General features: G+C 37.4%; 1 protein-coding gene across 1 annotated transcript; it reads right to left on the bottom strand.

The window, feature by feature from the left end:
• Nucleotides 1-76: 76 nt before the first annotated feature.
• On the bottom strand, nucleotides 77-1,027 carry LOC101425444 (olfactory receptor 8S1-like). Its single transcript, XM_004484436.1, has one exon. It carries the CDS (start codon nucleotides 1,025-1,027, stop codon nucleotides 77-79), a length of 951 nt encoding a protein of 316 aa, XP_004484493.1.
• Nucleotides 1,028-72,089: the final 71,062 nt, after the last annotated feature.

Below are 72,089 nucleotides of genomic sequence, written 5' to 3'. Positions count from 1 at the left end.
GCCAGGAAGGTTAAGTTAATATGAACTTATACAATGTCTGGCTACATACAATACTGCCTTGATTCTCCATTAGCCTCTAGCATTTTTTTTTCCAACTACAACCTGGCAGATGCTTCCTCAGTGTTCTTTCAACAGCTGCCTTCACCTCCTTGTTCTTCAGGCTGTAGATGACGGGATTCAGCATGGGTGTGACCACACTGTACTGCAAGGAGAAGATCAGTTCCAGGGGTGATCCTGAGGTTGGCATGAGATAGCGGAAAAAACCTGAGCCATAGAAGAAACTCACTGCTGTAAGGTGGGATGAGCAGGTGGAGAAGGCCTTGCTTCTGCCTGATCTGGAGCTGATGCTCAGGATGGTGGCAATAACACGGGCATAGGATAAGAAGACCAAGAGGAAAGTTCCCAGCCCATGCAGCAGAGAGGAGCAGAGCAAGGCAATGATATTCCTGGAGATATCAGAGCAAGACAGAGGTAAGAGAGAGGGCAACTCACAGCTGTAGTGGTGGATGATTTGGGCCTCACAGAACACCAAGTTCATAGCTACGAGGATGTTCTGGAGGGCATCCAGAAAGGCCAGTACCCATGATCCCCAAGCAAGCTGCAAGCACAGCTCTTTCCTCATCACCTGGCCGTAGAGCAGGGGGTGACAGATGGCAGCATAGCGGTCATAGGCCATCACTGCGAGCAGACAGCCCTCAGTCCCTGCCGTGATGAACACAAAGAAGCCTTGAGTCAGGCAGCTCCTTACTGAGATGGTTTTTGTCTCAGACAGAAGATTCTCCAGCATCCTGGGCACAATAACTGAAGAGAAACAAAGATCCAAGAAAGAGAGGTGACTTAGGAAGAAGTACATGGGGGTGTGGAGGTGAGAATCAACCCTGATCACCAGTAGCATCATCAGGTTCCCTGACATGGTCAGGAGGTAGATCACCAGGAAGAGCACAAAGAGCGGAGCCTGGAAGCGGGGGTCAGCAGACAGCCCGAGGAGGATGAACTCCGTGATGGTGCTGTGGTTCCCCAAGGCCATTTGCAAAAGTGATGACCTGAAAACAAATCCAGAAAATCGTGGCACTGAAGTTTGTTATATCCTACAACCAGTTCATACATTGCATTGTTCCTTTTTTAATAAAACTATTAAATGACAAATAATTTTTGCATCCTATTCTGGGCCAGGTTTTATATTAGACAATTTAAATGTATTGGGGAACAAGGCAGGTTCTCTTTCATTTTATCGGTCTGACTTCATTAAATAAATATAGAGAGAGACAAGGAATTACAAAGCATGCTCTCTTCCATTTTTATCGGTCTGACTTCATTAAATAAACATATAGAGAGACGAGGAATTACAAAGATTGCAACTGGTGCAGTGAGGGTTCTAAAAGTAATTTGGGAAGGGGTTCGTAATGTCTTAACATTGAGGTATTTGTGCAAATATATTTAGAAGTCATTTTTAGATTTTTACCGAGTCAAGTATATTTAGAGAGCAGTGCATTCAAAGGTAGAAATGATTGATAAATGGAATATTTCTGAATATGTAGGCCCTCGAGTGTGAATGAGCTGCACAGTGTGATCACTTACAACTAAGCATCAGACTTGGTTCAAATCCCATCTCCATTGCTAATTAGCTGTGAGACCGTATCACCTCAGACCCTGCTCTGTCTCAGTTTTCTTGTCTGATAAATGAACTAATAAAGTTTTTGTGAGGATAAAATATAATACATATATTGTATTTGGAAAAATACCTGCTCAATGTGCTCCATTATTATCAGCAACAGCATAATCATCTCTCTTATTACTTCAGGTTATAAGTGTAGGCAGATGTCAGATGATAAATGTTCATGCAGCTGATTCACTGGTGGTAATTTAAAGTTGCTGCTATTGTTGTTTCCAAAAGGAAGTATAAAGAAATCACCTAATGATTACTAAGGTAGCTGAAGACTGACATTTTGAAATCACTCTGGAGCATTTCCCTTCTAGTGTTTTACCATTTTGCAATCACTGAGGGTAATTTCACTCAGAAAGTCAGGACATGTAACTGTCCTTGAAGTGAGGAGCATCCACACTTGAGAAAGGAGAAAGTTGGGATTCAGAGTCTGCCTTTAGCACTTGTCCTGATATTGTTTTCTGTGATGGATGTATAACTATCTCAGGTGCACAAAGGTCAGCATACATGAGTGGGCATCATGCCAGAACCCAGGGCAGCTGGGATGGACACCCCTGTCAAGAACAGCACCTTCTGGACAGCTCCCCAGACAGAAGGAGAGGCGGAGAAGTTGGGCAACTTGTCCTCTCAGTCCTGTGACAGTTCAGTTTGCCAGGGCCATTTGCTGCTCATCTCTGCCCCACAGGATGTAGTCTCACCAATCTTTCCCAGTCTAGAAAGGCTGCTTGAAACATTCAGTCTTGTAAATATCTCCATTGCGCACCTGTCTGATCTGGATCCTTAAATTCTGTTCTGAGTATCCAAGCCCCAAGTCCCTTTCTTAGGTACAGATTGTTTCCTGTACTTACATTCTACGTTTATTGCAGGCTTCACATCTCCTTTCTAATATTAAGGTGCCTAGTAAAACAGTGTTATCCATAATATTCAACTCTGGCCTACCTAGAGCCTGTTCTTTAGGGATCTCTTAGAACCCATTATGGTAGCCCAGCTAGTTCCTGCTTCTGGATGGATAATCAGCCCACAAGACCTGGTTATCGAAGGTCTGCCCCAATCATAGCTACCTAGCCAAGGGACTCCTGAGTCCTTAGTTATCAATTCAGCATTGGGTATACCTGCATCAGAGCCCTTCCCATAACCCAAATCCTGATTACCTGGGTAGTGGGTCCAGCAAAGGTACTGGCTGCCAACGGAGGCTGCAAGACTGATTTAAATCTGTTTTCTCAGAAGATAAATGAACTGGAGAATGAAGTTTTCTGCATTCTGCCACATGGACAACTTCATAATGTCCTGTTGATAATTAAATGTATTCCTGTATTCTACACTAAAAATGTGAAATAGTCAAAGGACAATTCCTTCTTTCAAATGGTCTCAAATCCCATCACCCGGGCCATCTTTTCACTTCCATTTCCACATGTTCCTTTATACATGTCTCTGCCGCTCATAGTACTATCTGGTCTAACTTTCCTCAGGGGAGTTATATTTAGGCAGCCTATGTACTAACTACCTGACATAGAAGCTCAGAGGAACATCAAACTGCTATTCCCAGGAGTCAATATTTGAAGTCAAACTTGTCCTTAAGAACCTCAGCATCTGAACTCAAGAACTTTGGCAAATTTAAATTTGTAGGCTTTCTTACATGTTGCCTTTGGACTACTGGGTTAAAGGAATGGCCACGATTCATTACATGAGAACCTTTGTTAGGCTAGAGGGAGTTAATAGAACACAGATTAGGCTAAGAGTGATGTTGAGTTAGTTGCTAAATTGAAGATTGCATAAGCAAAAAAAATCAGAGAACTCAATGATTTGTCTACACTGCCTATTGGGTTCCCTGTGACGTGATGGATCCGTATATATTCAGACAACATAATGTCTACGTTAAAGTTTTATTGCTCACAGATTGAGATAAAAATTAGGTGAGGTTTTGCTTAAAAAGAGATCATGCTCTTGATATAAAGCCAAATTTCATAGTATTTATTAAGATGAAAGATAAGATTATCAATAATGTCATCTCAGGATAAAAGTCATCTTCCATTACAACTATATAGGAAAGCAAAGAAATAAATTTCTAAGAGGATTGGAAAGCTCCAATTCACTTGTCTAGACCAACACTTACAATAGGAATATCTGTGACAATGGAAATATTCTATATCTACTCTGTTCGATACAGTAGCCACTAGGCACATGTGATTAATGAGCCCTTGAAATGTGACTGGTGGGCTGAGGAACTGCATTTTAAATTGTATTTAAATATAATAAAAATTAAATTTAAGTAGCCATATAATGTTAGTGGCCACTACATTGGACAGCCCAGCTCTAGCCCATTGATTCGCTATTGGACATCTGTGTAAAACTAAAATTCTTATTTTTATTACATTTATTTCTTTGATTATAAAAGTAATACTTATAAGTATATATAATTCAACTTAAGAGTGTTTTATATGAATCATTTATGCTGTGTTTTATATGAATCATTTATGCTGCACATTGTGTCGTTTTATGTGTGTGTCTAAATGTACCTGCATATGAAGAATATGAATAAAGTATTTATAACTCATCTTTGAAAGGACAGTGTTATATATAGTTTTTACTACAATCTTCTAAAAGAGATTCTCTGTTTCTCTAATGAACATCTATTAAAATAAGAAAAAAGGTGTTAGAATAACAGGAACACAAGCTCAAGTTAAAAAATAGAAAAGCATAGATAAAATTTTAAATCCTCTATTTGTAACACTTAGATAAGAATATTCTGGTATTGCGGTAGTTTTTCTTTAAATCTGTCTGTCTATCTCTCTAGCTATCTAGCTATCATCTATACCTACATATCTATCTAATTTCCCCTTCAAAATTGGTTACTTCATCAAATCTCAAAGTATGAATAATAGACCAGAATTTATTAGCATCATCTGGGAACTTATTAGAAATGCAGACGCTTAGGTCCCATGCTAAACTTACTGAATTTGGATCTGCATTCATTTATATGCATATGCAGGTATTTCATATGTGCATTAAAATTTCAGAAAAAGTGGATTGCAGCTTACATATAGTTTTTTATTTTTTACTTAGACTTTAATGTATAGATTTCCTTATATTAAATACTTTTATAATTGTGACTTTGAAATAAATATTATATTCAACATCATTATTTTAACTAAAACTAGTAAAGACTACATTTTTCATTGCTATCATGAATAATATTATGATAAACAGTTTAGTGCTAAAATTTAATGTAATCTCTGATCACTTCTTTAGACGGAGAAATACTGGGGGAAAGAATGTGAAAGGTCTTGATATATAGTACAACATAATTTCCAGAAATATTAAAATAGTTTATATTTTTGCCTAATACATATGCATATACTAATCTTGTTTATTCACATCAATGCTGTATGTCAATGGTATACTTAAATTTTAAAACTTATTCACCTAAAAATATATTTTATGTTATCTTACATTTTACATTCACTGGAGAGAATACCTCTTGCATATTTACAGGATAATTCTATTTCTGCTACTGTAAAGTCAGTATTTTTGTCTTTTGTAAACATTTCATTGATAATTTCTTCATTTTGAATAATTTATAAAATCTTACACATTGTGGTGCTTTGTTATGCTTGTTGCAGTTGTCTTTTTTCAGACTATTTGATATTTATTACATTCATGATAATAGATTTTTTCTTTTTAAATAAACTCTACTGAGTTATTTTGGTACAATTAAATGTAACCTTTTTAAGTTTATTGTGAGTGAGGTTTGACAAATGTACACACTAGTGTTACCATCACCCCAAGCAAATTAGAGAACTTCCTTCACACACACACCCCTCCACAGAACACTGATTATCTGTTCTTTGTCACTGTGCTACTCAAAATTTGAAGAATTCTAAGATGACCTCAATGACCCTTACCCTTGAATGAGGGTGGGACCTGGGACTATCATGGATGTTACTCTCTTGATGCAAAAGTGCAGGGATTTCGTGCATGATATTGGAATCTAATCACTATGACTTTGGGCTCATCAAAAGAAAGAGTATCCTGGGTAGTTCTGATAATGGGGTGAGCTATGTTATTTAGAGGAGGACCTCAGTCCTTCCTAATGAGAGAGATTCTCCTGCTGGTCTTGAAGAGACACACGCTGCCATGAGTTCTACACTAACAAGGAAAGGACTTCTGCCTGCAACCATGGGAGCTGAGGAGGGAGCACCAAGCTTCAGGTGAGACAGCCCAACCGACACCTTGACTGCAGCCTTTTGGAACCCTGAGCAGAGGGCCCAGCATGGTTGTGCCCAGACTTCTGACCTATGAACACTAGGAAATAACAAATAGGTGTTATTTGAAACTGCAAAACTTGTGGTAATTTGTTACATGGCAATAAAAACTAATACGGTGAGTGTAAATCAGTTTTGCCAGCAGGTCATAAAAAAGGAATCAGATGTATGTTACTGAGGTGGATTGAATTATGTGTCCCAGTTTAGACATTTTCTTGGTCTTGATATGCATTCCTGTGTGTGTGAATTCATTATAAGCAGGACCTCCTAAAGAAGTTATTTTATTTAGGGCATGTCCCAACTGAATGAGGGTGGGCCTTCATGTGGATTCCTGGAACCCTTTATAAACAAAAGAAATTCAGGCATATTCGGAGAGAACCAGCCACAGGTAGGGCCAGAAGCCAGAAGTCAACAGACCTGGAAGAGAAAGGAGAAGACATTGCCATGTGAGGTGAGGCAGCTGGCAGCCAGCTCCAGAACGTTAGAGACTTTGGGGAGAAATGACCACCTACTGACACCCAGATTTTGGACCTTTCCTACCATCAAAACAATTGTACTAGTCAGCCAATGAGGTGCTGATGCAAAATACCAGAAATCTGTTGGCATTATAAAGGGTATTTATTTGGGGTAGAAGTTTACAATTACCAGGCCATAAAACATAAGTTACTTCCCTCACCAAAGTCTGTTGCCAAGTGTTGGAGCAAGATGGCCACTGAAGTCTTCAAGGGATCAGGCTTCCTCTTCTCCTTAAAGCTCCATGGTCCCAGCTTCTTCCAATATCAGCTGTACACTGGGATAAGTCTTGTCTGTATCCTGGGGCCCCTCTCTCTGGGTTCAGCTGCTCAGCTCTCTCCAAAAGGTCAGCTGTGGACTATCAGGCTAATGGCATGTCTCTCTTCCCAGGACCTCTGTTGTGTCTATGGAGCTATCTCTAGTCCTCTGTGTTTTTCTCCAGTGTGTTTACTTCCTGGGGCTCCAGCCCTAAACACCAATTTTCTCTTCTGCCTTGTACCAAGGGGACATGGTCTCAATGTCCTACTGACATGGCCCAATTAAAGCCCTAGTCATAATTTAATCAAGTAAAAGTGAAATGTCTGAATTCAATACAATCTAAGGGTATCGCTACCTTAGAGGAACAGACCAGTTTACAAACATAAAATAAGTATTTATTTTTGGAATTCACTAATAATATCAAACTGCCACAACCATGAACAAGTAAATTACATTTTTTAAGCCAACCCATTATGTAGCATTTGTCCTAAAAGTCTGGAAAACTAAGACAGTACTTGCTTGTGGCTGAGTTTCTTTCTCTTAGGTAAACAAGTTTGAGATATATCCATGGTTTTGAATATGTCAGTAGTTTATGCCTCTTATTACTTAGTAATATGTCATTATATGGCTATATCACAGTTTATTGATTTGCCTCTTCTTGAACATTTGGATTGTTTCCCAGTTTTGCTGTTATGGTTAAAGCTCCTATGATCTTTTGTGAACAAGTTTTCTCTGGGTATATGCACAGTAACTGCACAGTAGTAGAATTGCTGGGTCATATGCTCACTGTGCAGCTAACTTTATAAGAACTCATCCAGCAGTTTTTCAAAATGACTATATCATGTTACACTAGACCACAATGTATTATCAGTTCTCAACCTCACCCAATATCGGTATTATGAGTCTTTTTTATTTTAGTCATTCTGGGAGAGTGTGAAGTGGCATTTTCCCATGGTTTTAATTTGCAATTTCCTGATGAATAATGATAATGAGAACTTACTGATCTGTATGCCTATTCTTATGAAGCATATTTGCCATAGTTTTCTTTTTTTTTTTGCCATGTCTTTGTCTAGTTTTGGTACTAGGTTTACTATGGCTTCCTAAATCAGCTTGTGCCTATGCTCTTCCTTGTACATTCTGAAGGAATTTTCCTAGAGTTGATATTATTTCTTCCTAGTATATTAGATAGAACTCAACAGTGAACACATTTGAGTCCAGAATTTTCTTTGTGGAAATGGTTTGAATTATGAATTTGATTTCTTAACTACATACAAGTCTATTCCAATTTTCTGTTCTTTATGATTAATGTTGGTATTTTGTCTTTAAAGGAATTTGTCCATTTTTTAAAATTAGTTGTCTATTTTATTAAATTGTGTTTAATAACCCAATTTTTAAAGTTCAGTGTTTGAAATATCTTGGTGATATTCTCCCATTCCTGTTTTTTGGGGGGAAAGGGAATTTATTTATTTGTTTTTCTTCTTTTCCTTGATTCATATGCCTCAAGATTATAAATTTTATTGGACACTGTAAAGAATCAAATCTTGACCTTGTTATCTTTACTATATTTTAAATATCCATTCTTAACTTTATTATTTCCTTATTTTACTTTGAGTAGAATTTGCTCTTCTTTTTTAAGCTTCTTCAGGTATAAGTTTCATCATTGACATTAACTTGTTCTTTTCTAGTGTAAGTTGTTCTTTTCTACTATAAATATTTAAAGCTATTAATTATCTTAAGCCCTGTTTAGGTAAAAGCACAAAATGACATACATTGTGTTTTCATATCACTCATTTAACAATATTTTCTAATTTTCAATATGATTTCTTTTGTAACTTCCTAGTTATTTAGAAATGTATTGGTCTGCTCTCAAATATTTGGGAGTTTTTCAGACATCCATAGGAGTATGGTTTCAAATCAATCCTTTTTAATCAGCAAACATTCTCTGCATGATTTCAAGTTTTGACCTCTATTGCCACTTGTTTTGTGGCACAGCAATATATGTTCTTATTTGGTGAACCTGAAAAATAATAGGTATTCTGTTGTTCGGGGAGTATTCTATTAATATAAGTGTCACTGGCCAGATTGACTAGTAGTGTTTTCAAGTTATCTGTACTTTTACTGTTATTTTGTCTACTTCTTCTGTCAGTTACTGAGAGAACATGGCTGACATCAGTTATAGTTGTAGATTTTTCTATTTATGCTTTCAGATTTGTGGTTCTTCATTTCTTTCAAAACTCTGTTATTTGGTGCACACAAATTTAGAATGGTTGTGTCTTCTTGATTTACTGGCCTTTTAACATGGTAAAATGTCCTTCTTTTTTTTCTAGTAATGTTCCTAGTCCTAAAATCTATGTAGCCACTTCAGCTTTATGATATGTGATCACATGGTATATCTTTTACAAATGGTACCATCCTTCACTTTTAACCTAAGTGTGGTTTAATATTTTAAGTCAGCTGCTTAGAGACATTATATAATTGATTTTTATCCAGAGAAATATTCTGTACTTTCTTTGATACCTTTTATTATTTTTCTCTCTTCATTGCACTGACTATGAAATCCAGTATGCTGTTGGGACACAGTTGCAATGTGTACATCTTTATCTCATTTCCAATCCAAGGGTAGTTTTCGATATCTCATCATGAAATGTGAAGTTCTCTATGTCTTTCCTTTTTTGTGGTAGATATCCTTATCAGAGATGGGAAAACTCTATTAATTACTACTAGGCAAATAAAATATTTTGGAAGAAGTATTGAGTATAATCTAAACTTTTTTGAAATAAGATTATTTTTTGCTGTGAATTCTGCCAGTTTTGAAAGTTTAAATGCCCTGGGTTATGATATATTTTTCTAGCACTGAATTTCATTTGAAAATTTGACTCCATGTTCATGTTAGATGTTGGCCTTTAATATTTTTTATCTATGTCTTGTCGAGTTTTGGACTAAGTTTATGTTAGTTTCATAAAATGTATTGAGAAGTGTCCACTCTTTTTTCTATTAGAAAACAAATGTTGTTTCTTCTTACACATTAGGACTAAATCATTAGTAAAGGCCTCAGGGTCTGGATTTCTCTTTGTGCAAAAGTTAAAAATTATATGAAATATATTTATTTGGTACCTATAGCATAATTCAGATGTTATGTTTCTTGTGTGCATTACAAGGTGGTTATTCCTCATATTCATTCATATATTTTTAAGGTTGGATTATATCTACCATCTTGCTAGCTGTTTTTCATTTGTTCTGTTGTTTTATTTCTTTTTGTATCTTTTTTCTGTCCTCTCTTGGTTTAATTGAGTGTTTTAAGAGTCCTTTATCACTTTTATTAATTTGGTAAATATATCTTATATTACTTTGCTAAGCTGCCAAATGCAGATAACATAAAATGGGTTCGCAGTTTTAACAGTGGGAATTTATTAGTTTATAAGTTTACAGTTTGGAGACTGAGAAAAAAGTTCAAATCAAGGCATCGTCAGGCTATGCTTTCTCCGCATAGACTGGCTGCTGGTGATTCTAGACTCACATTTCAGAGCACATGGAGACATCTGCTGGTCTCTCCCTTCTCTTCCAGGTTTCTTGCTTTCAGCTTCTTGCTTCTGTGTTTTTCTCTCTCTCTCTGTTTGAATTTTGTCTTTTATACTAGACTTAGTAAAAGGATTAAGGCCCACCTGACTCACACGCTAACTGAATGACTTAATCAAAGGTCATACTTACGATAGGTTTATACCGACAGAAATGCATGAGCTTTAAGAAAATGCTTTTCTGGGATACATACAGTTTCAAATCACCACAACCCACACTCTGGACCCCAAAATGAAATGTTCTTTCCATATGCAAAATACCTTAATTCCATCACAATACCCCCCAAAACCTTAAGTCATTTCAGAAACAATGTTTAGTACAAAGTCTCATCAAAATCAGTTACAGGAGTGATCTGTCCTGGGGCACAATTCCCCTCTTTCTGTGGATCCCTGAAACATATAGAGCAAGTTATCTGTTTCCAAAGTACAACAGAGGATAGTCATAGGAAAAACTTTACCAGTTACAAAGAGAGAAATTGGAAGAGAAACAGGGCTCATTGGTCCCAAACAATTCTAAAAACTGCAGGGCGAACTCTAGAATTCAAGGTGTGAGGGTCATCTATAGAAAGTTTTCTCCTTGAGGTTTGATAGAGCAGCATCTCCAACACTTCCAAGTGCCTGCCATGCTCTCCCCAAACACTGGGGTGAAGGCTCCAATTTCTTCATGCATTGGGGTGACAGCTAGTCTCTTGGCTCCATCCTCATCAAGTATTGGGGTGGTGGTTGGACTATTGGCACACCCTCAGACATCTGAGAAAACTAGAGTGGTAACACTCTTCCTGAGCAATGGGCAGAAGGCCTATTCATTCCAAACTCTAGGACATACTCACACTTCCCACACACATGGGTGGTTTTGCTTTCCTAGGCTGAGAAGATGTCTTCAGTCCAGACCTCAGCTTCCATGATCTTACCCTCAAAGGGGTTTTACCTTCAATCATCCCTTTTCTGTCTCTTTTAGTCCTTGATGGCTGTGGTTCTGTTCATCTGGATCTCACAAAAAGCTTGTCAGTTTTGCATGTAGAACCCAGGGGTCCAAACCATCAGTAAGAAGAACTTTCCACAAGTCCTTTCTGGATATCTGCATTTCCAATTCTGACTTGCATTTAAATGACTGGAGGGTCTCCATTCAGTTAAACCCTCAAATGGAGCACTATTTTCTGAGGACTTGCTTACTGGAAGCTTGGAATGTTACAAAGCATCAATATCTTTGGGCCTAGGAGTTCAGTTCTCAACTTATCCCTTTCCTCTAGCATTTTACTATTGTCTGCAAGGAGAAAACAGGCAGCACTTTTCATATTTAGTTTGGAAATCTTCTCAGGTAAACATCCAAGCTCATGACTTTCAAATTCTCCCTTCCATCTGACATTAGGACTCAATTTTGCCAACTTCTCTGCCACTTTAAGACAAGGACCACCTTATTTCCAGATTGTAGTTACACATTCATCATTTCTGTCTAAGCCCTCATCATGAAGTAATTTTAGTATCCATATTTCTATTAACAGTCTCTTTAAAGCATTCTAGGCCTTTTCTATCAAACACATTACATTTCTTCCCACTTCTACTCATCAGCCAATTACAAGTATTTTTTAACATCATTGATATTTGCAAAAGCATCACCCCACTCTCCCAGTACCAAAATCTGTTATTGTTTGCTAGGCTGCCAAAAACAGATTCCATAAAATGGCTTGGTTTATAAAGCAGGAATTTATTGGCTTAAAACCTTACCACTTCAAGTCTGAGAAAAATGGCAGTAGTCTGTAATAAACGTCTAGTATCCCACACTGCAATTCAATATCTGCCTCTGGAGAACCCAAATTGTGATACATTATGTCTTAACATATATTTTAAATTTCTAAATAATTTTCTCTTTAAAGATATGGCATATCTTTCATTAAATTTTGGGCATGTCTTTAAAATTTCACTTTCTAACTGTTGATCTGAGATGTTATCACAACCAGAGACACACTTATCTCTTGTAAGTTTTTTATCTATATCATTTGTTTTGTCTGATATTAATGTAATAGTTTGGTCCATATTGACCTCTTCTGTCTTTCTCCATCCCTTAATTGTCAATCTTTTTTGTCCTTATATTTTAGAAGTGTTTTATAAATAACATGTATATTTTTTCCTACTGCCTAATAATTTTTGTGTTTTAATTAGAGAATCAAACCAGGTACACCAATTACGCTTACTATAGTATTTGTATCAGTTTCTAACACCTTATTTTGTACTTTCTGTTACCATATTTTCTTTCATTCTTTTTGACCTTTAGTGAATCATTCCCTTACCATATCTCTTTCTCTTCCTGCATTCTATCTTTTTTTCTTCTCACATTTTTAAAATTTTTTCCTAAATAGGTAATTTACATGGAAAATTGTATATATTATTGCTTATGTGCTACTTTGGATTTTACTCTCTGAGAAATTTACTTAATGCATTATCAAGTAGCAGTTAGCAACAAGCTACTAATTCATCCCTCTCTGGCCCTGCATCTCACGTCAGGATGCTTGCATCTCACTAGGCCGGCCCTTTTCTTCCCTGCAACACACTTATTCCGCATTCATTATCCTTCCTACATTGGAGATCGACCAGGTATAGCCTTTGTTTACTGAACTAGTGCTTTGGCAGCAAATGGTTTTATTCCTCATTGCTCTGTGAGCTTCAGGGATCTGGGTTATAAGAACCACTGTTGCCACCAAAAAATACCCATACTGGTATCATACATCTCTCCTCTTCCTTCTTCCTAACCTTATACAATGATGCCACATTATTTCAGTAATTAATGATTTCAAAAGGTATTTATTGAGTTCCAATGTGCAATTCAACATGCAAAATACACATAGGTCACAGAGTCCTGATATACCTTTGTTGAGCTGATAGGTAATTTTAAAAATCTAAAACAAATCTCTATCTATTATTTACTGTGTGCCAGTCATTGTTCTAAGTATTTTCCAAGTATTAACCCATTTAATTCCCGTGGAAATCCCATGCTGTCTTTGTGAAGCACAGAAGGTTTAAAAACCTGCTCAAGCTTACCTGACTCTAAGTGGCAGAGCCATAACCAATGCTTCACAGTTTCTCTCTTAGCAGCACAGCATAATGAATCAGCACCCACGTCTCTTCACCTAGGTCTTCTCTGCAACTTTTAACCCTGCCCAGTGTCTACAACTCAGACCGGCCCTTCTGGGACCCTCACTTTATCAGGGAGCTTCTCTACAATACCTGACCACCTATGTGAACTCTGAGGCTGCCTTAATCCCAGCTTTGACTGACAGCTCAGATTCTGAGCTAGTGTCACATTTGGACTTAAAAAATAACAAGTTTCAATTCTGCTGGGCCAGGCAATCTCTCAGTCCTTGACCTTTACTCACTTTCCCACATAACACTTAATAATACTCCAAGTCCCATTCTCTAAGCCCATCATCAGTCTAGTAACATTTGTATTATTGATATAGCCTGTGCATTAAATCAAAATTATTTCCAAGAGTACCTAGTCTCCAAGATGGCCAAATAAGTAATATAGGCCCTACAGTCTTTGAATGTTCAGAAGGGATGTGAGACTGAATGTGTATTCAGGGCTGCCTCCAGACGATGTGGAAGATATGCTAATCCAAAGTGGCTTGGATGTGGAGAATATGTAACTCACCTGGAGGAAATAACCTATCTGATACTAAGATCTGAAGAACCTAACCAAAGGTCTGTTTACCATCACTGTTAGTCTTCCTAATCCTATATCCTCTGTATAAAAGGGTCTGGAAAAGGCTGTTCGGGGCTCGGTTTTTATTAGGACAAGAGTCCGCCGAGCCCGGCCGGTCGAAATAAACCAACTTCCTTCTCGGTATTCTCGTGTCCTGGCCTTCGATACCGCGCATACCCGAATTTCTCCACAACATTTCGACCAGGATAGTAATCCATGGTCTTGGGTTGTTGAGCCCAGTTAAATCATAGTGAGGAACAGGGAACAACCACCAGCTGGTCAATATTAAGGAACTATCTTCATTTCTGGTTTGTAAAATTCTTTTGAGTTTGGATTCTTTCATGAAAATATAATAGTGAATTGGTAAATTCTCAAAAATCTCAAATTTCATAAGCTGTTGGAATTTACTACCTGAATTAGCCAAAATATCATTTCGGTTCTACTACCTTCTAGTGTAGACTTTGGCAGAGGTACATTTGGGTTCTGAACTCCTAGACTAAGAGGTGTCAAAACTATTGATCAGAAATCCCAACCTGAAAACTTCCACTTAGACCAAAAGGTATATATTCCCTCAGCAGGGAAAATAGTGGGCTGTTACTAATTTAGACACATCAGAGCTTAGTGCCAAAACCAGAGCTTCTGACAGGTGACAATGTCCTGTGGTTCAGTGAAAAACAGCAAGTCACAAAAATACATACAAAATAATTCTATTTATATGAAGTTAAGAAACAGACAAAACTAATTGATATAAAGAAAAGAGGTGGGGAAATGGACTTTGGCCCAGTGGTTAAGGCGTCCGTCTACCATATGGGAGGTCCGCGGTTCAAACCCCGGGCCTCCTTGACCCATGTGGAGCTGGCCCATGCACAGTGCTGATGCGCGCAAGGAGTGCCGTGCCACGCAAGGGTGTCCCCGCGTGGGGGAGCCCCACGCACAAGGAGTGCGCCCGTGAGGAAAGCCGCCCAGCGTGAAAAGAAAGAGCAGCCTGCCCAGGAATGGTGTCGCCCACACTTCCCGAGCCGCTGACGACAACAGAAGCAGACAAAGAAACAAGACGCAGCAAATAGACACCAAGAACAGACAACCAGGGGAGGGGGGGAATTAAATAAATAAATAAATCTTTTAAAAAAAAAAAAGAAAAGAGGTGGATATAAAAGAAATTCAGGATAAGGGTTAGTTATGGCTTGTCAAAGATTGATGGTGAGATCAATGATTTCTTAAAGTAGGTAGTGCTTGTTTGCAGTCATATCATAATCATTCTTTAACTGCCACATACATATTTTCTACATTTGTTTGTAAGTTTTATGTGTTTTATAAGGATAGAAGTGCTACAAGAAATAGAATCGATTGCAAAGGTTTTAGTTGTACAACAGTAATGAACATAATGAAACATAGATAAAATTGATATCATTTTGTAAGGCTCCCTTTCTGATACTTTTGCTGCCTTTTTCATCACTCTTCTGACAGGAAGAGCCTTCAGACATGTCAGGGAGATAGCATGCCCATGAAGTTGATTTTCAAAGATTCCCCATAAATTTTACCTCTCAACCGTACGTAACCAGGTTACCATTGGAAAGGAAATATGTTACCAAGGTGTCCTTAAATTTCTGGAGACAAGAAGGGCATAAAATTCTTTGAGGGAATGTCCAGAACAGCTTCTCAGAGATCAAGCTGTGATCATTTCATTGACCACGAGATTTGAAAAACAATGGGATAGCATTGTGTGCATCAAAGTGCACAGACATTGCCTCTCCAATGGAGACAGAACTGTTAGCCCCAGATTTGTAGGATGGCTTCGTGCAATTAAATCTCATGTCCTTTTTTATACTACAAGGAATTTGACTGAGTCCATTGGTATCTTCCTGTCAACCACTGCAATCATTGTGACAACTGTGTGCTGATTATGACCCTCCTCAAGTTCTCTGCACTCCCTTTTTACATAGGAGGTTTAGACTTGGAGGTAGAGCTGGTGCCTCACCTGTGGTAAAGAAACAAAGTAGGCTCTTATCTGTGGAGGGTGATAATGTATTGAGAGTTTTCTGGGGGACAAGCAGAGAGGGGGCCCCATTTGTGAGAGAGCAATGTCCAGATGAGGTTGACGAGCCTTGATAGTTGACAACTGAAACAAAGTGGGTGTGCAAAATAGTTAATAGCAAATAAATTCAGTAATCTTTACTCCTTTAATGCCTCAATTTAATTAGTCACATGTATTTGACAATTGTAAAATATGTAGATTAAACAAATCAGGACTATGAAAATGAATTTATGTTTTTGTAGAGGAAAATGAATTAGTGGCCTTAGAAGGAACAAACCACTGGCCCCAAACAGTGATTAGTTGTTTGCAGAGAGCTGACAAGTGCGAGCCATACATGGTCTCAGGTTCCACTTATTTTTTTTTAATAATATCCTTTTAATTTTTTATTTTTCAAGATATTTTACATAAATGTTACATAAAAAAATATGGGGGCTTCCCATATGTCCTGCTCCCAACCCCCTGCATATTTTCCCACATTAACAGCATCCTTCTTTAGTGTTGTATATTTGTTACAACTGATAAATTTTAGAGCATTGCCACTAAGCATGGTTTATAGTTTACTTTGTAGTTTACACTCTCTCCTGAACAATTTTGTAAGTTATGACAAGATATATAATGACCTGTATTTGTCATTGCAATGCCATTCAGGACAATTCTCAAATCCCAAAAATGCCCCCATATTACATCTATTTCTCTCTCTCCCACCTCTCAGAACCACCAACGGCCACTGCCTGCCCATCAAAGGCAGCATTTCTTCCATTGCTAGAGGGAAGATCCATTAAGTGATTAGAGATCAATTGTTCTAACTAACAGGACTTGGGGCCATAAGGCAATCACTTCCTGGCTAGCAAATGCATTTTCAGTTTTAGAGTTTTTAAAACATTCCAAAGCATTTTATTAACACAAACCTGTAAAGAGAAATTCAGCAGTAGAAAGTAAGAAGATAAAACATGGGTAAAGATTAATTACGTAATGGTATCCTGGCCTGTGACACCATTGTGGGAAAGGGAACTCCCACAGAACCCATTTTGGCCCTGCCCACCACCTTCCCACTTCATCCCAGGCCACGTGTGGAAGGCAGGCTTGCAAAGGCATGGACCTGCTGGGAGGGGCAAGCCCCTGGCTCTCAATCATTGCCTTGCTGCTGCTGAGGGAAGAGGGTGGGAGAAGGCAGTGGCAGCCAGGCCTGAGGGCAAAGGCACTGGTTGCTAAAAGGATTTGAAAAAGAAGCTTGGCAGAGCCATGATTTGAGCCACTGCCCTATGCCCTATGGCCTAGCCTAGCTGGGGTCAGATCTCACAAGCCTGGGCATGCGGCATGGATGCAGACAGTTCCCACACTCTGGCCTTTCTCTCCCAGTATTATCCTGTGGGGGCTCATAGGTGAACCCATTAAAAATGAGGCATTAAACAGGCTATAGGCCAATGTTTCACTCACCAATAAGTTCCTGATATGGCACACCAAATATGTAACCCGATTTTGTCTAGGTTCTTATCTATGCTGCAGAAATGAATTTCAAGAGTATGTCAGATGAGTTAGTCCAGTAATTTATTAAGGTAGGGAGAGAAGAGAAATGGGAGAAAAGAACAGATCATGGGTCTCACGTAGAGAGAAAAGGGCTGAAAAGTGATAAAGCAGGCTGACTTACAGACTACAATTCTCTATTATAGGTTATAAATGCCCAGGTTTTGCTTGTATGTTGATACATGTATGGGAGAAGGTGGCCAGAATCAGAGCCCAATGGCAAGAGAGAGACTCAGGCTTTGCACCTGCTTTTTGAACTGTTCATTATTTCACCCCTCTGGCAGGGGAGGAGTCCCAGCTGTTTGCTGTTTTGATTGATTATCCCACCCATCAGTCCCTAAGGAGGACCCAATTATAAAGTCCTTGGGGAATATCCCGGGCTTCTCCTGGACTCTGGAGGAAATCTTGTTCTGAATGGCAGAATCTTGGGGAGGGTCTTCCGGCAGCCATCTTAGAGGTATTGACGTCCATGTGGACGTCTTGCCAGGTTCCACATCTACCTATTGATTCCCTATCTTTCTAGCTGCTTTAGTAGGTCTAGTGTCTTGGCTTTCCTATTTAAACTATATTAGTTTCTTTTTTCTCTTTGTAAATGGAACATACCTCATTGTTCCTTTGCATGACACTTTAGCTATTATAATGTGATAACTTTTGAAATCATATTACCCCTTTTATCCAAGTTTTTTTGTTGCTGTTGGTTGTGGTTCTTGTTTGTTTCCTTAGTGACTTTCTGAACTAATTTTGTAAAATCTATAGTCTTTGTCATATATGGCCACATTAGTATCTGATGGACTAATCTTAGTCCTCAGCTTGTGATTTGACTGATATCACTTAAATATCTGAAACAAAACAAGATGAGGAGGAGGAGGAGAAGGAGGGCAGGAGAAAAAGGAGGAAGGCAGAAGGAAGAAGGAAAGGAAGAGGAAGGAGATAATAAAAAAGAGAAAAGAAAGGAAAAGAAAAAATCTCTCCTAGTTTTTGCACATTTGCTATATATTGGAGCAATCTTCTAATTTACCTGGCATCTTATACCTATCCTTAGTTAGTAAGTCACCTAGGATTAGTTGAGGTGTCTTCTTAGGTTGATTGTGAGCAATAATCTGTCCTGGGTCTGTGTGTTGCCTTTGAGATTCTCCACGATGTGGGAGCTTTACAAAGCCCTTGTTCCTCTGAGGATGTCTTCCCCTGCCATTTCTTTCCCCAGCTTTTGGTTGGTCTTTTGTTTGTCCCAACTGTTACATATTACAGCAGGTGACAGTGGTTAACACATTATCTTTTCTATTTTTTAGACAAATGCCACCTTGGAAAGTTGTCTTAGCCCTGCAAATGCCTAGGGGCAGGCTAAACAAAGACAAGTTATTGTGCAAAAATATCTAAAAAGAAGAGCGAAGTTGATGGACTCTTGCCACCTGACTTTGAAGCATATTACTTAGCTATAGAAGTAAAAACAGCATAGTACTGGAATAAAAACAAACAGCTTGACCAATGGAACTGAATCAAGAACTAAGAAATAGACACTCATATTTACGGTCAAGTGATTTTTGACAAGACTGTCAAATCCTTCTAGCTAGGCCAGAACAGTCTAATAAATAGTACTGGGAGAATTGGATAGTCAAACCCAAAAGAAAGATATGAACCTTCTTTATACAAAAAAACAATACCTTATACAAAAATCAACTCAAATGGATCAAGGACCCAAATATAAAAGTAAAAACCATAAAAATCCTAGAATAAAATGTAGGAAAATAATTTCAAGATCTTATGGTAGGTGATAGTTTCTTAAACCCTACACCCAAAGCAGAAGCCATAAAGGAAAAAAATAGATAAATACGACATTCTCAAAATTAAACATTTTTGCACCTTAAAGAACTTTTTCAAATGGTGAAAATGTAGCCCACGCAATGGGAGAAAATATTTGGCAATCACATATCTAATAAGGGTATAATATCCATGTTATATAAAGAGATTATAACATCTCAACAAAAAAACAAACAAACTATCCTACCAAAACAATGGACAAAAGTCCTGAAAAGATATTTGTCCAAAGAAGAAACAAATGGTATAAAAACCCATGAAAAAATGTTCAACATCACTAGTGAATGGGAAAAGAAAATCAAAGCTCCAATCATTCACATTTATAAGAATGCCCACCAAGTCAGAAAACTCTAAGTGTTGGAGAGTATATGGAGAGATAAGAATGCTTATTCACTGTTGATGGGAATGTAGACTGTTGTAGTCATTGTAGAGGACTGTTTGGCAGGTAATAAGGAAGTTAAACATAGACTTGCCATGTGACCTGGCAATACCACTATTAGGTATATACCCAGAAGAACTGAGAGCAGTGAAATGAACACTCATCTGTGCACTGATGTCCATAGCAGCATTATTCATAATTGCCAAAAGGTGGAAACAACCCAGGACAAATTGTGATATAACACACGATGGAATATTATCCTGCTGTAAGAAGAAATAAAGTTGTGAAGCATATGGCAACATGGATGGACCTGGAGAACATTATGCTGAGTGAAGCAAGCCAGACACAAAAATATAAATACTGTGTGATTGTGCTGTTATGAATGGAATACACTGTGTAAACTCATGGAGTTAATAATTAGAATGTAGGTCACCAGAAAATAGAATGAGGTTAGAGAACGGAAAGCTAAGGGTTACTATGTGGAGAATTGGTAAAAAGTTGTTTGTAAATCTTCGGAAATGAATAGAAATGGTGAAAGCACAACACAGTATTTGTAGCTAGCAGAGATATTATATGGGTATGAAGTGGTTGAAAGAAAAAGTCTAAGGTCCTGTGCAATGTTAGAGGGAAAGCTAATGAATATAACATGGGACTGTATAATACAGTGAAACCTTACGTGAAATAAAAGTATGGGCAATATTGCATATATAAGACTGTTTTCACAAAATATAATTATGAATAAACTAGTGAGACAGAACCAGAATAGCAGCTCTGTACAGCAGGGGAAGCATAGAGAGATTGAGAAGTGATGACATTTTTTGTTTGTCTGGGTTTTTTTATTATTATTATTATTATTGGAATAATGAAAATACTCTAATAATGATTGAAAAAATGAATGTACAACTATATGATTATACCAAATACCATTGATTGTGTACTTTGGATAGATTTGTGCTTTATTAATATGTATCAGTAAAACTGATTTTTTTTCAATTGAAGGGAGCCACCAGACAGGTCTAAACTTAGTATCACAGTTCTTTGAGAATAATTTCTGCATTGCCCTCTGTTATACCAGAACCTGCATCAGAACTGTGAGATACCATCTTCGAGGCCACCATCAAACTGGGGAATGGGGATGATAATGAGGTAAATTAAAATATGACAAACTCTCTTACTAATAATCAGCCTCCCCCCCCCCCATTTAGCATATCCTGGGTTGTACACTTATAATTAGAATCCAGAGCTCAGAAAAAGTTGATTCTGTCAGTTTTTTTCAGCTTATTGATTGCACATGTCCAAGGATGGACTTTGCATTATGCTGATGTCATGAATTTTGTCCATTAAATGCATTAGTATTATTATTGAATTTCATAGTTTTAAATATATATTCTGGATTTATTTCCTTTATCAGGTATGAGTTTCAAATATTTTCTTCTAGTGTGAGGCTTATCTTTTTGTTACTTTAAACAAAAAGTAAATTCTGCCTTTGAAGAGCGGAAGTTCTTAGTTCTGATAAAGTCCAATTCATCACCTTTTTCTTTTGTAGATTATGCTATTTGTGTCATATTTAAGACATCTTTGCCTAATCAAGATCACAAACAGTTTCTCTTATATTTTCTACCAGAAGCTCTATAGTTTCAAATTTTGTATAAATGATCCATTTTGAGGTACTTTGGTATTACAATGTATGAATCAAAGGTAATTATTTTTTTTTGCTTATGGATATCCATTTTCTAGCACCATTTGTTGAAATGACTATTCTTTTCTGACACAACTGGGAAAGTGAAAACTCCAGTGTAAACCATTATCCATGTGGTGCAGCAGTGTTCCAAAATGTATTTGCCAAAAGCAATGAATGTGCCATGATGATGAAAGAAGTTGTTGATGTGGAAGGAGTGGGTTGAGGGGGGTGGGGGGTATATGGGGGCGTCTTATATTTTTTGAATGTAACATTTAAAAAAATAGAGAGAAAAAACAAAAAACAAAACAAAACAAAACAAAAAACTAGTGGGCCATATTCATGTGAGTCTATTTTGGAGCTCTCTATTTTAATCCTTTGATCTGTTTGCCTAACTTTATGGCAATACTGTACAATTTTCTTCACCGTACCTTTATATATGGACTTGAAGTCAGGTAGTGCATAGTACTACAATTCTGTTCTTTTTAAAAGTTTTTCTTTCTTTCAAATGATCGTCTCCATTTCTGTATTTTAGGATAAGCCCGCCAATTTCTGCAAAAAAACTACTGACTTTGGTTTTGGATTGTGTTGGGTCTATTGATTATTTTGGATAAAATTGACGTCTAGCAATATAACAACTTTTCATTCATGCACACAGTATATTTCTCTAATTATCTAGGTACTGTTTAACTTTTCTCAATAACTTCCTCTGGTTTCCATTTCAGATATCTTGTATATGTTTTCAGATATATTTCCAAGTATTTCATATTTTTTATGTTATTGTGAGGTAAGCAGCTTCTCTTTTATAATTTTAAATTTTAATTTGTAAAGAAGTTTTAGATTACAGAAATGTTACATGAAAAATATAGGGGATTCCCTTATGCGTCCTCCTCCCCCTCCCATACTTTCCCACATTAGCAACATCCTTCATTAGCGGGGTGCATTTGTTACAACTGAAGAACACATATTGAAGCATTTCTACTAAGTGTGGACTATAGTTTACAATATAGTTTGCACTCTATCCCACCAATTTTGTAGGTTATGACAAAATATATAATGACCTGTATCCATCATTGCAATGTCATGGAAAATGTCCCCATCCTATTCTATTCTTTCTCTCCTTTCCCTCAGAACTTCTGATGGTCACTGCCTTTATATCTAGATAAAAGTCTTCCCATTGCTAGAAAATAATAAATCTATAAGAGAATAATAATGTGTATGACCCAACCCACAGATCAGTCGAACCAAGACCTGAGGGAGGGAGTGGGTATGAAAAGGGACAAGGGACACAAAGAATGGAGACAAGACAGGATTCTGATCAAGTCTCGTTTATTGAGGGTCAATCAGGGGTATTTATAGACAGTGATGAATGAGGTTTCACCCCACAGATCTGATTGGTCCACCTCACGAAGTCTTTTCTCGGACGTTTCAAAACAACCGTCAGAGTGGCATGAGGATAGAAACTTGATTACTACAGCAGCGAGGGTGGGGAAACAGAAACTTAACCGGGTTAGTTTCTAAAAATAGAGCTTAGCAACAGGATTACCAATACAACACTAGTGCCAGAGGCAGCTTCCCCCATGTGTACTTTAGTCTATTGTTCATTTCCTAATCTTGAGGATTTGGGGATGGTGAAGACCACTATGTTTCTAATTGAGAGGGTTTTAGGTCCCATAGGGCTGATGGATGGAATTATCTTGTTTGCTTTTGCAAACACTGCTGTTCCTTGGGATAGGTGTTGTCCATTAATATCTCCTCATTAATTGTCCTGCATGAGTCCAATAAACTAGAGAGTAATTGTTGCAACCCTGTTGAAATTCAGGGCTCACCTGGCACATGGATAAATAAAAGATTTAAGTCTCTGGGGCATATATTTAACAAGTATAGTGCTAATTATGGGTTCAAATAAAAGGGGCTAAGAGCCATATGTAGGGATACTATAAATGAATCTCAGGCTGTTACAATGGGTGGTATAAATTCCAGGGTAAGGCCCACTGAGGGTGCTGAATTCCTGAGCTTATCCAAAATGCTTATAGTGTTTGGATGTCTCTAGAGCCCTCAGGAGTCTGCTGTTTTAGGTCGTGTTGACTGTGTAGTCAATGAGATCCAGGTGAAATGCTCATAAGCCTAATCTCTGGAATGACCTGACTCACTTTGAAATCTCTTAGCCATAAAAACTCATTTGTATTTAATATTTCTCCCTTTTGCTCAAGATCTTTTTCTGGATGCATTGCTAGTTGGTGTTTGATAATAAACTCTCAGTGCCAGGGAGACTCTTCCCCAGTGGTCATGTCCCATATTGGAGGAAAGGTTATGTATTTATATGATGAGTTTGGCTTAGAAAGAGGCCACATTTGAGCAACAAGGAGACTTTCAGGAAGTAATGCTTAGGCAATATACAATACTAGGCTAAGTTTCAATTTCACATGAAAATCTTCCTAAGTACAATCATCAATACCAAAGGCCTGGTTTAATGGTCTGTCTTCCTTCACTAGGCACTGCCCTTTTACTCAAGGAATTCTTGCCATTCTATTAGAATATATACCAGGACTCCCTCAGATGGGAATTCAATATTCTTTCAGTTATATTATAGGTCTTCAACCACAAAGACAATGCTTCATGAACACTTGAACATATCCATATGAGCTTCTGACCTGGTTCCCAATGATATCCAACTCCCAGTATTTATACTCTTGCATTAAACCTTCCCCTAGAATATGCATGTACTGGTTCCATGCTTCTAATAAATAGATTAATTTAAAAATTTACAGATGTAAATCTGTTAGGTTAGAAATATTGTGACTTTTGTCTTGTTAGTCCCCCTCTATTAACTTTGTCCTTTTGTATGCACAGTATGATGATGCAAACTTCCATGTTATGAGATGTTCTATAGAGAGACTCACATGGTTTGGAACCAAAGGAGTTCTCCAGTCAACACATAGGGAGGAATGAGAACTCAGTCCAGCATTAAAGAAAACCTGAATCTTGTCACTAACCACATGAGTGAACTAGGTATTAGTTCTTTCCCAGTTGAGCCTTGAGATTGCTGCAGCTTTGGGAGAGAACCAGAAGCAAGAAGCCCACTGGGTCATCCTCGTTTTCCTGAGCCAAAGAAGCTGTGAGATAATAAACAATGTTTTATTAAGCCTCCAAATTTTGGAGTTATATGTTATGAAGAAAAAAATAATTAATACAGATTTTTGCACATTGACTTAGCTCTGCCATAGCAAATACCTATGTATGTAGCTATTGCTGTGGAATGGGCAGCTGGTAGAGGCTGAGGGACTTTGGTGTAATGGTAGAGAAAGTCTAAATTACCTGAATTAACAGTTAGTAGAAATTGGTATTTGAGGATGCTGCTTGGGATTATTTGAAAGAAATTGAGGAACATATTATTGGAAACTGGGAGAATGTGGATATTTGTTATGTAATGGCAGAAATTTTATTGACAATATTGTCTACAGTTACTTGGAAAGCAATATGGACAGAATAAACTTGGTTATTAACAGACCTAAATAAGTAAACAGATATGCCATGTTCATGTGTTTGAATCCTCAATTTTGTTAGGTATAATTATACCCAAAATTGATCTATAGATTTGTTGTAATTTCCACCAAAATTCCAGAAGGCAAATTGTACAAATTATCATAGTTTCTGACCACAGTCAAGGAGTGGGCATTGTGTAGAGGCTAACAGTAGGTGGTGTTGATCACTGGAGACATATTAGAGTCATGCCTACTGCATTATATATCTGACATAAATATTGTTTCCAAGAAATAAAGGATTCTTACCACTCAATAATCAGAACACAAATATTAAATAATGGGCAAAATATTCAAACATTGTATAAAAAGACAGAGAAATTAGCAATAAATACATAAAAATTCTCAGTATCACTCAAAGTTAGGAACTGCAAGGTGAAAACATAATGAGATGTTCTTAAAGACCCAACAAAATTGAAAAAAAAACTTAAAAGGTACTTTGAAATTTAAAAAAAATTTTTTAAGATACATAGATCATAAAAAATGTTACATTAAAAAATATAAGAAGTTCTCATATACCACACACATCACACCCCCACTCCTCCTACATCAACAACTTCTTTCATCATTGTGGCACATTCATTGCATTTGGTGAATACATTTTAGAGCACTGTGCTGCATGGATTATAATTTACATTGCAGTTTACACTCTCCCCTAGTACTTTCAGTGGGTCATGGCAGGGTATATAATGTCCAGCATCACTCTCTAAAATACCATTTAGGACAACTCCAAGTCCCAAAAATGCCCCCACATCACATCTCTTCTTCCCTCGCCCTGCCTTCAGCAACTATCATGACCACTTTTTCCACATCAATGCCACAGTTTTTTCCATTACTAGTCACAATAGTTCTAGAGTAGAATACCAGTAAGTCCACTCTAATCCATATTTTATTCCTCCATCCTGTGGACTCTGGGATGGTGATGTCCACTCCACCTCTATATTGAGAGGGGGCTTAGATCCCTCATGGTTGATGGATGTGATTTTCCTGCTTGCAGTTGTACACACTCTTGGTTCCCTGCTGTGGTGGTTGACCATCTTTACCTCCATGTTAGCTGACCTGGGTACATCCAACAAACCAGAGAGTAGGAGTTGCAACTCTGCTAAGGCTCAGGGCCCCGCTGGCAAATGACCAGCCCAGAGATTCAAGTCTCCTGAGCATGCACCAACCCCAGCACCAACCACAGGTTCAGTAAAAGTGACAGATGAGGCATGTGTAGAAAGGTCACATCTGAGTCCAACTCCATCACACTCAGGAACATAAATTACCAAATAGGGCCCACTGACAAGGCACTGAACTTCAGAGCCATCTGCTATGGGCATAGAACCTGTGTGTCTCCATAGCCCTCAAGAGCACCACTACCTAGGGTTGCATCTACTTTGGCTGTCCCTGGGATCCTGCTGAGGTGTGCATAAATGTGACCCCTCTGGTGACCTCCTGAGTCTTTTTTGAAGACTCTTCGCCATATAAACTCATTTGTCTACCATTTCCCCCTTTTATTCAAGGTCTTTTTCTAGGTGAATTATCAGTTAGTGATTGGTAGTAATCCCTCTGCACCAGGAAGGCTCATCCCCAGGTGTCATGTCCCATGTTGGGTGGGGGGTGGGGAAGGTAATGCATTTACATGTTGATTTTGGCATAGAGAATGGCCACATTTGAGCAACATGGAGGGTCTCAGGAGGTAACTCTTAGGCACCCTGCATCTCTAGGCCTAGTTCATATTTCAGGTGCACAAGCTCATAAGCATAGTCATCAATATCAAGTGCTTATTGTTGGTCCATCCTTCTTCACTGGTCTTTGCCCTTGCACTTGGGGAATTGCTATTCCATTGGGGAATGTGACAGAGCCCTCCTGGCTAGGAACTCAGCACTCCCTCAGTTGTCATTTCTAACTTTTACTACTATGAAAATACCCAACGAATATCCAAACATTTTTATATACCGTATATACATGCCCTGGAGAACACCCTCCCAACCATGTGTCCCCCATCAATAACACCCCACTCCAGCCTTCCTCCCCTGCCATAATTGAACCCCTCTGTGGTCCAAAACTTCTTCAGAAATGAAGCCTTTTATAATGTCAAGTTCAATTAATAGGAAACTGAAATAGTAATGATAAGTTTAAAGATTAGAAATAGAATACATACTGTCAGCCAAAGGGGTGCTGATGCAAAATACCAGAAGTAGTTACCAGGTCATAAAGCATAGCTACTTCCCTCACCAAAGTCTATTTCCACTTGTTGGAGCAAGATTACTGGTGATGTCTGTGAGGGCTCAGGCTTTCTGGGTTCCTCTGGGCTCTGCTCCCCTGTTTCCTCCACAAGGTCAACTGTAGACTATCAGGTGAATGGTTCTGTCTCTTTCCCTGGGGCTCTAGCTCAAGACTTCTGCATCAAACTCCAACATCAAAAACCCTCAACTCTGTTCTTTGCCATACCTTTTATCTGTGAGTCTCTAACCACCAAGGGGTGGGGACTCATGCCCTAATCATAACTCAATCATGCCCAGGTTCAGATCAGATTACAAAAATTATCCAATATTTCTTTTGGGAATTCATCAATAATATCAAACTGCTACACATACTAATTTAGAAAAACTAAAATAAAGTAAAAATAAATTGGGGTATTAAAAAATGAAAACTATCATAAAACTTTGTTTTTGACATTTTGTCTTTCATCTCTGTAATACTTGTTGCCTATATGTACACTTGCAAGTCAATTTTTTTCATTTCTTCCTTATTATCTACACCCTTTTTTTAAATTTTTAAATTTTGTCTTCAAAAAAGTTTTAGAGCACAGTGAAGTCACATATACAATATAGGGGACTCCCATGTATCAAACATCAAACCCTTTTCCCACTTCCCCAGGAATGATCTTTTTATATGTTCATGTTATATTTGCTGCACCAGATGTACAGATATTGAAACATAGCTATCAAACCTGGTTCCATTTTGGTTTACATTATGGTTTATATTTTAGACTGTACAACTTTCTAAAATTTTTGTTACATTGTGGTTTACATTATGGTTTATATTTTAGTCTATAGACTTTTACACATTTTTGGTGAAATTTAATATGTCCTCTATGCATCATTAATGATCTTGTGGAACACTTCCATTGCCCTCCAGTTACCCTGTTTTCATCTATTCCATTCCTCTCTCCCCCTTTCCACAGGGCCCACAGTGACAAACAAGCTTCACAGTTTGAATGTTCAGATTCACAGATACTTGCAACAGGGCTAAGGATTTGACATACTAGACTGTCCTCCCCCATTGGGAGCCACCAATTCTCTTAAGAGACACAATTCTATCTCTTGGAGAGCATCAGTCTTCCCCAGGATGTGAGTACACATTCCCACTTACTATATGGGTCTCCACTAAATGATACAACACACTATGAAAGATGAGCAGTCACACACTCCCTAGAAACCTACCCCTGTGCCACATGCCCCCCTTAAGCACCTAAAACAGGCCATCCATCCTTATTATATTTTCTAAAGTGTTTTCTCAACATTATAGTTTCAACCACATACCCAACAATCTCCCATGTTCAACTGTTACCCCCAAATCTTCTTCCAAGTCCTCGGGACATCTGATCCATCCTTCCATTCCTAGCCCTCATCAAACCTGCAAAGCCACACCCAAAAGTATCCCTATGTCCCCATCTTATCTCTTCCCTGTACGAATACTTACCTACACTTTATCATAGTTTTCACCCATGTAGGCATCAGCTCATAACCTTCCTCTCCCCCCAATTTCCTGTAAGCCTATCATCCAGTTTCTAGCTCTCTGAGACAGCTTGGTTTGCTTATTTCATATCAGACAGGTCATGTAGTATTTGTCATTCAATACCTGGATTTCTTCACTCTGCATAATGTCCTCAAGATTCATCCATGTTATGCCATGTGTTTGTACTATATTCCTTCTTTTTATAAATTTATTATTTTATTACACTCAGAAAATATGAGGTCCCCATATACCCCCCACACCCTTCACCCCATTCCTCCCCCATAGCAACAATCTCCTCCATCATCATGAGACATTCATTGCATTTGGTGACTACATCTCTGAGCATCACTGCACCTCATGGTCAATGGTCCACATCATAGCCCACACTCTCCCACCTCCCATCCAGTGGGCCATAGGAGGATATACAATGTCCAGTAATTGTCCCTGAGGCACCACCCAGGACAACTCCAAGTCCCGAAAATGCCTCCACATCTCATCACTTCCTCCCATTCCCCACACCCAGCAGCCACCATGGCCACTTTCCCCACACCAATGCCACATTTTCGATTACTAATCACAATAGTTCATGAATGGAATATCAGGAAGTCCACTCTAATCCATATTCTATTCCTCCATCCTGTGGACCTTGAATTGGTTGTGTCCACGCCACATCTATGTCAAGAGGGGGCTTAGATTCCACATGGATGCTGGATGCAATCCTCCTGCTTTCAGTTATAGGCACTTTTGGCTCCCTGGTGTGGTGGTTGACCATCTTCAACTCCATGTTGGCTGAGTGGGGTAAGTCCAATAAACCAGAGTGTAGGAGCTGAAGTCTGATAAGGCTCAGGGCCTGGCTATCATATGGTCAGTCCAGAGATTCAGATCCTCTGGGCATGTATTAAACCCCAGGATCAACTACAGTTCTGGTAAACATAGCAGGAGAGGCTTGTGAAAAAAGATCATATCTGAGTCCAGCTCCATCACACAAAAACACAAACTCCAAAGAGGGGCCAACTGACATGGCACTGAACTCCATCTGCCATGACCATAGAACCTGTGGGTCTCTGTAGCCCTCAGAAGAAGCAATACTCGGGGTTGTCAGGTATCTACCTGTCTCTGGGGCTCTGCTGAGGTGTGCAAAAGGGCGACCCCTCTGATAACTCCAGGATCTTTTTTGGAAACTCATAGCCATATAAACTCATTTGTCCTTTCCATTTACCCCTTGATTCAGGTCAAAAGCATTTTTAACTCCTGGTATTATATGTAGACTGAGATATTCTGCTGGTCCAAATTGACCCTTGTATTCAAGGTCATTTTCTAGTTACATCATCAGTTGGTACTTGGTGGTAATTCCTTGGTGCCAGGGAGGCTCATCCCCAGGAGTCATGTCCCACACTGGGGGGAAGGCAATGCATTTACATGTTGAGTTTGGCTTAGAGACTGGCCACATTTGAGCAACATGGAGGCTCTCAGGAGGTAACTCTTAGGCACCCTGCAGCTCTAGGCCTTGTTCTTATTTCAGGTGCACAGGCTCACAAGTGTTGGCAGAGAGTCGCACCACTGGCAAGGATGTTGGTGTTTCGCTTTCTCTGCTGCCACCACCACGGTGTCTGCTGGAAGCCTTCCTCGCACCACCTTCGTGAGCTGCGGGCTGTCGACACACCTCACCAACCGTGCGCCGGGGACTCCTGGCCGGGGCTGCTAGTCAGCAAAGGGGGACTGCACTACAAACTCACACAAGCCACTGGCCAGGAGAAGTAGATAGCTTTATTGGCAGAAGCAGGGGAGCCAGGGTGCACAGGCTTATGCGTGATCTCTGAGCAAGTCCAGGGAAGGGGTAGTGGATGGGAGTTATATAGGGTGAATGCAGAAACATTATCTGATTGGTTGGGACAGCAATATGTCTATATATGGTAACTATAGATTTACTAGACAAAATGGTGGAAGGAGATGAAATGGCGGCGCGGCGCAGGTGCACTGTCTTTGCCCCATGACTCAGCGCTTTGAAGACCATCCCTGAGTTTACTCAAGGGTATGTGGGGGCTAGAGTTTACTCATAGTCCCGTGTCTTGTAGCGCAAGTCTCATGGCTTGGACGGCTGCACTGTTGGACCTTCCCTCACACAAGCATAGTCATTAGTAACAAGGGCTCATTGTCGGACCTTCAATTTTTTGGTCTTTGCCATTGCACTTGGGGGATTGTTGCTGTGATAGAGCTCCACTGCCTAGGAATTCAGCACACCCTCAGTTGTTGTTTTTAATTGTATCCACTAAGAAAATATCCAAACATTTTTATGTACCCTGGATATATGCCCTATAGAACTCCCTGCCAACGATGTGTCCCCTATCAATAACATCCCACACCAGTATTCCTCTGCTGACATTGTTGAACCACTCTGTGATCGAAAACCTCCTGAAAAGTGAAGCCCAATATATTGCCAGGTTCCCTTATTAGTAAAATGGAATATAGCGATGAGTTTAAAGGTTAGATATAGAATACATATTAACTTGGAGAAATTAAGGTAAAAATAAATTGGGGTATCAAAAAATTTAAAAATTAAAAAGCTTTGTTTTTGATGTTTTGCCTTCCATCACTGCAATAGGTGTTGTCCTGTATGCAACTTGGCAAGGCAACTACTTCTGTCTTTTCCTCAGTGTCTATGTCCTATCTATTTCTTTTCTTTTTTCTAATTATTAAGCTTATCTTCACAAGAGTTTTAGATCACAGTAATTCATATAAACAATATACAGTACTCCCACATATCCAACATAAAACCTTTTCCCTTCCAAGCAATAATCTTTTTCATATTCATATTTACTGAAACTGATGTACAGATATTGAGACAAGAGCTTTCAAACAAGGTAACATTTCTGTTTACATTGTGGTTTATAATTTACACTCTACAATTTCCTAAATTTTTAGTTATCTTATGTTTTACATTATGATTTACATTTTAGCCTATCAGCCCCTATATATTTTTGGTGTAATTTTACATGTCTTATATCCATCCTTGCATAATCTTGTGAAACACTTCTATTGCCCACACAGTTACACTGGTTCCATCTATTCAATACCTTTTTCCCCCTCCTCTTAGGGCCCACAGTGGCAGTCAGTCTTCACTGCTTGAAGGGCCATGTTCAGAGATACTTGCAACAGTGTTGAGGGGTTGACATGCTCAACTACCCTAATACCCTGGGAGCCACCATTTCTCTTGAGAGATACACTTCCCTCTATTTGATGGCATCAGTCCTCCCCAGGATGTGGGTATACCTTCACTCTCATTATATGGGTCTCTATCCAATGGTATAACCCACTATGGCAAAATGAGCATTCACATATTCCCTGGGAGCCTGTCCTGTGTCAGATTATCCCCTTTAAGCATCTTAAACAGGTAAGTTTCCTTATTATATTTTTGAAAAGGTTTTCTCAGCATTATACTCTCAACCAGATACCTGACAATCTCCTATGTTCGTATGTTGTCCCACGCTCCCCCCAATTTCTTGGGCAATATTACCCATCCTCCCATCCCTAGCCCAATGAAGCCTGCAAAGCCCCACCCAAAGGTAACCCTATGCCCCCATTTTATCCCTTACTTGTACACATACTTACCTCCAGCTTATCACAGATTTCACCCATGTAGGTGTCAGCTTACATCCTTCCTCTAACCCCCGATTTCTTGTAAGCCTATTATCCAGTCTCTAGCTCTCTGAGGCAGCTTGATTTACTTATTTCATATCATTGAGGTCATGTAGTATTTGTCCTTCAGTTCCTGGGTTGCTTCACTCAACATAAGGTTCTCAAGATTCATTCATGTTATCATGTGTGTTTGTAGTGTATTTGTTCTTAAAGCCGAGTAGTATTCCATTGTATGTATATACCACATTTTATTTATCCATTCATCTGTTGATGGGCATTTGGGTTGATTCCAACTTTTGGTGATAGTGAACAATGCTGCTATGAACATTGGTGTGCATAGATCGGTTTGTGTCCTTGTTTTCAGTTCTGCTGGGTATATACCCAACAGTGGAATTGCTGGGTCATATGGCAAACCTATGGTTAGTTTTTTGAGAAACCGCCAAACTGTCCTCTAGAATGGTTGGATCCTTCTGCATTCCCACCAGCAGTGGATGAGTATTCCCATTCCTCCACATCCTATCCAGCATTTGTAGTCTTCTGTTTTTTGCATAGCGGCCAATCATATGGGAGTAAGATGGTACCTCATTGTAGTTTTGATTTGCATTTCCCTGATAGCTACAGATTTGGAGCATTTTTCATGTTCTTTTTAGCCATTTGTATTTCTTCTTTGGAGAAGTGTCTGTTTAAATCTTTTCCCCATTTTTTAAATGGTTTGTTAATCTTTTTATTTTCAAGATATAGGAGTTCTTTATATATGCAGGATATAAGTCTCCTATCTGATATATGGTTACCAAATATTTTCTCCCATTGTGTAGGCTCTCTTTTCACTTTCTTGACAAATTCCTTTGAAGTGCAGAAGGTTTTAATTTTGAGGAAGTCCCATTTATCTATTTGTTCTTTTGCTGCTTGTGCTTTTGGTGTGAAGTTCATGAAGCCATTTCCTATTATAAGGTCTTGTATATGCTTCCCTACACTGCTTTCCAAAGTATTTATGGTCTTGGTTCTTATATTTAGGTCTTTAATCCATCTTGAGTCGTTTTTTGTATAAGGTGGTGTGAGATGGTAATCCTCTTTCATTCATTTACATATGGATATCCAGTTGTCCAGGCACCATTTATTTAATAGGTCATTCTCTCCAAGTTGAGAGGGTTTGGTGGCTTTATCAAATATTATATGGCTATATATATATATGAGGATCTATATCAGAATCCTCAATTTGGTTCCATTGGTCTGTGTGTCTCTCCTTGTGCCAATACCATGCTGTTTTCACTACTGTAGCTTTGTAGTATGTTTTGAAGTCAGGTGGTGTGATTCCTCCAATTTCATTTTTCTTTTTCAATATGTCTTTGGCTATTTGGGGCCTCTTTCCTTTCCAAATAAATTTCATATAGTTTTTCTAGTTCCTTAAAGAATGCTGTGTTGATTTTTATTGGGATTGCATTGAATGTGTAGATCAGTTTTGGTAGGATAGATATCTTAATAATATTTAGTCTTCCTATCCTAAAACAGGGAATATTCTTCCATTTATTTAGGTCTTCTTTGATTTTCTTGAACAGTCTTGTGTAGTTCTCTGTGTATAGATTTTTTACATCTTTAGTTAAATTTATTCCTAGGTATTTGATTTTTTTATTGACTATTATAAAAGGTATTTGTTTCTTGATTTCCTCCTGAGCTTGCTCATTATTGGTGTTCAGAAATGCTACTGATTTTTATGCATTGATCTTATAACCTGCAACTTTACTAAACTCATTTATGAGTTCTAGAAGCTTTGTTGTAGATCTCTCAGGGTTTTCTATGTATATCATCATGTCGTATGCAAATAATGAAATTTTGACTTCTTCCTTTCCAATTTGAATGCCATTTATATCTGGTTCTTGCCTCAGTTCTTGAGCAAGTACTTCTAAGACAATGTTAAATTGAAGGGGTAAGAGTGGGCATCCTTGTATTGTTCCAGATCTTAGATAGAAGGATTTTAGGATTTCACCATTGTAAACGATGTTGGCTGTGGGTTTTTCATATGTACTCTTTATCATGTTCAAAAAATTTCCTTGTATTCTACCTTTTGCAGTGTTTTTATCAAGAAAGTGTGCTGTATTTTGTCAAATGCTTTTTCTGCATCTATAGATATAATCATGTGATTTTTTTCCTTCAATCTGTTAATGTGGTGTATTACATTGATTTTCTTATGTTGAACCATCCTTGCATACCAGAATGAATCTCACTTGGTCATGGTGCATAATTCGTTTAATGTGTTGTTGTATATGGTAGCAAGTATTTTGTTGAGGATTTTTGTGGCTAGGTTCATTAGAGAAATGGGTCTCTAATTTTCTTTTTTGGTGGTGTCTTTGTTTGGCTTTCATACTAGGGTAATGTTGGCATCATAGAATGAGTTAGGTAATGTTCCTTCTGTTTCAATTTTTTGGAAGAGTTTCAGCAGGATTGGTGTTAGTTCTTTGCAGAATGTTTTGTAGAATTCACCTGTGAAGCCATCTAGCCCTGGGCTCTTCTTAGTTGGAGGTTTTTAATGACTGATCCTATCTCTTTACTTGTGATTGGTTTGTTGATATCGTCAATTTCTTGTTTCATCAATATAGCCTGCTTATGTGTTTCTAGGAATTTGTCCATTTCCTCTGAATTTTCATTTTTGTTGGAATACAGTTTTTCAAAGTATCCTCTTATGATAGTCTTTATTTCTGTGGGATCAGTGGTGATATCTCATTTCTCACTTCTTATTTTGTGTATTTGTATCTTCTCTCTTTTTTTTCTTTGTTAGTCTCGCTAAGGGTTTGTCAATTTTATTGATCTTCTCAAAGAACCAGCTCTTGGTTTTGTTTATCTTTTCAAGTGCTTTCTTATTTTCTATTTCATTTAGTTCTGCTCTTTTCTTTGTTCTTTCTTTCATTCTTCTTCCTGTGGGGTTACATTGTTGTTTTTTAAATAATTCCTCTAAATGTGCCATTAGTTCTTCAATTTTTGCTCTTTCTTCTTTTTGGATGTATGAATTTATGGCTATAAATTTCACTCTCAGTACTGCTTTTGCTGCATCCCATCAATTTTGGTATGTTGTGTTATCATTTTCATTAGTTTCAAGGTAGTTATTAATATCTTTGGAGATTTCCTCTTTGACCCACTGTTATTCTAAGAGTGTGCTGTTCAATTTCCATATCTTAATGTAAAATCTGGCCCTTGGGCCTTTGCAGATTTCCAGCTTCACCCCACTGTGGTCAGAGAGATTATTTTGTGTGATTTTAATCTTTCTGAATTCATTAAGCCTTTCTTTGTGGCCTAGCAATTGGTCTGTCTTGGAGAATGATCCATGTGCACTTGAGAGAAATGTATATCCTGCTGTATTGGCGTGTAATGAACTGTATATGTCTATTAGATCCAGCTCCTCTAATATACTGTTCAGATATTTTGTTTCTTTAGTGATTCTCTTTTGAGATGTTCTGTCCAAAGTTGATAGTGGTGTATTAAAAACTCCCACTATAATAGTAGAGGCATCTATTCTTTCACTTAGTTTTTCCAGTGTTTTCCTCATGTATTTGGAGGTGCCCTTGTTAGGAGAATAAATATTTATGATTGTTCGGTCTTCTTGAGAGATTGTCCCTTTCACTAATATGTAGTATCCTTCTTTGTCTCTCACAATTGATTCACATTTAAAGTCAATTTTGTCTGATATTAATATAGCTACTCCTGCCTTTTTTTGATTATTGTTTGCTTGTAAGATTGGTTTCCAGCCATTCACTTTCAACCTCCATGAATCCCTGGTCTAAGATGTGTTTCTTGTAGACAGCATATAGATGGGTCATATTTCCTTATCCACTCTTCCAGTCTGAATCTTTTGATAGGTGAGTTTAATCCATTGACTTTCAGTGTTATTACATTCAAGGAATTATTTATGTTAGCCATATTTTGTTTGGACTTGTGTTTGTCATATTTTGTTTGTTTTTTTCCTCCTCTTGTCATTTTTGTTGCTCTTACACTCTCCTTCAACTCTGCCTCTCCTGTTTTTTCCTTTCTTCCTGCAGAACTCCCTTCAGTATTTCTTGAAGGGCAGGGTTCTTGTTGACACACTCTTTTAATTTCTTTTATCTGTGAATATTTTGAACTCTCCATCATTTTTGAATGCTATTTTAGCTGGGTAGAGTATTCTTGGTTGGAAATTTTTTTCTTTTAGTACCTTGACTATATCATACCACTGCCTTCTTGCCTCCATGGTTTCAGATGAGAAATCAGCACTCAATCTTATGGAACCTCCCTTGTATGTGATGGTTTTCTGTTCTCTTGCTGCTTTTAGAATTTTCTCTTTGTCTTGAGTATTGGATAATTTGACAAGTATATCTTGGTGTAGGCCTGTTGGGATTTATAATGTTTGGGGTGCATTGTGCTTCCTCAACATGTACATCCATCTCTCTCAGTAGATTTGGGAAGTTTTCAGCCATCACCCCTTCTGTCCCCTTTCCCTTCTCTTCTCCTTCTGAGATGCCTATAATATGTATGTTTGTGTGCTTTACATTGTCATTCAGTCCCCAAGTCCTAGCTGGATTTTTTCTATCTTTTTATTGATCAATTCTACTATCTGTTTGATTTCAGATGTACTGTCTTCCATGCCACTAATTCTCTCCTCTGCCTCTTCTAATCTGCTGCCATTTGCTGAGAATGTATTTTTGATTTCTTGACCTGTGGTGTTCATTCCCATCATATCTGTTATCTTTTTGTGTATGCCTGCAATTTCCTCTCCAAGTATTTTCTTCATATTGTTAATCTCTTCCTTTACTTCATTAAGTTGGTCTCTAATAAATGTTTTGAGATTTTTAATTACTTGTCCGATGTTCTGCTCCCCTTCCTGGTTTTTAGTTTGTTCATTGATTCAGCCATGTTTTCCTGATTATTGGTTTGTTTTGTAGTTTTTTGTTGCTGTCTGGTCATCATTTTATCTTGATGGGTTTAATAATTTCCTCAGCTTCTTTTTCTAGTCTTGGGGATTAATTAGTTGTTGATCTTGCATAAGTGTTATGTCTTCTCTTTGTCGCTTTGTTCTTCTTACTCTAATTTCTTGTTGCAGGCTAAGTTCATTTTGAAGGAAAATATTAGGGCCAGGGAAAGGAAAATGTGTAAGAAAAGAAGATGTGTAAAGTAGTATTGGTAATAAATGTTAACAGAGCAACAATGTGAGATCTGGGAGAATGGATATTAGACTCATGTAAGTTGTGTAGAGTTATAGCATTAAGTAGAGTACCTATAATGAGATAGTCAACTGGATATGAGGAGGAATATATTTTGAATTAAAAAGCCATTGTTTTCATGAGAGGGGGAAAGAGAAGAGAAAGACAATAATATTAAGAGTTGATAAAAGAGAGAAAACAGAACAAAGGTATTAGAAATTAATAAGTTAGACAATTTGGGGACCAAAGAAAGGGAGGTGGAATGTAGGAGAGACAGTAGATGATGGAGGATAGCAAGATGTGGGGGAAAGGAGATAGTGTAGGTGGTCAAAATCAACTCACAAAGAAACGAGGAAATGGAGGATGAGGAAACACAGCAAATGTGAAGTGCTCCCTGCAGCACCTATTAAATAAAATAAAATAAAATAAGAAGAGAAAAAAAAGAGAAGAAAAAAAGGGAGTGGGCAAAGAAAAGGGAGGGAGACAACCAAGAAAAAGAAAAGAAGGGGAAAAAAAACTAAATAAATGAAAAAGAACCTTGGAGGATAAAATGGGAGAAGCCTGGGGGATAATGCAATATTAGCGACCAAGACAATAAAAAAAAGAAAAAAGAGAAAAAAGCACAAAAAACCAGAAATGCTGAGGGTTAGGATAATGAAGGACCTCAGATGGACCTCAGGGTGCAGTGGATTCAGGGATGGGAAGTCTGTGATATAGCAGACTCAAGAGGTGTGAGCCTCTGGAGTGTGGGCCACCAGGGTTTAGGTGACACAGACCTGGGAACCACGCATCCAGTTAACAGGGAGCCTGGGAGCACCACAGTGCAACACAATCTTCAGGGATCCCTGCAGCTGGGTGCCAGCCCTAGGGGGAGGGGTCACACTGGCAAACTCTGACCTCCATATCAGAAACCCAAAATTCCACGTGTCACAAAAATCTCTTCTGTCACTGTCTCACCAAATCAACTTCCAGACACCTCCCACCCTACAAGACCCCGAAATGGCCTGCTGGGGGCGCCGCTGCACTGCAAACAGTTCAGGGACTTCTGCAGACGGGCGGCCAGCCCTAGGGGGAGGGGCTCCAGCCAGAAGCTCTGACCTCTGTGTCAGAAACCCAAAATTCCACCTCTCACAAGAATCTCCTCTGTCACTGTCTCACCAAATTGACTTTCAGACACCTCCCACCCTGGAAGCCACTGAAGCAGCCCACTTAGGGTTTGGGAACTCCCCAGCACAGCAAAGCCTCCAGGAATCACCTCTGCCAGGCCGCCAGTCCCAGGGGGAAGCGTCCCACATGCAACCCCGACCTCCGTGAAAGAGACCCAAAATTCCACCTCTTACAAGAATCTCCTGTCACCGTCCCACTAAATCAACATCCAGACACCTCCTGCCCTACAAACACCTGAAACAGCCTGGTCCAGCAGGACTCCAACCTTACCCAGCCACTTCTTCGCAGGAGAGATTATAAGGTGCACTCATTCAGATTCCATCTTGCCCCGCCTCCCTGTATTCCTTCTTATAGCGCAGTAGTATTCCATTGTATGTATATACCACATTTTCTTAATCCATTTGTCTGTTAATGGGCATTTTGATTGATTCCAACTTGGAAAAACTGAATAATGCCTCTAGGAACATTTCTGTACATATATTGGTTTGTGTCCTTGTTTTCAGTTCTTCTGGGTATATAACAAGCAGTAGAATTGCTGGGTGATATGGCAAAACTGTAGCTAGTTTTTTGAGAAATGGCCAAACTATCCTCCAGAATGGATGGATCCTTCTGCATCCCACCAGAAGTGGGATTCCCATTCCTCCACATCCTCTTGAACACTTTCAATCTTCTGTTTTTTGATAGCTGCCAGTCTTATGGGAGTAAGATGGTATCTCAGTATAGTTTTGATTTGCATTTCCCTAATAGCTAGTGATTTTAGCATTTTTTCATGGGCTTTTAAGCCATTTGTATTTCTTCTTTGGAGAAGTATCTGTTCAAATCTCTTGCCCATTTTTCAAATGGTTTGTTCATCTTTATTTTTGAGATATAGGAGCTCTTTATAAATGCAGGATATTAGTCTCCTCTCAGATATATTGTTACCAAATATTTTCTCCCATTGAGTAGTCTCTCTGTTCACTTTCTTGACAAACTCCTTTGAGGTGCAGAAGGCTTTAATTTTGAGGAAGTCCTATTTATCTATTTGTTCCTTTGCTGCTCATGCTTTTGGTGTGAAGTTCATGAAGCCATTTCCTATTACAAGGTCCTATAGATGCTGCCTTTCATTGTTTTTCAAGGTCTTCATGGTCTTGGTTCTTATATTTAGGTCTTTGATACATCTTGAGTTGATTTTTGTATAAGGTGTGAGATGGTAATCCTCTTTCCTTCTTTTGCATATGGATGTCCAGTTCTTCAGGCACCATTTGTTGAAGAGACCATTCTTTCCCAGTTGAGTGGGCTTGATGGCCTTGTCAAATATCAGGTGACTATATATATGAGGATCCATGTCAGAACTCTCAATTCAGTTCCATTGGTCAGTGTGTCTTTCTTTGTTCCAATTCAATGCTGTTTTCACTACTGAAGCTTTGTAGTATGTTATGAATTCATGTAGTGTGATTCTTCCAATTTCATTTTTCTTTTTCATTATGTCTTTGGGTATTTAGGGGCCCTTTCCTTTCCAAATAAATTCCATAGTTAACATTTCTAGTTCATTAAAGTTATTGTGTTGATTTCTATTGGGATTGTGTTGAATCTGTAGATTATTTTGGGTAGGATAGACATCTTAATAATATTTAGTCTTCTTATCCATGAACAGGGAATATTCTTCCATTTATTTAAGTCTTCTTTGATTCCCTAAAACAGTGTTGTGTAGTTTTCTGTGTATAGGTCTTTTAAATCTTTAGTTGAATTGATTCCTAGGAATTTGATTTTTAAATTTACTATTGTAAATGGTATTTGTCTCTTGATTTCCTTCTTAGATTGCTCATTATTGGTATAGAGAAATGCTACTGATTTTTGCACATTGATCTTATAACCTGCGACATTACTAAACTCATTTATAAGTTCTTGAAGCTTTTTCCTTTCCAAATAAATTTCATAGTTAGTTTTTCTAGTTCATTAAAAAATGCTGTGTTGATATTTATTGGGATTGCATTGAATCTGTAGACAAATTTTAGTAGGATAGACATCTTAATAATATTTAGTCTTCCTATCCATGAATAGGGAATATTCTTCCATTTATTTAGGTCTTCTTTGATTTCCTTGGACAGTGTTGTGTAGTTTTCTGCATATTAGTCTTTTACATCTTTAGCTAAATTTATTCCTAGGTATTTGATTTTTTATTTACTATTGTAAATGGCATTTTTTTTCTTTATTTCCTCCTTAGATTGCTCATTATTGGTGTACACAAATGCCACTGATTTTTGCACATTGACCCTATAACCTGCAACTTTACTGAACTCATTTATAAGTTCTAGAAGCTTTATTGTAGACTTCTCAGGGCTTTCTATGTACAGGATATGTCATCTGCAAATAATGAAATTTTGACTTCTTCCTTCCAATTTGGATGCCTTTTATATCAGGTTCTTGACTCAGTGCTCAAGCAAATACTTCTAACACAATGTTAAATAGAAGAGGTGATAGTGGGCATCCTTGTCTTGTTCCTGATCTTAGAGGGAAAGATTTTAGGATTTCACCCTCTAAATGATGTTAGCTGTGGGTTTTTCATATATACCCTTTATCATGTTTGGAAAGTTTAATTCTGTTCCTATCTGCTGCAGTGTTTTAATCAGAAAGGGTGCTGTATCTTGTCAAGTGCTTTTTCTGCATGTATAGATATGATCATGTGATTTTTTCCTTAAATCTATTTTTGTGGTTTATTACATTAATTGATTTTCTTAGGTTGAACCATCCTTGCATACCAGGAATGAAACCCACTTGGTCATGGTGTATAATTAATTTAATGCATTGTTGAAAATGATCAGCAAATATTTCTTGAGGGTTTTTGTTCTAGATTCATTAGAGAGATTATCTGTAATTTTCGTTTCTTGTGGAGTCTTTGTTTGGCTTTGGTATTAGGATAATGTTGGCATTATAGAATGAGTTAGGTAATTTTCCTTCTCTTTTGATTATTTGGAAGAATTTAAGCAAGACTGGTGTTAGTTCTTTCTAGAATGTTTTGTAGAATTCACCTGAGAAGCCATCTGTTCCAGGGTTCTTCTTAGTTGGGAGGTTTTTAATGACTTATTCTATCTCTTTACTTATGATTGATTTGTCGAGATCATCAATTTCTTCTTTCATCAATATAGGCTGCTTATGTGTTTCTATGAATTTATTCATTTCTGCTAAATTGTCCCTCTTATTGGCATATAGTGTTTCAAATTATCCCCTTGTGGTAGTCTTTATTTCAGTGGGGTCAGTGGTGATATCCCCTTTCTCATTTCTCATTTTTTCTATTTGCATCTTCCTTCTTTTTTTCTTTGTTAGTCTAGCTAAGGATTTGTCAATTTTATTGATCTTTTCAAATAACCAGCTCTTTGTTTTGTTTATTTCTTCTGGCACTTTCTTATTTTCAATTTCATTTAGTTCTTCTCTGATCTTTGTTATTTCTTTCTTTCTTCTTCCTTTGGGGTTCGTTTTTTTTTTTCCCCACTAATTTCTCTAATTGTGTAATTAGTTCTTCAATTTTAGCTCTTTCTTCTTTTTTGATGTATGAATTTATGGCTATGAATTTTCATCTCAGTACAATTTTTGCTGCATCCATAAGTTTTGGTATGTTGTGTTGTCATTTTCATTGGTTTCAAGGTACCTATTGATTTCTTTTGAGATTTCCTCCTTCACCAACTGTTTGTCTAAGAGTGTGTTGTTTAAATTCCATATCTGGGTGCCAAATCTGGTTCTCTAACCCTTTCAGATTCCCAGCTTCATTCCACTGTGGTCTGAGAAATTATTTTGTATGATTACAATATTTCTGAATTCATTGAGACATTCTCTACAGCCTAGCATGTGATCTCTCTTGGAGAATGAACCTTGTGTGCTTGAGAAGAATGTATATCCTGCTGTATTTGGGTGTAATGTTCTGTAAATGTCTATTAGATCCAGCCCCTCTAATATAAAGTTTTTGTTTCTTTATTGATTATCTGTTGAGATGTTCTGTCCAATGGTGACAGTGTTGTATTAAATTCCCCCATTATAATTGTAGAGGCATCTATTCCTTCACTTAGTTTTTCCAGTGTTTGCTTCACATATTTGGAGGTTCCCTGTTAGGAACATAAATGTTTATGATTATTCTTTCTTTTGAAAGATTATTTTATTCCCTGATATGTAGTGTCCATCTTTGTCTCTCACAGTATGTTTACATTTAAAGTCTGTTTTGTTCAATATTAATATAGCTACTCCTGCCTTTTTTTTTTTTTTGGGCTACTGTTTGCCTGTAAGCTTGTTTTCCAGCCATTCACTTTCAATCTCCTTGAATCCCTGGGTCTAAGATGTGTTTGTTGTAGAAAGCATATAGATGGGTCATATTTACTTATCCATTCTTCCAATCTGCATCTGTTGACTGGTGAGTTTAATCCATTGATGTTCACGGAATTACTTACATTAGCCATATTTTCTTTGGATTTATATTTGTCATATGTTGTTTTTTATTTTATTTTTTATTTTTGTCTTTTTAGTTGTTCATATACTCTCCTCCAACTCTGTCTCTCCTGTTTTTTCTTTCCTCCTGCAGAACTCCCTTTAGTATTTCTTGAAAGACAGGTTTCTTGGCATAGTCTCTTAGTTTCTGTTTATCTGTGAATATTGTGAAGTCTCCATCATTTTTGAATGCCAGCTTTGTTGGATAGAGTATTCTTGGTTAGAACTTTTTTTCTTTTAGTACCTTGACTATGTCCTATCACTGCCTTCTTACCTCCATGGTTACTGATGAGAAATCAGCACTTAATCTTATGGATCCTCCCCTGTATGTGATGGTTCTCTTTTCTCTTGCTGCTTTCAATATTTTCTCCTTGTCTTGAGCATTGGATAATTTGACAAGCATATGTCTTGGCATAAGCCTGTTGATATTTATGCTGTTTGGGGTGCATTGTGCTTCCTGGACATGTACATCCATCTCCCTCAATAGGTTTGGGAAGTTTTCAGCCATTATTTCCTCCAACACCCCTTCTGTCACCTTTCCCTTCTCTTTTCCTTCTGGGATGCCTATAATGCATATGTTTTTTGCATTTTGGGTTGTCATTCATGTCCCTATATCCCTGCTGGATTTTTTCCATCATTTTATCAATCAACACTTCTATCTGTTTGATTTCAGTTGTACTGCCTCCCTCATCACTAATTCTTTTCTCTGCCTCTTCAAAACTGCTGTTATTTTCTGATAGTATATTTTTGATTTCTTGAATTGCACTGTTTATCCCCATCACATTTGTTATCTTTTTGTGTATATTTACAGTTTCTTCTGTATGCTCCACAAATTTTTTTTTTTAATATCCTCATTCTCTTCCTTCACTTCATTAAATTGTTCCATGATATATGTTTTGAGAGCTTTGGTTAGTTGTTCATTGTTCTCCTCCTCTTCCTGGTTTTTAATTTATTCATTGGATTGGGCATGTTTTCCTGACTATTGGTATGGTTTGTAATTTTTTGTTGCTGTCTTGTCATTATTTTATCTTAATGGGTTTATTCAGTTTATTGGTTTCTCCACCTAGTTTTGGGTTTATTTAGGTGTTGTTTTTATATGTGTGTTAAGTCTTCTCTTTGACACTTGTTCTTCTTGGTCTGTTTCCTTGTTGTTGTCTAAGTTCCCTTGAGCAAGTACTCCTTTTGTAGCACTCTCCCCAGATCGATGTCCAGATACCTCCTGCTTTGTATGTTCCTAAAATTGCTTACTCAGGCAGGATTCTGTCCCCACTTAGCTGATTTTTTTGCAGGAGAGCTGAGGGGGGGTCACTCACTCAGATGCCATCTTGCTCTGCCTCTCTTAAAAGATATTTTTGTAAACTCACAGCTTTTCTAATAAAAAAATACACACACAAAAAAAGACATTATCTACTACTATAGTGGTTGTAGTGTAACTGAAATTCTCAAAAGGTGCTTTAACCATGTAGTGTAGTATATTCATTTTGGAAAGTATTTTCACAGTTTCATAAAAACTTAAATATACAAGTATCCTAAACTCAGCAATCCCACTTTTAGTTATTTATCCTAAATCAATGAGAATGTATGAATCCACAAAGATTTTTTAAATTATTATTTTAGCAATTTTTGCCCATAATAGTAAAAAATGGAAAATGACACATATGTCCATCAGCATCAAAAGAATGAAAGGTCATCAATGAATCTCAGAAACAGTATGCTGAGTAAAAAAAAAAAAAAAAAAAAAGCTAGACAGTAAAACATGTGATTCCATTTATGACACTCTAAATAATATAAATTTGATTTTAAGTAACAAAAAGCAGATCAGCTATGACTTAGAACTGGTATAAACTGGGCCCAGGTCACTGGATATGCAAAACTCCTTTGTATTTCAGCATACCAACAAAATACATAGGACACTTAAAAATGATGCCACTTAAATAGAACAAAAACCTCACTTACTGTTTTCTAATACATGTCACAAAAAGTGTGCAAGTAATCATTAAAGGTCTAAAATATTTCTCATGATATTAAATAAATCTAACTAAATGGGGATATATAACTTATTTATGAACTGGAAGACTCCATCTGTAAAGAAATCAGCACTTGTCACCTTGATTTATAGATTCACTCTCAATCAGAATATTCGTCATATTTTGTTATCAACAAAGTGATTCTACAATTTATATGACCAAAAAAATGGCCAAGAATGGCCAAAGAAATCTCAGAAAAAGAATAACTTTGGAGGAACACTTATGCTAACATATGTAAAAGCTATTACAATAATTAAAACATGTTATTGAGACAAAAATCAACAAACATGTCAATGGAATAGAGTAAGTTTCAAAAAACAGGTACCTGTTAAAGATCTGTCTATCTATCTATCTGTCTATCTATCTATCTATCTATCTATCTATCTATCTATCTATCTATCTATCTATCTATAATTTAACTATACAGCTATACAGTTACTTGATTTATGATAAAGATAACAATTTAGTGAAGAAGAAAGCAAAATAGACTTGGGTCAGTTGAGTTCCATATGTAAAAAATGAACCTTGACTCTTATTATACATCATGCTCACTAACCAGTTTCAGACAAGTATTGTTAAAGTGATAAACCTTTCACAAAAATCACAGAAGAATGTCTTCATAAGCTTAGAGGATAGAAAAATGTATCAATTCAACTCAAAATGACAAACTATAATGGAAGAATATGATAAACTGGATAAACTGGATAAACTATATTAAAATTAAAGTTTCTGTCCTCTGAAAGACAACTTTAAGAGAGTGAAAGGCAATCACGAAATGGGAGAAGAAGAGGTATGCAAATTCATTAGTGATCTGGGAAATCATATATATAAGCACAGTGCAATCACATTTTACCCAGCAGATTCTAAGATGAAAGATAAAAAATCAAAGTGTAGTTACAATATGGATCTAGTGGAACTCGAATATGCCAACTTGGAAAAGTGAGAGAATCTATCTACTAAATTAAAACATATGCATATTCTATGATCCAGCAATGATATCTTTGGTAATACACAACAAATACCTATTTCACATAGAGTCAAAAAGAATATACAGAGCTATAATTCTCATAATGACCAGAAACTAAAAACTGCTCAAAAATCCTTGAACAGTAGAATGGATGGATAAGTTGTGTATTCACACAAAAGAAAACAATTTAGTATTGAAAATGAACAATATACAAATAACATAATATGGATTAATTCTCCAAGCCAAATCTTGAGTGAATGATGTCAGACAAATATGAATATATGCTGTTCAGATACAAAAGAAAGCCAAAATAACCTCTGTTGTTAGACATTAGGATAGCAATTTCTCTTTGACTAGAATGATGTCTGATACTGGGGACTTGTTCTGGTTATTGATTTCTTAATGCTGCATCTGAGAAAACTCAACATGGTGTGCACCTAAGAGCTGTGCATTTTCTCTATGCATGTTATATACTTCAATAAAAAATAAATCAAAATAAAGAATCTGTTGAAAGTCTCCTTAGAAAATTGGTAACAGTCATTTCGTAGACTTCAGCTCTAATTAATGACTGAGGGAAATATATGACTCAGGCTTCTGTATATTAGTTGAGAGGGTTCAATAAACTTGTTTAATTAGGGGAGGATTACTGGTGTTGGGTGTTGGATGTGGGGAATATACAGGATTGGGCACACCTGTGAAAGGTTTCTATGAAATATAAGTATTCATCTTGTCATGGGGTATTATATCACTGGTGGAGACTCAAACAATGAACAAAAAAAGTTAAACTCCCTTACTGGAGAGTCCTGCTATATTCTCAAATAGAAGGGTAAGTGTCTCTCAAAACATAGACAAAGTCTAATAAAAGAAAACAGACCAATATCTCAAGTATTCAATATTATTGCTAGTAACTATGAATCTTATTTTTCTAAAAGTGAAACTTAATGATTACCATAGGTCCTGAGGGGAGGGAGAGGGAAGAATACAATAGATGAAACATAGGTTATTTTTATGACATTAGAATTGTTCTGCATGATCTTGCAATGATGGATACAGACCATTTTAAATTTCATCAAAATTTATAAAAATAGATTAGGGAGGCGGGACAAGATGGCATCTGATTGAGTGCACCTCATAATCTCTCCTACAAAGAAGCGGCTGAGTAGGGTCAGAGTCCTGCTAGACAGGGCTGTTTCAATGCTTGCAGGGCAGGAGGTGTCTGGATGTCGATTTAGTGGGACAATGACTAAGGAGATTCTTGCAAGAGTGAACTTAGCCAGCAACAAGAAAATAGAGTAAGAAGAACCAAGTGACAAAGAGAAGACATAACACTTACACAGGAACAACAACTAATTAATCCCCAAGAATAGAAAAAGAAGCTAAGGAAATGATTAAACCTGTCAAGATAAAATGATGACCAGACAGCAACAAAAAATTGCAAAACAAACCAATAATCAGGAAAACATGGCTGAATCCCTGAATCCAATCAACAAACTAAAAACCAGGAGGAGGAACAGAACATCGGACATGCAATTAAAGATCTCAGAACATATATTAGAGACCAACTTAATGAAGTAAAGGAAGAGTTTAACAATATGAAGAAAACACTTGGAGAGGAAATTGAAGACATATGCAAAAAGATAACAGATATGATGGTGAGGAACACCACAGTTCAAGAACTCAAAAATACACTCAGCAAATAGCAGCAGATTAGAAGAGGCAGAGGAAAGATTTAGCGACGTGGAAGACAGTACATCTGAAATCAAAGAGATAGTAGAACTGATCGATAAAAAGATAGAAAAAATCCAGCTGGGACTTAGAGACCTGAATGACAATGCAAATTGCACAAACATATGTATTATAGGTATCCCAGAAGAAGAGAAGGGAAAGGGGACAGAAGGAATGTTGGAGGAAATACTGGCTGAAAATTTCCCAAATCTACTGAAAGAGATGGATATACATGTCAAGGAAGGGCAATGCACCCCAAACACCATAAATCCCAACAGGCCCAACCCAAGACACATACTTGTCAAATTATCCAATGCTCAAGACAAAGAAAATTCTAAAAGCAGCGAGAGAAAAGAGAACCATCACATACAAGGAAGGCGCCATAAGATTAATGCTGATTTCTCATCTGAAACCATGGAGGCAAGAAGGCAGTGGTATGATATAGTCAAGGTACTAAAAGAAAAAAATTTCCAACCAAGAATACTCTACCCAGCTAAAATAGCATTCAAAAATGATGGAGAGTTCAAAATATTCATAGATAAACAGACACTGAACGAGTATGAAAACAAAAACCCTGCCCTTTAAGAAATACTAAAGGGAGTTCTGCAGGAAGAAAGGAAAAAAACAGGAGAGGCAGAATTGGAGGAGAGTGTAAGAGCAATAAAAATGACAAAAAGAGAAGGAAAAAACAAACAAAATATGACAAACACAAGTCCAAACAAAATATGGCTAATTTAAATAATTCCTTGAAAGTAATAACACTGAATGTCAATGGATTAAACTCACCTGTCAAAAGATTCAGACTGGAAGAGTGGATAAGGAAATATGACCCATCTATATGCTGTCTACAAGAAACACATCTTAGACCCAGGGATTCAAGGAGGTTGAAAGTGAATGTCTGGAAAACATTCTTACAAGCAAACAATAACCAAAAAAAGGTGGGACTAGCTATATTAATATCAGACAAAATAAACTTTAAATGCAAAACAATTGTGAGAGACAAAGATGGACACTACATATTAGTGAAAGGGATAATCTTTCAAGAAGAACGAACAGGTGGCGGACTTGGCCAGTGGTTAGGGCATCCTTCTACCACACGGGAGGTCCGTGGTTCAAAACCGGGGCCCCCTTGACCCAATGGAGCTGGCCCATGCACAGCACTGATGCGCGCAAGGAGTGCCGTGCCACACAGGGGTGTCCCCACATAGGGGAGCCCCATGTGCAAGGAGTGCACCCTGTAAGGAGAGTGCCCATCGCAAAAAAAAGTGCAGCCTGCCCAGGGATGGTGCTTTGCACATGGAGAGCTGACACAGCAAGATGATGCAACAAAGAGAAACACAGTTTCCCATGCTGCTGACAACAACAGAAGTGGACAAAGAAGATGCAGCAAATATACACAGAGAACAGACAACTGGGGTGGGGGAGGAAGGGGAGAGAAATAAATCACAATAACTAAATAAATTTTTTAAAAAAGAGAAGAATGAACAATCATAAATATTTATGTTCCTAATCAGGGTGGCTCCAAATACATGAGGAAAACACTGGAAACACTAAGTGAAAGAATAGATGTCTCTACTATTACAGTGGGAAACTTTAATACACCACTATCAACTCTGGACAGAACATCTCAAAAGAGAATCAATAAAGAAACAAAAACTTTGAACAGTATATTAGAGGAGCTGGATCTAATAGATATATACAGATCATTACACCCCAATACAGCAGGATATACATTTTTCTCCAGTGCACATAGATCATTCTCCAAAATTGACCATATGCTCAGCCACAAAGAAATGCTCAATGTATTCAGAAAGATCAAAATGATACAAAATAATGTATCTGACCACAGTGCAGTGAAGCTGGAAATCTGCAAGGGCCAGAGGCCCAGACTTCACACCAATATGGAAATTAAACAGCACACTCTTAGAAAAACAGTGGGTCAAAGAGGATATCTCAAAGAAATCAATAACTACCTTGAAACTAATGAAAATGATAGCACAACATACCAAAACTTATGGGATGCAGCAAAAGCAGTACTGAGAGCAAAACTTATAGCCATAAATTCATACATCCAAAAAGAAGAAAGAGCAAAAATTGAAGAACTAACGGCACATTTATAGGAGTGAGTAAAAAAACAATGAAGTAACACCACAGGAAGAAGAAAGAAAGAAAGAACAGAGATAAGAGCAGAACTAAATGAAATAGAAAATAAGAAAGCACTTGAAAAGATAAACAAAACCAAGAGGTGGTTTTTTGAGAAGATCAATAAAATTGACAAACCTTTAGCTAGACTACCATAGGAAAAAAAGAGAGAAGATGCAAATACACAAATTAAGAAATGAGAAAGGAGATATCACCACTGACCCCACAGAAATAAAGACTATCATGAGAGGATACTTTGAAAACTATATTCCAACAAAAATGAAAATTCAGAGGAAATGGACAAATTCCTAGAAACACATAAGCAGTCTATACTGATGAAAGAAGAAATTGATGATCTCAACAAACCAATCACAAGTAAAGAGATAGAATCAGTCATTAAAAACCTCCCAACTAAAAAGAGCCCAGGGCTAGAAGGCTTCACAGGTGAATTCTACAAAACATTCCGCAAAGAACTAACACCAATCCTGCTGAAACTCTTCCAAAAAATTGAAACGGAAGGAACATTACCTAACTCATTCCATGATGCCAACATTATCCTAGTGCCAAAGCCAAACAAAGACAACACACGAAAGGAAAATTACAGACCCATTTCTTTAATGAACCTTGCCACAAAAATCCTCAGCAAAATACTTGCTAACCGTATCCAACAACACATTAAATGAATTATACACCATGACCAAGTGGGATTCATCCCAGGTATGCAAGGATGGTTCAACATAAGAAAATCAATCAATGTAATACACCATATAAACAGATTGAAGGAAAAAAATCACATGATTATATCTATAGATGCAGAAAAAGCATTTGACAAAATACAGCACCCTTTCTTGATAAAAATACTGCAAAAGATCAGAATACAAGGAAATTTTCTGAACATGATAAAGAGTATATATGAAAAACCCACAGCCAACATTGTTTACAATGGTGAGATCCTAAAATCCACCCCTCTAAGATCAAGAACAAGACAAGGATGCCCACTATCACCTCTTCTATTTAACATTTTCTTAGATGTACTTGCTCAAGCACTGAGGCAAGAACCAGATAAAAAAGGCATTCAGATTGTAAAGGAAGAAGTCAAAGTTTCATTATTTGCAGATGGCATGATCCTGTACATAAAAAACCCTGAGAGGTCTACAACAAAGCTTCTGGAACTCATAAATGAGTTTAGTAAATTCGCAGGTTATAAGATCAATGCGCAAAAATCAGTAGCATTTCTTTACACCAATAATGAGCAAGCTCAGGAGGAAATCAAGAAACAAATACCATTTACAATAGTAAATTAAAAAAGCAAATACATAGGAATAAATTTAACTAAAGAGATAAAGAATTTATACACAGGGAACTACACAAGAATATTATAGGAAATCAAAGAAGACCTAAATAAATGGAAGAATATTCCCTGTTCATGGATAGGAAGACTAAATATTATTACAATGTCTATCCTACCAAAACTGATCTACACATTCAATGCAATCCCAATAAAAATCAACACAGCATTCCTAAGGAACTAGAAAAATTAGTTTTGAAATTTATCTGGAAAGGAAAGAGGCCCCAAATAGTTAAAGACATATTGAAAAAGAAAAACGAAATTGGAGGAATCACACTACCTGACTTCAATACATATTACAAAGCTACAGTAGTGAAAACACCATGGTATTGGCACAAGGAGAGACACACAGACCAATTGAATCGAATTGAGAATTCTGATATAGATCCTTGTAATATAGTCATATAATATTCGACAAGGCCACTAAACCTTCTCAACTGGGAGAGAATGTCCTCTTCAACAAATGGTGCCTGGAGAACTGGACATCCATATGGAAAAGAATGAAAGAGGATTACCAACACACACCTTATACAAAGATCAACTCAAGATGGATCAAAGACCTAAATATAAGAACCAAGACCATAAAGACTTTGGAAAGCAGTGTAGGGAAGCATATACAAGACCTTATAATAGGAATAGGCTTCATGAGCTCACACCAAAAGCATGAGCAGCAAAAGAACAAATAGGTAAATGGGACTTCCTCAAAATTAAAGCCTTCTGCACCTCAAAGGAGTTTGACAAGAAAGTGAAAAGAGAGCTACACAATGGGAGAAAATATTTGGTAACCATATATCGGCTAGGAGAATTATATCCTGCATATATAAAGAACTCCTATATCTTGAAAATAAAAAGACAAACAACCCATTTAAAAAGTGAGAAAAAGATTTAAACAGACAATTATCCAAGGAAGAAATACAAATGGCTAAAAGGTACATGAAAAAATGCTCCAAATCTCTAGCTATCAGGGAAATGCAAATCAAAACTACAACGAAATACCATCTTACTCCCATAAGATTGGCTTCTATGAAAAAAAAAAGAAGACTGCAAATGCTGGATAGGATGTGGAGGAATGGGAACACTCATCCACTGCTGGTAGGAGTGCAGAAGTATCCAGCCATTCTGGAGGACAATTTGGAGGTTTCTCAAAAATCTAGCTATAGATTTGCCATATGACCCAGCTATTCCACTGCTGGATACATACCCAGTAGAACTGAAAACAAGGACACAAACTGATATATGCACACCAATGTTCATAGCAGCATTGTTCACTATCGCCAAAAGTTGGAATCAACACAAATGCCCATCAACAGTTGAATGGATAAATAAAATGTGGTATATTCATACAATGGAATATAACTCAGCTTTAAGAATGTATACACTACAAACACATGTGATAACATGGATGAATCTTGAGAACCTTATGTTGAGTGAAGCAACCCAGGCATTGAAGGACAAATACTACATGACCTCCATGATATGAAATAAGTAAACCAAGCTGCCTCAGAGAGCTAGAGACTGGATGATAGGCTTAAAGAAAAATGGGGGTTAGAGGAAGGATATAAGCTGACACATACATGGGTGAAATCTATGATAAGCTGGAGGTAAGTATTTGTGCAAGGAAGGGATAAAATGGTGGCATAGGGTTACCTTTGGGTGGGGCTTTGCAGGCTTGACGGGGGCTAGGGATGGGAGGATGGGTAATATTGCCCAAGAAATTGGGAGGAGCATGGGACAACATACGAACATAGGAGATTGTCAGGTATCTGGTTGAGAGTATAATGCTGAGAAAACCTTTTCAAAAATATAATAAGGAAACTTATCTGTTTAAGATGCTTAAAGGGGATAATCTGACACAGGACAAGCTCCCAGGGAACTTGTGAATGCTCATTTTGCCATAGTGGGTTATACCATTGGATAGAGACCCATATAATGAGAATGAAGGTATACCCACATCCTGGGGAGGACTGATGCCATCAAATAGAGGGAAGTGTATCTCTCAATAGAAATGGTGGCTCCCAGGGCATTAGGGCAGTTGAGCATGTCAAGCCCTCAACACTGTTGCAAGTAACTCTGAACATGGCCCTTCAAGCAATGAAGATCGACTGTCACTGTGGCCCTAAGGGGAAGGGAAAAGGGGTATTTAATAGATGGAACTGATATAACTGTGTGGGCAGAAGAGTTCCACAAGAGTATGCAAGGATGGATATAAGACATGTTAAATTACACCAAAAAATATACAGGGGCTGATAGGCTAAAATGTAAATCATAATGTAAAACATAAGATAACTAAAAATTTAGAAAATTGTATAGTCTAAAATATAAACCACAATGGAAACACAAATGTTACCTTGTTTGAAAGCTATTGTCTCAATATCTGTACATCAGTTTCAGTAAATATAATATGAATATGTAAAAAGATTATTGCTGTGGAAGGGATAAATGTTTTTTGTTAGATATGTGGGAGTACTGTATATTGTATATATGAACTACTGTGATCTAAAACTCTTGTGAAGATAAGCTTAATAATTAGAAAAAAGAAAAGAAATAGTCAGGGCGTAGACACTGAGGAAAAGATGGAAGTAGTTGCCTTGCCAAGTTGCATACAGGGCAACACTTATTGCAATGATGGAAGGCAAAACATCAAAAACAAAGCTTTTGCATTTTTAAATTTTTTGATACCCCAATTTATTTTCACCTTAATTTTTCTAAATTAATATGTATTCTATATTTAACCTTTAAACTCATCACTATATTCCATTTTACAATTAATGGAACCTGACAATATATTGACCTTCATTTTTCAAGAAGTTTTGGATCACAGAGAGGATCAACAATGGCAGGGGAGGAATCCTGGTGTGGGATGTTATTGACAGGGGATACATGGTTGGCAGGGAGTTCTCTGGGGCATATATCCAGGGTACATAAAAATGTTTGGATATTTTCATAGTGGTTACAATTAAAAACAACAACTGAGGGAGTGCTGAGTTCCTAGGCAAGGGGGCTCTTTCACAGTCGCTAAAGGAACAGCAACAATCCTCCAAGTGCACTGGCAAAGACCAAAAAAGAAGGAAAGTCCAATAATGAGCCCTTGATACTAATGACTATGCTTGTAAGCCTGTACATCTGAAATAAGAACAAGGCCTAGAGCTGCATGGTTCCTAAGAGTTACCTCCTGAGAGCCTCCGTGTTACTCAAATGTGGCCAGTCTCTAAGCCAAACTCAGCATGTAAATGCATTGCCTTCCCCCCAGCATGGGACATGACTCCTGAGGATGAGCCTCCCTGGTGCCGAGGGATTACTACCAACTATCAGCTCAGGATGTAACTAGAAAATGACCTTGAATAAAAGGGTCAACTTGGACCAGCAGAATAGCTCAGTCTACATATTATAGCAGGAGTTAAAAATGCTTTTTGACCTGAATAAAAGGGGGAAATGGAAAGGACAAATGAGTTTATATGGCTATGAGTCTCCAAAAAGAGCCAGAAGGTTATCATAGGTGTTGCCCTTATGCATACCTGAGCAGAGTCCCAGAGACAGATAAAGTAGATACAACCCCAGGTACTGGTTCTTTTGAGGGCTACAGAGACCCATAGGTTCTATGGTCATGGCAGATGGAGTTCAGTGCCATGTCAGTTGGCCCTACTTTGGAGTTTGTGTTTCTGTGTTATGGAGCTGGACTTAGATGTGATCTCTGTCCACAAGCCTCTCCTGTTACTTTTACTGTAACTGTAGTTTGTGCTGGGGTTTAGTGTATACCCAGGGGACCTGAATCTCTGGACTGACCATGTGATAGCCAAGCCCTGAGTCTCAACAGACTTGCAACTGCTACATCTGGTTTATTGGACTTATCCCACTCAGCTAACATGGAGGTGAAGAAGGCCAACCACCACACCAGGGAGCCAAGAGTGCCTACAACTGAAAGCAGGAGAATTGCATCCATCATCCATGTGAAACCTAAGTCCCGTCTTGATATAGATGTGGAGTAGACACAACCATTCTAAGGTCCACAGGATGGAGGAATAGAGTATGGATTAGAGTGGACATATTGACATTCTATTCATGAACTATTGTGATTAGTAATCGCAGAAAATGTGGCATTGGTGTGGAGAAAGTGGCCATGGTGGCTGCTGGGGGTAGGGAGTGGGAGGAAGAAATGTGATGTGGGGGCATTTTTGGGGGTTGGAGTTGTCCTGGTTGGTGCTGCCAGGACAGTTACCGGACATTGTATGTTCTTCCATGGCCCACTGGGTGGACTCTGGGAAGTGTGGGCTATGGTGTGGACCATTGACCATGAGTGCAGCAGTGCTCAGAGATGTATTCACCAAGTGCAATGAATGTCTCATGATGATGGAGGAGGTGGTTGTTTTGGGGGTAGGAGTGGGGTGAAGGGGGTGGAGGGTATATGGGGACCTCATATTTTTTGAATGTAACATTAAAAAAATAAAGACAAAAAAAAGAACATGCAAAAAAAAAAAGAAAATGTAGTGGGAAATGCTTATTTTGGCTAATTTGGTTTCTCACTTCAAGCACTAAATAAATCTAACCAATCATGAAAAAAAAAATGTCCTTATTCTGGAATGAGTATATATGCAATAGAGTTTATGTGCAAAACCTATAACTAATATATTTGTAAAATATTGAATATTTCCCCCATAATACCCAGAAACCAGTCTAGTAAATCTGTTCTCATCAACTATTTCCAAACATCACTAGCCATAAAATACAAATTAGTAATTAAACTTCATCAAAATAACACGCAACTACTCATTAAAAGGCAAATTTAAGCAAGTGAAAATGCAAACCCTAAACTGGGATAAAATATTCCCAAAAAGAATTCATATCACTTTATATGAAGAACACATATAAATCAAGAATGACAGGTAGCCCAATACAAAATGGGCAGAAAACTTGGACACTTTGAAAAAGAGGACATAAAAAGGGCCAAAACCATATAAAATTTTGGTCAACTGTAATAATCTGCTGTGAAACGCAAATTAAAACCACATTGATACAATTGATGGACACATATTGCAGCATTGCTACTAACCATGGCCTATAGTTTACATTATGTTTTCATGAATGTACCACACTAATGAAAGATGTTGATGATGGAAGAAAGTGTGGGAGGGGAAGGTGCTGGGTGTATGAGAACCCCCTATGTTTTTGATATAACATTTACGTAAACAAAAACTCCTTTAAAAATATAAATTAAAAAATTATTTTTAAAAGACCACATTGAATTACTACTTCATGCACAAATTGCTGTCTAATACCAAATATACTGAAAATGTTAAGTGACAAAAAACATGTGAAACAAATGGAAAGTTCATATATTGTACTTGGAAGTATAAAAAGGCACAGTGACTTTGGAAAACAATAGCGCAGTTTCTAACAAATTTCAACATACAAGTGTTCTATAATCAACAAATACATTCCTAAGTATGTAACAAAGAGGAATGAAATAATATGCCCACAAAAATGACTTGTATAGAAATGTTCATAGCAGCTTTATTCAAAAGAAACAAAAAATGGAAACAACTCACATGTCCAACACAGGAGAATGGATAAACAAAGTGTGATATTTATACAAAAAGAATACTACTTAGAAATAAAAAGAAAGAAACTAATGATACATGTGAAACCATGGGGAAATCTCAAAAACATTTTGGTAAGCAAAAAAGGCCACACACAGAAGAGTATATAGTTTATAATTCTATCCATATAATGATTAAAAATTAGAATAGCATTTGCCTCTTTTAGTGAGTGGAGCACTATGGAATTGACTTAAAAGAGGCTTACAGAAAACTTCTGGGTTATGAAAATGTTTGAATCTTATTTTGGGTGATGGTAACTTGGGGGTATAAATTTGTTTAAATTTATCAAAGTATCCACTTATGATTTGTACTTTTACTGAATGTAAAATATATCTCTCAATAAAGAAAAGAAATAGCCAGCTAAAACTTAAATCAATACAACAAGTATTTTCTGAACACCTCTACATGCCAGACACTATTCAAGTCACTGGAGAAATAGCAAACAAGTATTACTCTCATAGGGCTTTTGTTGAAATAGTTGAATATATTCTCTTGAAGGATGACATTACATAAATAAGTTCCTTGAATTTACTGTGAGTTTCTCAAAAGTGAAATTAGTGTCTTATTTATCGTGTAGTCCCAATAAATACCTACAATATTATAGGCAGTAAATAAATATTTTTGACATTTAAATGAGTTTTCCATAGTCTCTATAAAAAGTAATCTCACCAACTCCCAGTCTTTTTTAATAAACATGTGTCATCATATAACATTATGTTATGACAATTCTATTAGAACAAAGGCGAACTCTGCTGAATCTTTTGGAAATAACGTTTAAAACAAAACTTTCATATTGCCTGAGTAGATGCCCCTTTTTGTCCAACCTTTTATTTCCATAAATGATTCTACCTCCACTGAGAATGATCTCTAACCTAAAACAGGAACGCAATGCATGATCATGCTATTTCATACACTGCTTTGAAATTCTGTTGTGTGGGATGAGTTCACACATGCATCAGATGCAATTGGCGAATTACATTCATAAGAGTTTCTAATTTTTAGCTCATTTGATCATCAAAATGTTCAGTTTAGGTGTGTTGAAAGATACTGTTCACTCTGAATTTGGGAAAATAAGGTGTCAGATGAACTATATCTCATTGCCCACCTTCATAGACAACTTCCAAAGAAGATATTCTCCCACTTAGGGACCAACATGAAAATACTTTCCTGCTTTCCTACTTTCAAAGCCCAGGAAGACCAGGGTTTACCACAAGAGCTTCAATCCTCAAGTTCTAAATCCTGTGTCTGTGAGAATCCATTAGTGCTCGTACAAAAGCCAACTCTCCGTTAATGAGTTTCAAGTTTAGCATTAGGCTATAACAAAAAGGAATACAGTCTCTGCATTTCTCGGTTCCACCAGCTCCACCAGTCAATCTCGCATCCCTTCTGCTAGATTATATCTGATATTATTTGCCTAGTAGTTTGAATCACAAATGCAGTTTAATGAAAAGAAACCTCTGTGATTGGGTTAGAATTACATGGAAGAAGTCTCCCATATGCATCCTTTCAAACTTTCTCACTGCATTTAGTGAGTGAGAGTGGCAGGAACAAGATGGATTTTAGTCCATATGTTTCCTTAAGTTTATCCATCTGGAATAATCTGCTTGGTTTCCCACAGTGTGACTTGCAAATAGGAAAATTTAATGTCTGCACTTTCTGCAATTGAGCTGTAGAAATTTGATTTCCTGTGCATGTAGATCACCTGAACAAAGAACCCGAACAAAGATGACAACTTCTATTATGGTAAGATCAGAGCCAAAAGGTGGCTTCCATAGTGGAAAAAGTCACACCTCCATTATTTCTCTGAAGTTCCCTCTTTTTCCCACCTGCAGATTTTATGGTTCTGATTTCTTCTCCACATCTATCCTATATCTAACTTTCTTTGGAACTTCTTTTACCTTGAATTCTCTCATCACCTTTTCCTTATGCTGGAGACTGATTTCTGGAGCATAAGTCCTTTATGGATTTTTCTCCTCTGTGCATTCTAAGCAGTGTTGAATGCACAATGACTACAAAGACTGCATTGGCCTGAGAAGCTGAGAACAACAGCTGAGAGATTGCTATTTTAGGGGGCAGTGGGTAAAAGCACATCAGAATTGATAATGAAGTTTTTGTGGCCTAGGAAACTCCTCATCTCCTTGCCCCTAAATGCATATTCTAGCTATATTTTCTTTCTACAATTATCAAACCACTCTACCAATTCTGTTCCCCAAAAATATTAGTGGTAAAAGGAGAGGTAGGAAGTGAAGAATCCAGAGCAGTTTCTAAGGAAAATAAGGTAAGTGAAATTTGCCTACCATGAACACACTCAAGTACTGTGACCCTTCTCCCCATTTAAGTGACCCCAGAAAAACTGTAGTCATCATAATTTTCTGAGATTATAGTATTAACCATATTAGTTATTCATACTCTTTCTGCCTTCCAACACTATACCTGTCACATACTATCTTCATTAATCAATCTATCCAGTCACTTATGCAATTAACCAAGATTTTCTGTGTGATCAAAAGGTGTAGGTAAAAGTTATGAGACCTTTCTCCTTGGAATGTCCTCAGTTACCTATCTCCTTGGAAATGACAAGAGATCATTCCATTTATTAGAGTTCATTTAGAATGGTATTAATGTGCTTTTTCTCTTAGAATTGATTGAATTTTAAATTTAGCCACGTTTATTTAAGTGGAATAAATTCACAATGGTATAAATTTCAACCATACATAATAACATGGAAGATGATAATTATTTGGTATTATTCTTAAAATGACCCCCAAAATCTAATCACTTGCTTCTTTTTAAGATGATATCTAACAGAAACATGTATAAGACACCAAGATGTGACTGTATGAGAAGTTTTCAAACACAGTTAACCAGGCAAGTTGGTCATACTTTATTAACGTAGGAATATATACCCTTTTTCTTTTAAAGATTTATTTATTCCTCTCTCTCCCCCATTGTCTGCTCTCTGTGTCCAGTCGCTGTGTGCTTTTCTGTGTCTGCTTGTATTCTCATCAGGCAGCTCCAGGAACTGATCCTGGGACCTTCTGGAGTGGGAAAGAGGCTCTCATTCTCTTACGCCATCTCAGCTCCCTGATCTGCTGCGTCTCTTATTGTATCTCCTCTGTGTCTCTTTTTGTTACATCATTTTGCTGCACCAGCTCTCCATGTGGGCCAGCACTCCTGTGTCGGGCAGTACTCCTGCTCAGGGCTATACTTTGTGCAGGCCAGCACTCTGCACAGGCCAGCGCTCCACATGGACCAGCTTGCCTTCAACAGGAGGCCCTGGGTATCAAACTCTGGACATCCTATGTGGTAGATGGAAGCCCAATTGCTTGAGCCACATCTGCTTACCCTATACCTTATTAAGAGAGTCATCCTGGGCTCCACTTTCTTATCCTCCACCATTCTCTAAGTGAACACCCAAACTTCTCTTCCTTTTTAATTTTCTATTTTAAAAATAGACATTGAAGGCACAGTGCTTACTCTGGCAAGGCAAGTGCTCAAAATTTGAAATTACACTGTACTTTGCACTGAAAGTTTGAACTGAAGCCTTCTCTTCACTTGGACATAGACAAAGTGATCAGGATAAGCAGATTATGGACTTCTACAATTTGGGCTTCTTTCTGGGTTGCTGATGGGTTATGTGGGCCCTGAGTATGTGATAGAAGTTTTTAAATACTGGATTTCTATCTCAAATCTTCTCCAACATTTAAAAAAATATATTCTGGAGTTTGATCAATATGAGTGTTCAGGAACAAAAATGGGATTCCTGCCAGATTTACATTGAGGGTAAATAGGGAAAAATTTGGAGCAAATATCTTGCCAAAATTAGACAGTAAATTTCAAATGCTGAGAAATTTGTCCAGTGGAAGTGAATGGATACATTCATTATTTTACTTTGCTACTGAAGAACAGAGAAGTTCTTTATTCCAAGAATATTTTACAAACTCCAAGAAAAGAAAAATGGACTCTTCCATCTGGTCATTTATCTTCATGGTAAATTCTGCATTTACTTGAGCCACCATTCTTGGCTACATATTCCCAGACAAAGCTGAGAAGTACCCTCAACCGGGATTCTGATAAGAGTTCAGAGCAGGTACACTTGCCTAAATAATAAATATGGCAAGTGGGGAAAGCCAGGAAGAGCAGGGACTAAAACCCTGGTTGGCCCGCCAGTAATAAAAACTGTTCTGATGAGTCCAGTGGGCCAAAGCAGTGCAGATTATGTGGTATCAGGAGAAAGCTCGGGAATTCAGAGTAGATTCAATATTCAAGTAGACAGATCAAGATTACTGCCAGGCAAAAGGACTCATGAAAGAATAGAATCTGAGTGTATAGAGATGTGTTGGGTTTCAAGTTTGGTATGAACAAAATGAACTGGTAAGGGAATTCATACCTGAATGTTGCAAAAAGTACAACTTTTTTTAAAAGCACAAATAAAGAGAATTCAATCAACAGTTTGACAAAGTTGATCAAGATTGTTTGCCAAATCTCTTGGAAATTGAGTCTCCTAAAGTAAATCCACAAATTTGAAATAATTAAGTAAATGAAAGAATGGATGAAGTTATTTATGAATGAGTAGATGAATACATATCGGGATGTTGACAGAATTGAGAAATGAGATATAAAAAGAATTACGTCAATGAAAGAGTAGATGGGTAAATAAGTGGATAAACTGAAGATAAATTACCAAATGGATGGGTACATAAGTGCTGTGGTTTTAATCAGCCCTCTTTGTGTGTACAGAAATGAACTAATAGATGTGAGCTGTTCCCTAAGGAAAAGGAATCTTTTGGTGCTGGTTAGTACAGCACAAGGTAAGTCTTTTCCCAAGCTTTCACAGTTGACAGAAAATGAGTTTTACATCTACCACAAAATCAGCCCTGAACCCTACAATTTTTTCCTTTCCCTAGTCACTTCCAAGTTTTTGTAAAAATTTGTTTATTGCTGGAACTGGAATTCAAGCTTGAGAAAATACTCAAGAAGCAATCCACATAGTCTATTATTTTAGTTTGCTAAAGCTGCTGAAAGCAATAGAATAGAAATAGTTTGGCTCTTACAATGGGGGTTTATTGGCTTCCAAGTTTGAAGTTTCAAGGCCGAGAAAAGTGTCCAAATGATACTTGATGCCTCATGAAAAGGTATCATCAAGCAATGTTCTCTCCTGAACACCAGCCGTGGGTGATTCTGGACATCTCTGTCACATGAGAAGACACATGGCAACATCTGCTGGTCTCTGCCTTCTCCTCTAGGCTCCTCTACTTTCAGATTCTGACTTCTCCATCTGTGGCTTTCTTTCTCAGCTTCTGTGGATTCTTCTTTGAGCTTCTGTGTGCTTTCTTTCTCTGTACTCATCCCATTTATAAATGACTCCAGTAAGAGGATTAAGACCTACTCTGGGTCATGCCCTACTAATCAAAAGAAGATCCCACCTACTAAAGTTTACTCCCACATGAATGGATTTGCTCTAAGGACATGATCCACAAAAGCTTCAAACTACAACACAATTCTATATGCTTTACCCTTTCATTCTTTCAATATTCATCAAACACTGATGAGGACTCGTCAGGTGCTTCTGACCTGTTGTGTGTTCAGGAATTCAAAATATTATACAATACTGGATCCTAATCAATATCCTCCAGGGACAGAAATTTGAATGGGGAAAAAAGAAATAAAAATCACCAAAAACTAAAAGCCAGAGCAAGATAGGCATGTAAGTGAAGTCACAGGAGTGTTTAGATAGTAGGTGGCTGAAAGAAAAGTGGAGACAAGCACAGATTCTTCAGTTAAATGAATATCAGAATGTCAAGATATTGTAAAAAATGCAGATAATGTAGTTACATAAATATATGCTGATAATAGAGTCTGTGCATTTTATTTCATAACACAGGCAAGCCAGTGCAATAATTTCAGCTTCAGTTTCCTACTTTCAAAATTTGGGATAATGCAGCCCTCATAGTTTTGATGTGATCTTTACATTGGTAGAAAGCTAAATGTTTAACAACACCTAGAGTGGAGTTGACATCAAAGAAAACGATAGATGTCATTATTTTCCATAATCTGTGATGACAGAGAATGGAGTACTCAATATAGATGAAATGGAAGAGATAGATATTGAAGTTAGATTTGAAAAGGAAATAAGATTTAAGTAAGGGAAGGAGGGACAGAATATTTCTGTAGAGTATAGCTGAAGTAATGGCAGACAAAAAGGAAAGTTATGATGGTGTCCAGGTGGGACTGACTTGATCTATTGCTGCATCTAAAATATTGATTCTCTAACCTGGAGGGACATTTGAACTACTCAGGGAATGTTTCAATATACCCTTCACCAGAGCCCACGCAAGTCCAGATAATTCAGGATTTCTGCAGGTGGAGATGCTATGACAAATGATGGTTAGTACTTGAAGCCCTAAAAGAGAAGTTCACAGTAGAAACTGTGAAAATATCACCTGAGAATAGTACAGTGAGCTCTTGCCTTAGACTCATTTATAGTGGATATGAATTCTGGCTGTTCAAGTTTGAGAACTGATCAAGTTTCATCAATTCTTATCCTCAGTTTTTTAAATGCTAAAAAAACAGCATTATCAATCTCAACCTCTTTCCTTAGTCATGTTTCCCACCACACACACACACAAGTATATCAAAATTTCCTATTGAATCAAATGGTCAAATAGATCAAACACATGTGAAGAATACAGATAAAGAAATAGCGAGTATTATCATTAAGTGTTTTGGACTATTGTAAGTTTTTTAATGGGGAAGTCAAAGACTGTGTGATTAAGGAAAAAGATTATTAGAACTGCTTCTATAGGAAATATGTTGGGTATAAATTTATCAAGACGTGTTGCAGCATATAAGTAGGAGTGACCTCAAGGACAGGGAACCAATAAGACATAGACTAGTCTTAAAATTATATGAATTTCTCCAGAGTTATTTGTGGAAAGGGAAATAAAATGTAGGATTGGCTGATTCAAAGTTCAGAAGTGTCTAGGACACATGAGTGATGTAAAGATTTTAGGGATCAAGACAGAATAATAAAACCATGAAGAAGACGAGAGGGCTGGAGAGAGAGAGATGTGTACATACAATGAGAAAGGAACCCAAGGAACATGAGAGGTGGGTGAATACCTCTCCCCAAATCTGTGTTTATTCCAGATGAACATCATCTATAATGTCCTTACTAAACTACAGCACCATTGCTGAGTTCATTCTTTTTGGGCTGTTGCTGACCCCCACAAACAGGCTTTCTTTTTTATGCTTTTCCTGGAGATCTACTTCCTGACCCTGATGGGGAACCTGATGATAGAGGTGGTGATAAGGACTGATTCCCACCTTCACACTCTCATGTAGTTCCTCCTTCATGGATATTTGTTATCTTTCCTCTGGAGAACCTCATGTCTCAGAAGGATGTCTAGCTCAGGTCATCTTCATTTTGGCCAGTTTAGGAATTGAAGTTCTTCTGCTCTGGAAAATGGACTATAACCATTATGCAGCAATCTTCCACCCACTGCTCTATGGAGAGATCATGAGTAAATAGTTGTGTAGGGATCTGGAAGGGACCTTTTGGGGAACTCAGAGAGACTGGACTTTAAGGATAATGCCTCATCAATAGCACCCTGGCTTGGAATTTGGAATTCTGTGAGGCTCATGCCCTGCCTCATTTCAGCTGTGAGCTGCCCTCCTTGCTCTCTCTATCCTGCTCTGATGTCTCTACCAACTTTGCACTCATGATCTCTGTTCTCTTACATATACTGGGAACCTCCATACTATTTTTCTTTTCTTGGTCCAGCGCAGGTCAAAACAGTCATTTCCACCTCCTGCTCTCACCTCACTGGAGGAAGCTTGCTCAATGATTCTGCCTTTCTTTGCTATTTCATGCCAAACTTAAACTCTCCACTGGAATTTAGTTTTTCTGTGAAGTACAATATGGTTACTACCCTTGCAAATCCCTTGTCTTTTCTCTGCAGAACAAGAATATAAAAACAGTTCTGAAAACAATGTTACAAAAAGGTTCCTAATGGCATAGATAACAGAAAATATGCAGATGGTGATTTGGAAAAAGGGACGAATCACATCAAGGATGAAAAATTAGAAATTAAGGAAATTATTTTTCCTCACATCAAGAATTTTTAAAGTACCTTCTAAGACCCTCTTTCCTTTAAAAAAAAAAACTCCTGAATAACACAAGGGTAACTTGCCATTTTTTGTTCATATTTAATTTGTTCAGGGATAGAGTTATGGTCAGATACTAATTTAAACCCAAGAGAATGGGTTACAGAATAATTCTTCCTTTTATTTATGAAACAATGCCATTAGGCTTGGCATGGAGAAAATTGTCTATAACCTATATTCTTGTTTGGATCCCTATGGGGCAAATCCCATTAGAACTAAGAAATCAGGACCTCTGATAATAAAGTGACATGAACTTGAAAATGAAAAGTAGGAAGTAGAGTGGGAGGATAAGCTTGGACTAGAGGGGGTCTGATTAAAAGGTAGAAGTGTGGTGGTGTTTGAATTGCTAACTTGACCAGTGAGTTGGAGATAGCATGAGAGAATACAATTAAGCACAGTTAAGTGGCAGAGCTTTCTTCATTAATTAATTCCCCCTTATTCTGAGTTGTACTAGTACCTATACTTTTTGGGGTTGGGCTTTTACCCAAGAATTTTTGTGTTAGATTTTAAAACTTTGTATTTCTTATCACACTTTCCAGAGGCAATGTCTGGGGACAGGGGAGCAGGAGATCACAAGCTGTTTCTGCTAAATGTAGATACCTGAACAAAGAACACACACAAATAGCCTTGCTACTCTGTTAGTTTTTACTTCTGTTATTTACAATTTGGGCAAGGCATAAAGTGGATATGGCTATTTTCAGCCCAAGGACTTTTGCACAAGTGATGACAAACAAAAGCATCTGTGGTTGGTTTCAGCTCACTGATGTTAGTAGCAATTATAACTTCTTTATCCAGGCAAGTGAGAGTCATCTTGGAATAGCAGAGACCAAACTTGAAGATACTTTGTCTCCAGGCACCTTCACCTAGAATGAGGGAAAGGGGGAGAATTCCATTCCATCTAGAGTAGCCAGCAGCATGACTGTGCCAAGGGGTCAACACTGTTGGACTGATGAAGAGGTGCTGAGGCCAGTTGTATATAGCCCAGCAGGAAAATTGTGATGCTGTTGCTGCCAGAACCAGATTAGCAGCTTCTCTTCTTTTTCCTGCCATACTTTGCATTGGGCAAACCTAACCAGAAGCTAGTCACCAAGGTTCTATAAAATGGCCTATGCAGAAATCTAGTCCAAACAAGATAAAGCAAAGTGTTTAAGATGAGTGTGAGACTGAGGTCAGCAGAAAAACAACTGGCCTAAAAGATAATTATGGAAATATGACTCTTGTTGGGCAAGAAAGAGAAATTAGAAAGGATTAGAGTCAGTATAAGAAGAAGAATTAGAAAGGAGAATGGGAGGAATAATGTGAGAAGAATGAGAAGGATATTAAGGAAGTATAATTCAATACAGTCATAAGAATGAGAAAGAGGGAAACCCTTGGGAGGACAGCAATAGGAAACCCAGGCCACCACATGCACTGGCTTCCCCAAGGATCTGAGAGATCCTGAATCAATTAGCACAGAGAGGTAGTTTAAGGGCAGAGATAATTGCTGTAACTCTTAAGATGAGGAAAAATATTAAGCTTAATGAGATATGATTAAATTCCAAATTCTTGAACCCTTGGGAAAAAATTCCAAGCAGCTTTGCCACAGGTCAATTTGGTATTCTCCATCATTCCTTTGTTTATTATTGGAGAGTTGGGAGCTTACAAAATAATCATGCATAATGTACATAGTTCCCATACATCACCCCTCTACCAAAACCTTACATTTTTGTGTAGCATTTGTTGCAGATTATGAAAGAACATCAGCAGACTATTGCTACTAACTATGGTGCATAGTCTACATTTGGTATATTTTTTCCATATATTCCCCATTATTAACACCACTTATTAGTATTGTACATTTGTTATATTTCATGAGAAAACATTCTCATATTTATAGTTAGCCACAGTCCATCTTCCACTACATGGTAGACTGTGTTATACACAGATGCCTTGTACATCCTATCCAAAGTATACACCAATTGGCTCTCATTTTCATCCGAGTTCTGCAGTCATCACCCCAGGAAACCTTTGAACATTTTCTTTAGTTCAAATGAAAAATCTCAAACCCTGATTATTGACCCTTAGCATTGACATAGTACCTTCTTTGATATTATTGCAAGAATATTACAATATTGCTGTTAATTATAGTCTGTATATTACATTAATTGCATTTTTCCAAAGCATCATTATATTTTTACCACCTTCTAACGGCAATACACATTTGTCCTAGTTCATAGAACTTTTTTGTATTTGTATTATTAGCCATTATTCCCATCCAGCTATGGGTTGACTATGTTATTCAGTTTCTAGGTTGTTTTCTAGCTTTCTTTCAATTCACATTTATATCCCTAGACTAACCCTTTCAGTCACAATCCCATTTATTTATTTATTTTTATTTTATTTTTTAAAAGATACTTAGATTACATAAATGTTACATAAAAATGTAGAACATTCCTATATGCCCCACACTCTACCCCTCTCATGCTTTCCCAGATTAAGATCCTTCATTAGTGTGGAACATTTGTTACAACTGATGAACACATATTGGAGCATTGCCACTAAGTGTGGATTATAGTTTACACTATAATTTAAACTCTTTACCACACATTTTTGTAAACTATGACAAGATAAATGACGACCTGTATCCATCACAGCAACATCATTTAGGAAAATTCCAATGTCCTGAAAATGTCACCATATTACACCTATTTTTTTTGGAAAGATTATTAGGTTACATAAGGAAAGTGTAAACTACAATGTAAACTATTACCCATGTGGTGCAGCAGTGCTCCAAAATGTATTCAACAAATGCAATGAATGTGCCACACTGATGAAAGAGGTTGTTGATGTGGGAGGAGTGGAGTGAGGGAGGGTGGGGGGTATATGGGAACCTCTCATATTTTTAGAATGTAACATTTTTCCTCATCTATGTATCTTCAAAAAAAACACAATTAAATTTTTTAAATTAAAAATATATAGGGGATTCCCATATGCCCCTCTCCCCACACCTCCCATATTTTCCTGTATTAATAACACCCTTCATTAGTGTCATACATTCATTGCAATTGATGAACACAATCCCATTTATAAACCAGTCGTGGTAGTTATACTCATTATAATGTGTTACCATCAACACTCCATTTCCACACTTTCTAAGTTAAGCTAATTGAAAATTCTCAGATATTAAACATCTGTACTCCTTCTCAGTCCTCATCCTATCTCCTAGTAACCTATAGTCTAGGTTTTAACTCCATGTGTTTATTCTTCATATTTAGTTCTTATTAGTGAAACCATGCAATATTTGTCTTTTTGTGTCTGAGTTATTTCACTTAGCATAATGTCCTCAAGATTCATCCATGTTATCATATGTGTCCCAATTTCACTTCTTCTTACAGAAGCAAAGCATTCTATTGTACGTATATGCCACATTTTGTTTATCCACAATTAGTTGATGGACACTTGGGTTGTTTCTACTTTTTCATAATTGTAAATAATGCCACTATTACACCTGTGGGCAAATGTCTGTTCATGACACTGTTCTTAGTTATTTTGGATATATTCCTATTTGAGGGATTGCTGGATCATATGGCAGTTCTATATTTAGCTTCCTGAAGAACCACTAAACTCTCTTCCACAGAGGCTTCATCATTTTATATTCCCACCAACAGTGAAGAAGTGTTCCTATTTCACCACATCCTCTTTAGCATTTACTGTTTTCTGCTTTTTTAACAATGGTCCTTCTTTGTAGTGTGAGATGATATCTCATTTTACTTTTGATTTGTATTTTCCTAATAGCTAGTGATATTGAACATTTTTTCATGTGCTTTTTGGCCATATATATACCTTTTTGGAGAAATGTCTATTTAAAGTATTTTATGCATGTTTAAATTGGATTCCTTGTGCTTTTTAAAAATATTTTTGAAACTTTTATTTCTTTTAAGTGTGTGACTTTAGAAAACAAGTGCAGTTAAGAAAGAATTTTAAAGATTGTTTCCTTGAGGAATAATTTGAAATATTATATAGCTCTAGAGAGAGTATAGTAAGCATGATAAGCAGAATAATGCCTTCCTCTACAAAGTATGTGCACATACTAATCCTTGAAACCTCTGAATTTTTGAAGTTTGAAGATGTGATGAAGGTTAAGTGCCAGGAGGTTGTCCGGGATTATCAAGTGGGCCTAATGAAATGACAAAGGACCATAAAAGATGAGAACCTTTCCTGTCTATGGTCAGAAAGCGAGAAGCAACTACTGAAGAAATGTTAGAGAGTCAACATTATAGCCTTTGAAGATGGAGGAAGAGGCCACAAGCCAAGGAATGTGGACTGCCTTGAAAAGCTAGAAAAGGCAACAAACTGATTCCCTCCAATAGACTTCAGAAAGGAACAGAGACCTGCTTACACTTAGCCTTGTGAGATCCATGTCAGATTTTTGATCTACAACTGTAAAATGACAAATTATGTTGCCTTAAGTCACACAGAAAACAATACAGTATGCAATTTGAATTAATTACTTTATGTGTATTTAACAAAACATTATTCAAATAGTAGTCACCAACAAGGATTATTTAGAAGAATCAGATGTTTTAATTAATTGTGCATAGGTTTAGTGCAAAAGTGCTAAAGGGATTTAAGAATTGCAGTATTTACCGAATTAAGAAAATAGGCCCAGAAATTGAGATACAGAAATTTCTCAAATTTAAATATGTGAGTATACCCAAAATTGAAAGACTGCTTGATTTTTCATTGTTCAGTTGTATGATCTTTTATATAGAATGGAAATCAATCCTTTATCAGATATATGAGTTCCAAATATTTTCTCCCATTCAGTGGATTGCCTTTTCACCTTCTTGATAGAATGCTTTGAAGCACAGAAGAGTATAAATTTGAGGCAGTCCCATTTACCCACTTTTTCTTTTGTTGCCTGTGCTTTCAGAGTAATGTTTAAGAAACTCCCCACTACTAACCAGTCTTGAAGATGTTTCCCTACATTTTCTTCTAGGAGTTTTAATGGTTCCAGCTTTTATATTTAGGTCTTTGATCCATTTTGAGTTAATTTTTGTATAAGGAGTGAGGTAGACTGAGGAAGCACCAGACCCCTGCTCCCCCACCAGGGGCTGGAATGAAGCCTTCAGTGTGTCCAGCAATCCACTCTGTGCAGTCTAAAAGAGCCTGCAGTTTCCTAAAAGAGGCTGAGGTAGCACCTTCCCTTCTGCCCTGTCATGTGTGCAAATGGATCCACAGGTTTTGCCAACCAGTCTAGTCCATGTGGGTGAAAGAACTTTCCATTGCCCCGAGAAGGTGGTACAGGTCCCCCAGCTTCCTCGCTGCTAGAGGTGGGGCTGGAGCCTAGGCTACGGCTGCAATCCAGCCTGGATGGGAAATAGGCTGGTCCCTACCTTCACTGTAATTTTCAGTCAGACTCACTTCCCCTCATGCCAGGGATAGAGTTAAAATGAAGGCTAGCAGCCTCTTTCCGACTTGGACATGTTCAAACTTTAGCTATTCTCAGGATTGTGCTTTAGCTAGCTGAAATTACTAATCAACAGCTAGAATCAATGCACAATTGTGTCTACCTCCCCCATTTTGGGGAAATGGCATCCAACCACAGCCGGGGAATAGTTCCCTAGACAGCTTGCACTGCCAGTGGAGGATGGGCATCAGCCTCTGTGGCTACACTCACAAATCTTCCCTGTACATGAACTGTCTCTTCCTTCTGTTCTTCCAAGGATGTTTCAGGATGTTCTTTTGGTCTGCCCATGCCTGAAACAGGTGATTTAAATAGCTCTGGCTGATTAGTAACTACCCTGTATGGCAAGCAGACTCTGAACACCTTATACTGCCACCATCTTGCCTCCTTCCTTTCCAACTTTCCTTTTGTGCTTCTAAAAATACTAGTGTCTCTGTTCCCACCAAACAACTGCATTCTTGAAGCCTGGCTGAAATTCACCAAAATTCATTTCCCAAAGGAGATTTGGCTTAAGACAAATGTATCTGATAAGCTAGTGAAACATTCATTAAAAATATGCAATGCCAAATTTCAGAAATTCATTTGACAGATTTGTTTCATACTGTTATCATAGTTTTATTGATTATTTATTTTCCTATTTCCCTACATTGAGGATTTTCAGCTACACTTACTTTTCCTTTAATGGCATTATTTTAAGAAGTATTTAAGAAATATTCAATTCTTAATATATTATTCACCCAAGTTATCCATTTTGAGGTTCTTGTTTTATGTTTACTATTTTCCTGTTTGCATACATTTTTACAGGATGAGAACATATGAAGCAAGTTAGTCCCTGCTCAGTTTTTGTTCCCATTTTTCACCATACATAAGAATGAAAATGCATAATTATAGTTCAAGAATATTTGGTTCTTTTATCTTATTTTATTTTATTTTTTATTTGTATATTTGTTGCAACACCCTATTGTACTCTACCAGTTAGCCTAAAAGAATAAAATATTGCTAATAACATGCAGCTATTTGGGGCCCCTTCCCCATCCCACGTATATTGTTGCTAGATATTTCACTTGTCTATTACTTAACCTCACAAAATAGACACTAATATTATTTTAGTGTTGGTTTGCATATACTTATTTTTAGCCATTTTAATTTTTGGTCATTTCTTTTTGCAACTCAAACATACCTTTGGGATTATTTTACTTATTTCTCGAGTATATTCTTTAACATTTCTTCTAGGGCACAACTCTAGTTTGTAAACTTTTCCAACTTTTGTTAATATGTGAATATCCTTATTTGTCCCTTATTCATAAAAGTATTCTTGACAGATACACAATTTTGGTGGACACTGGCTTTCATTGAGTAATTTATTATTTCTTGATAATCTGATTTCCACTTTTGCTGTTAAGAATTCTGTGGTAATTTTTTCCATTATTCAGAGACATCTTTTAGTTCTCTCTTTTTGCTAAAATACTTCTCCTTTCCTTGATAGTAACCACCTTCTGCAGTTTTTAAATTATTCCTTTAGTTATCACTTTAATCATTAAAGATAATTATCAGAACCTCACTACTAAAATATATAATAAGCATTTT

The sequence above is a fragment of the Dasypus novemcinctus genome, chromosome 12 (assembly GCF_030445035.2).
Source record: "Dasypus novemcinctus isolate mDasNov1 chromosome 12, mDasNov1.1.hap2, whole genome shotgun sequence".
NCBI classification, from domain to species: domain Eukaryota; kingdom Metazoa; phylum Chordata; class Mammalia; order Cingulata; family Dasypodidae; genus Dasypus; species Dasypus novemcinctus.
The sequence above is the reverse complement of the archived record's forward strand: the minus strand, read 5'-3'. Positions and strand labels throughout refer to the sequence as shown.

Bases quoted from the DNA above. Each gene is read 5' to 3' on its own strand.
- LOC101425444 (XM_004484436.1), bottom strand. From the start codon at position 1,027: ATGGCCTTGGGGAACCACAGCACCATCACGGAGTTCATCCTCCTCGGG.